This window comes from Platichthys flesus, chromosome 8 (genome assembly GCF_949316205.1).
Source record: "Platichthys flesus chromosome 8, fPlaFle2.1, whole genome shotgun sequence".
Taxonomy (NCBI): Eukaryota; Metazoa; Chordata; class Actinopteri; order Pleuronectiformes; family Pleuronectidae; genus Platichthys; species Platichthys flesus.
In genome coordinates this window covers 6405575-6477663 of record NC_084952.1, presented here as the reverse complement: position 1 = coordinate 6477663, position 72089 = coordinate 6405575, and the positions used below count along the sequence as shown (strand labels likewise).

At 42.4% G+C, this 72089-nt stretch overlaps 2 protein-coding genes across 3 annotated transcripts; both read right to left on the bottom strand.

Moving 5' to 3' along the window:
* Positions 1–34911: 34911 nt before the first annotated feature.
* On the bottom strand, positions 34912–62110 carry rab28 (RAB28, member RAS oncogene family). 2 transcript variants are annotated; one of them, XM_062393959.1, is made up of 9 exons: positions 61995–62110; positions 61639–61789; positions 56145–56241; positions 53329–53417; positions 51390–51519; positions 40298–40401; positions 40138–40215; positions 37461–37562; positions 34912–36307 (listed from the first exon to the last, which is right to left on the bottom strand). In XM_062393959.1, exons 2-8 carry the CDS (start codon positions 61711–61713, stop codon positions 37467–37469), a joined length of 669 nt encoding a protein of 222 aa, XP_062249943.1. In that variant the 5' UTR covers positions 61714–61789; positions 61995–62110; the 3' UTR covers positions 34912–36307; positions 37461–37466. The 2 variants fall into 2 exon arrangements, with proteins under 2 accessions (XP_062249943.1, XP_062249944.1); XM_062393960.1 differs by lacking the exon at positions 37461–37562 and having other exon boundaries at positions 61639–62093.
* Positions 62111–67801: 5691 nt separating this feature from the next.
* On the bottom strand, positions 67802–70442 carry nkx3-2 (NK3 homeobox 2). Its single transcript, XM_062394007.1, has 2 exons — positions 69848–70442; positions 67802–69101 (listed from the first exon to the last, which is right to left on the bottom strand). Exons 1-2 carry the CDS (start codon positions 70218–70220, stop codon positions 68677–68679), a joined length of 798 nt encoding a protein of 265 aa, XP_062249991.1. The 5' UTR covers positions 70221–70442; the 3' UTR covers positions 67802–68676.
* Positions 70443–72089: the final 1647 nt, after the last annotated feature.

The window sequence follows — 72089 nt, the reverse complement described above, 5'->3', positions numbered from 1 at the left end:
CAGAATGTAAGTTCAGTTTTCACTCCCCCTGTAGCTCTGGGTTTGGTCTCTTCCAACTCCCAAACTAGCCATACAAGTTGCTGCATGATCTGGCCCCTTTAAAACTGTCCATGTTGAGAATCAAACAGTTTTTAAAAAAATTCTTTTTACCGTAAGAGGTCCCAGTGACAAGGTCTCTGACATCGACCACAAACAAGCGTCTCATCGTTTCCTCTCGCTGGATCCAACCGCCGATCATTGTCTCCGACACTGAGGGCATTATTTAAAGACGGCCACTGTCAGCACAACCATGAGGTCGCCCTTTTAATCAGCTCCTGGTTCACGGGGGCCTCTGGCGCCAGCGAAAGAACCACCCTCTCATCTTGTGGCACAAATAGGGAAGCCCTTATGCCCCGTTGCCATCACCAATATATCCAAACCATGATGATGTTCCCACACAAATATTTCACGTTGTGTGCAGCATCCAAGACTCACAGTGCATGATGGAAGAGGAAACCTGCGTTCTATCACTCTTAATAGGCAGCTGGCTGAAAGTAAACCAGAAAAAGTCTCTTGACGCACGTCACACCGAAGAGTAACGCTCTTAACACCCTTTCATGTAAGTGCAGTATTTCTCCACAAAGCTGTCCACCTCTGAACTTCATCCCCCCCCCCCCACCCCGACTCCCAAAGATAATTCAAGTGTTAATTTTAATAGCTATTTCCATTTCATTAATTAAAGCAAACATTGCCCGAAGTGCCTCTCAAAGCAGCCCCACAACATCCAAGAGCGTTTCTTAAATATGTGTAATGTATTCACTGAAGCGTGTTATAAATGAGGTTTTCTTTGCTAAGTGTCCTGGTCTGTTTTTGTATGTCAAAGCACATGATTGACTGCACAGAAAAAGAAAACATCTTAATGCATGCGATGGTCAAGAGTTAAGGTATTTATTCCCATTTGCCAATAAGACAGCCCTTTATCTCCACTGCTGAACTTTTTCTGCAAATATGTAAATGCATAAGTGCATAATTTGAGTGCGAGAGAAATACAAACAGCTTCAATTATTCATACGATTTCAGCTGCGCCAGCTACATTTGTCAAACGTTTATTACCGTGGCTGAAAAGTTGCTTTCCTCTCATTTCAATAAAAACATAATCACTGACAGGATGCTCACTCTAAAATATAGCAGCCATTGTTAACGTTTCATATGTTATTGAAATATTTATCCAGACCAGTTGACTTAACAAAGGAGAAGCCTGTTCGTAACTTATCAATTCAACACCGACATCGAAACCAACACAAAAATCATTTGGGACCCATCACTTCTAATAATCATTACGTTGGATATCTCTACATCTTTGAGGAAATTCTAATTTGACATCAAATCTCTCGTTTAGTCGGTGGTTTGTTGAAAACCTGGCTTGAGATACAAGTGTATTTATACATCCCATGTGTCAGGTCCAGCTCACAGCAGGGTGCCTTCATTCTATCAAAAGCTCCCTTTTTAGTCCTTTTTTCCCCTCCTCTCTTTCGAGTTCATTTTCTCGTCCGCAGAGTGTACACTCAGCAAAGCCCGTTGGAAGAAAACATTACTGTAAATGACCATCAGGTCGTGTTTTCATTGCACCCAAAAACAGAAGCGCTCAATGAGATTTACATTTGTCAAAATATATGATTGGCCAATATTTCAAAACATTACCTTCAAATGTCAATATGTACTGTAACACAAACCGAGAAGTGACTACATGTAGCTGCTGGAGAGCTGCCCGCTCGGAGAAAGTGGTCGAGCAGGTGAAGGAGCTTTTCCAACTTTCTCATTTTTAGGTTTAACGTCAAATTCCTGCAGAAGAGTTGCACCGTGGCGATAATGAGATGGATTTTCTCTTCTGGAGTTTGCACTCACTGCCCATGTAAACTGAACACATATACAAACTTAAAGCTGAGCTCATGTTGATTTAAGAACTTAAGTTATAAAAACCAACAATGCAGTCACATCATGAAAACGCTAACGAGTAAACGCCACAGAATCCCCTCACTTCTGTCGGCTTGTTAGAGTGGAGCAGCGTGGGACCTCGTGGCGAGGAGTCATGGCTTCCCGCTCTGTTTTGACAGCGTGAGTTATGCCTCACAGGCACCAGATTCACCACCATGCCTCATAAGCTTGTGGAGAACATTTAGGGCGCCACAGGGGCCTCTTGACCTAAGAGGAAGTCGGGGAATATAAAAGGTGACAAATCGGTTTGTAACCAAACAAAGACGTACGCAGACGCCCTCATGCTGGAACGTAACTGATGACACAAATAACGAGTGAGAAACTGTCTGAAAATAATTCATATCTTTTAATATTAATGCCAACCTCTGGACCTGTGCCACTCCAATTACAGGAAATGTAAGAGCAGTAGGTCTCCCTGCACCAGCTTGTGATGAATGGAGCTCTGTGTGGGGGGAAACCAGCGAGCTCCTTTTAGAGATGCAAGAACTGACCGAGCTTTTTTTTTTATAAGTCAATAAAAGGGGTGCGGGGGGGTGTTCAGATTCCGTCTGTTTCGGTGCGAGGGTTCGACTCTGTGATGGTCATCATGGCACCTGGAGAGGGGGCAATTCAATGTGGTGGAAGTAGTCAAGAGGACTTGTTCATTGTGGTTGGTAAAGAAGCCACTTCAGGTCCATCCCCAAACCCCTCACCACACTATTCACTTCATGAGGCCGAGTCTCTGAGAGCACCCCCCCCACCCCCCTCCTTTGGGATGAATGAGCATGTGCCCCCCTTCTCGTAATTAGAAGTTTCCCTCAGCCAGCCCAGATACTTATTCCTCTATCATCCATCATTGGAGGTTGTTTCTCTACTTCTTGAATCTCGACTCCGCAGAAGTTTTCCTTAAGTCACACTTAACAAGTATTCCTTTATAGACGAGTTAGCGCCGCGCCGCCGACCTCTCTGCAGCTCAGTTCAGTACAGTGGGCGTATTGAATGTAAATGGCTGCGTGTATGAAGATATCTCCGCACACCTTCACGCAGACAAACACAGCAAACTCCAACATAGAGTGAGACGTGCCACCGATCTCCTCCTCCCTCTCTGTGTGTCGGCCCTCGGGGAGGCGGGATAAGAATGTGGCCTGTCATTTCATCTGCCGATCACCTTGGTGGTCTTTGGCAAAGCTGCTGTCAGGGAATCCCCCGGTGTGCGGCTGACCCTTCTCCCCGAGCCGCCGCGCTCATCTGCTGGGAGCGAAACGGGCCGTGTTACCTCGGCTGGTCCTCCAGGCCGATGAAACCTGAGCAGGCTGCTCACTTTGATCTGAGGGCAGACAGGAAGAAGTGTGGTCAATTCATTACTGCTGAAAAACAGCTTCGTCACAACGCTTTGGTCAAACTTTCATAGTTTTCATCATAACTTGCATCAATAATAACGTCCAAGGAACTACAAAAATATCATCTAACAATCTAAATTTCTCAGATGTCAAGGTGTCTTCAAATTGTTATATATGTCTGACCAACAGAGCCAGACCAGAAGATATCAAATGTACTAATAATGAATATTCACATAAAAGAAATTTAATATTTGAATTTATGTTTAATATAAGTCTTAACAATACAATTAAGACAAAGATTTGGTGAAACTGTGGTTTCTGTTGTGTGAATCATTGAAATACGATGAATTTTCTTCCTCAGAAAACTTTTCAATAGCAGATTTATTTTTTTATATAGATGTTAAGTTTATTTTTACATCCATATTCACGAGCTTGCAGACTTCTTTGCATTTAATTGGACATTAAACTTCCAACTGAACTGCAGGAATAAGTGTCCCTGAGATCTGGACATGCAGAGACAAACCTCAGGTGGGGACCTGTTGGATTCGAACTTAATGAGAGGTTAACCAACTTTATTTGGAAGTGAAAGAAAACAGAAAAAGTAGTTGTAAACATCCATCAGGAGTTTGTAGATGACTTCCTTTAGTTTAGTAGTTTAAAGCATCTGCCTCAGGCTGTCTTCACCACTGGTCTGATCGTCTCAGTGTTTGTTCTTTTTGCGATGTTGGCCAATAGGTCTGTGTTCCCGGACGTCAGAAGTGACTGATGAGAACAACTTTATCATAAACGATAGAAGTGAACAACTCAAACATTTAATCCCAAAGTGACTGAAATGATCTTCCTCCTTCACTTCTGCTCAGGATCTGATGTCACCACGTGGAGTGTTGAAACTTGGCTTGTAGGAGAGCAGAGGTACGTTTCATATTATGATTCATACATAACTTTAATATCATGTGTTTTACTTCAACCGCATTTTACAAGTCACTGGAGCACCTCGGGGTGCTAATTGTTCTTTTTCCTTTTATTGCCGAATTTTAAATTCAACCTTGACTCAGACTGTTTTCTTTGTCATCCAATGTAGAGCGAGTCGCGCAATTGAGAGTGTAGTTTGTGTTACATTCACATTACATGTAATTTATGAGGAAATAAAAAGCCAACATGTCCAGTTGATTCAGGGACACGGTTATCTCTGAGGGCTGAGGTGCGAAGCCAAGTCTTTGTTACATCGACTTTCTCCACAGAAACCAATTTAATAATATAGAATTTCACTAAAAAATAACATGTTGAAGTGTTTTCACATTTCTGCAAGAAGGTTGCAGGCACAGGTCAGACGTCAAGTCCGTGTGTTTGTTGCAAAAGTTATTTATTTTCTATTGAGAGAGCTTCATGGAACCTTCGGAAAAATAAATATCCAGGTAGTTGCAACACTTTAATCCCAATTGTGTTGATGTACTTTCTCATTTGGCTAAAAACAGTGTGTACATGTATTTGTGTACTATCTTTGTAAGGACCATTTTAAGCATAGTCCCTACAGACTTGGGTTTAGGGTCAGTTAGGTTAGGGTACGGCTAGCATGTAGTTTGGGTGGTTAAGATTAGGGTAAGGGGCTAGGGGATGTATTATGTCAAGGAGTGTCCTTACTAACATAGAATTACAAGTCGGTGTGTGCGTTTGCATTTGTGTGTGTGTGTGTGTGTGTGTGTAGCCAAGGGTCTGGCAGGTCACAAAGGCGGCTTTGTAGAGGAAGTTAATGAGTGTTTTGTGAATGTCTCTTGATGCTCTGCAGCTCTGCTACACCTCCTCAGCGCATCAGCTCTAAGTGTGTGTACTACATGAGTCCACGTGTGTGTATGTGTGTGTGTGTGTGTGTGTGTGTGTGTGTGTGTATTGAGTTTGTGTGAGTGGTGTTTGTGAGTATTTATAACTATTTATATCTTTTAAGCAGTGATTTATAATGTTTGTCCACTGTTTAAGTTTTGGTGGTTTTGATGGTATGTGGAGGTTGGTGGGTGGCGCATTTTCAAGTTTTTTATTTTACATAAATGCCGACGGCAAAATCCGATGGAAACGACGCAGATTTAACCGAAAGGCAGACGTTTGTGTTCATGCTGCACATCTCTGCTCCTGTGGTCAAGTGCCTTTGCAGTTATTACAGCTTATTTGTTCAAGTGGCGAGGAAATATTAAATATCACAAGTTCTCTGCTGAGACTGGGCAATAATTATCAACAGATGTCTGCCAGTTGGGCAAAGTGCATTAACTGTGTATGTGTGTGTGTGTGTGTGGGGGGGGGCAGTTTGGACAGAAACTGAGGAGCATGAAAACGGAGAGGTTGTGTCATCGTGACGCTGATTGAAGGTTCCTGCTACATCTGTCGTTGAGGGAGAGGAGGAAGAAATGAGACGGAACATTTTGGGAGCGAAGAGGCTCCGAGCAGCAGCCACTGGACGCTCTGGGTGACCAGTAGTTGGCCGTCCTGCTGCTTGGGATCAGGCTCAAGTCATTTTTTTTCCACTTGGGACATTATCTTAACCTTTCCCGCGTCCCTCTGCGGACTAATGTGAACCGTCTGCCAGCGTGATGTGGATTCTTCCCCCCCCGGGACACAGAGGCAGACGTGTGGTCACAAACAGAGCAAATGGTTTCCACCTTCGTTAAAATGTATTGTCTTTAAAAGTCAATGCATCAGTCACCTGATGAACATTTAACAGGAACTATTTTGATGATCAATTACTCATTTTGTCAAAGAAAACTGCAGAAAACATTCACTTGTTCCTGCAGCTTAAAGGAAAGGATTTGCTGCTTTTAAGTTAAGTTACAATGTGTTATGATCCATTATGATATATCGATCCCATTCAAAAAGTTCAAGGCAATGAAACAGAACATTTAAAATAAAATTAGAATATGTAGATAATATTTACACCTATCACTGCAGAAAGAAATCTTATTTGCAAGAAATTTAGTATTGTTATATTGTCTTTTGGGAATCTTTGAGTAACTCTTCTCTGACATAGACCAAATAAACATATGAATAACAAGCCAATTTCCTTAAACCATTTCACGTGTTGCAATTACACTTTATTCTCAATTTATTTTAAAACTGGCTGATACATTTTCACCTTAGAGGCGCAAACCAACAAATCTTTAAAAGTGAGCTTATTGTTACACGGCACGCCGCTCCGCTCAGTCGACGGGCTGGAGGTTGTTGGCTCGTCTGCGCTGAGGTCAAAGGTCAGCGAGGCTCAGAGGAATGAGCGGTGAATGACAGGAAGATCCCCCACACCCTCTCCACACGTTCCACCCAAAACACTGACCTCTCTTGTCCCCCCATGGGTGCTCACCCACCGCAGGCATTAGCCACTTAAAAGAAACCCTACACCAGAAGAAGCACATTGCAGCATGTGCCAAATTACATTAAGACGGGACACCGGCCTGAACATGTGTCGATCCGCCGCTCGCCATGTTCTTTTATCTCCCTGAGACTCGTATAAAGGCCGGTGCTAATCCTGGCTAACTCAATTACAGGTTCAAAGATGGACAAATTGGCACCAGACATTCTGAAAGAGATGTGACATCATCAGTGCAAGTGCAGAGGAGAGCTGCAACCTGTCGGACTTCTAGATCAATAACATGCAATCAGTGAGAAGAACTGTATAATGTGGCTTTAAGTTCTCAGCTTTAAATTTGAAATCAATAATCAAACCAGCTCTAATCAATAATGTATATATCATAAAATATTGGTTTATTATTACTATTAAAACTATGTTGATATCACATCATATATTATAACTTAAGTATTTACACCACATCTTTCCCTTCTCTCTCTCACTTGTGCAAGACCTTTAAAGATGGACACATAGCAGGGACTCATGCACACATCACACATATGCACACACGCACACACACATACAGACACGCACTTCTTCTCTACCCTGTTTTCATTTGGATGTAATCTCATTATTTGCATTTTCTATTTGCCTTTTCTTTCTTGTATGTCACTCTTATCAGTTTGTTTCACCATAAATCATCTTTTATTATTGTCATATCTATATTTAATGACTGCCAATGAAATGGCTTTGAGCTGGTATTTTGTCTTCATGCCCCAAACCCTTAGTAACTTTAACCACAAAGTGACAGAATCCTTTTCTCTTCGCTGTGATCTTCAACATCCCGTCTGCTCATCTCATGTGTGGATGCAACACAAAGCCCGCTGTGTTGAACTGCTGCCTGTCCTCTGAGAGCCAGCCTTGCTTTCTTAGCTGGAGAACATAAGTGTTGACCCCAAGTCAGAACCCTTTCTCCCCTGCTGTGAGTGACAGCCCTGCTTGAGTTGTGGACACAGGACCTTGTTGCCCCCAATGGGAAGCAAGGGGCACGCTCCCTCACAACACTGCAGTGTGGGTGGGCTCAATCACGGAGGACATCTTCCACTGGTGGTACAGTACATGCAAACATCTCCGATGTGAATTAGTATATTATGTTACAGTGAAAGCAGGGAGCGTTCGGCCGGCAGGTTTTTATTTGTGAAACAGGAATCTGACCGACTCTACCTCTTTAAAATTAGACGTGCCGATTGAATTTCTTGTTTCTTTGCTCTGCAGATTAAGCCCGGTTTGTAAAACAAGAACATTAAATAATCAGCAGTCGATTTTGGCCGTTGAAGAGGAGATCTACACACAACTCCACCAATCCATAACATCGCATGAAACTCAAACTGACTGGCCGAATGGCTGCCTTTTTAAAACAAGCCCACTCTCAGGCCAAAATCATTAGTAAAGTAATCCATCAGCCGAACCCCGACCCGGCGACTCAAACCACAACGTCAGCCAACACAGACGGAGCCATTCACCGCTCACAAGGTAACACAGACCTTATCTGTCGGGATCACCAGAGGATGATCTCACCGCTGCTCGGAGAGTGAGTGACAGTGGATGGACTCTCAAGAAAACAAAGTCTAACATCTCAGAGCGATAGGGCGCGTTAACGCCGGAGCCGGAAAACACCGGGACGGGAACTTCTTGTGAAACTTTGCAACCTTTTCTCCGGCTGCTCTCCGAGCCGCTCGAGGAAACGGCGGTCACACTAAACCGGGTTTTCCTTGGCCAGAACAGAGGAGGCTCGCTGCACACCGACCACTTACTGCACAAGATGCCAGTCATGGGCCGCCGATGTTTTTGTTAGAGAAGTTTGGTGAAATGTCAGTGTTCTTCATTTCCCACCCCCCTCGGTGTATATATATATGCTCATAAATTTGCCACTTTGTTAGCCCCTGAACCTCACACGTTTACTGGATGTTTGTGATTCATATGTGGGCAACTCAGCCAGAGTGCAGTCAGGACAGAATTACTAAAGTATGGAATCTGAAAAAAAGTTATAAATTGACAAGTTTTACGTCGTCTGTTTATAAAAACTATTGTTAAATGAAGTCTAAACACCATAATGCATCAAAGGTAACGATGGAAGCAAGTTGTTTTCAAATCCAGCATCGAGTTGCATAGAGTAGGTATTTAAAGTGGGGAGGAAAAACTTTGCCCCTGCATCTCGCCAAGTATGAAGCTGTGTGGTGCACAAACAAATAAGCCCAAACAAGTCCAAATAAAGCAAAGTACTTTGGCTCCATTTATATAACTGGGCCTCTTACAGTCGGGCCGGCCTCCTCTCCCTGACCGGCTTTGATCGGCGCGGCTCTGTGGCGCAGTCGGATCCCATCAGACCCGCAGACACAACGGAGATACAGTGCACCTGAGCTTCTGACGCCGCCGCAGAGAAGAAGTGGGGAGATGTGCTGGTATGCAGGAAAAACCAGCTCTATTTCAAGCCCCTTCCAAATCGCTGAGAGGGTTTCCTTGTAATCCCATCTGTCATATTTACTCCAACCCCCACAACCCCCCCCCCCCCCTCGAAACATTCACGACGGCCCGAGCCCACCCCCCTCTTTAAACAAGCCCTCTGGATCGGAATCAAACATCCCGATTCGAAGAGGGTGTGGGGGGGGGAAAGGCTGCACAGTGTTGATCAGCGAGCGGAGATCAGCGGAGGGCAAGTACTCTCTCGCCGGCCGTGTGATGTCGCTCTGCAGAGTTTCGGTGAATCCGAGCCGGAGGCCTGCCTCTGCGTCCTCTGGGTCCAGCCAGCTCGGCAGCCTGTCAGCCAGTCAGACTCTTAAAGAGGTATTTAAATGTGCGCCTGCAGCAATGCACTCACTCAATGACCTCTTTATTTGTTAAAATAGATTATTTTAAATAAATTACAGAGCACTTTCGCTGAATAAACAGAGACTTTGGGGCTGCGGCCTGCGTTACATACTTACCACAGCCACAGAGATCCTAAATGACTAGTGAGCTGTGTAATCGCCTTTGATTTCACTGATAGGACTCTGATTCTTTGGGTAAAAGAGATGGAGCCATTGAGGAATCTGAAAAGCGACACCGCTAAATGGGGGGAAGGCAGAGAAGAGAAAAAAAAAAGGTCTCATGTGGGGAATATGAACTTATGATGTTTCTAACCCGGCCATGTCGACAGAGGAGTCCATTAGAAGAACAGAGGGGAGCTTGAGGGAATCCTGTCATTTCTTCCCCCCGCAGCCTGAGAGCTTTAACACTCCTGCAGCCTCGTTTCGGAGCCATGACGGAGACGCCACCCGAGTGAGGAAAAAAGCTGAGGGGGAAAGAATCAGACCTCGTTTCTTTTTTCTCCTTCTTCCTCCTCTTCCTCTCTCAACTTTTCCTTTCTTTTGTTCTGGACCAAGCGGAGGGTAGAGAACAGCAGTTTTTCTCTGCTACATTCAAGCCACAGAGACGCAGCATTAGGAGAAAGGTGTTTTGCATAATTCAAGGCCATTACAAAACCACCAGCCTTCCATTTTCTAATTAGTTAATTTCCCCATGTGTTGCTGCACTTTTCTTTTTTTTAAAGCAAAAGGTGAGAAACTCACACTCCTCTCCCTCTGCTCTACGTCTACATGCAGCTAATTCAGTGTGGCAGCGCCCGGTTCCGCCAGGATTACTGCTGCTCAGAAAAAAATCTAGAATAATAAAATGACAGGGAAAATACTGGCGGCCCGACGCAGAAGAAAAACCATGAAGAAATTAGGTTTGATTAACCTTATGAGTGCTTGTTTCAATTCTCACAGGTCTATTTATTTTCGAACATGTGGTCGACATTCCTTCAGCTGCACATTTCCCGGCACGTCTATTACATCTAATCTGTAAGTGGTTCCAAAAAAATGAAAAAAAAAGTAAACTGCATGTATGGGCGCATACGTCATGCAGGCAATTTTGAAAATTGACAATTGAAATGTTAAAATGGCTCCGACTGTTGTTCCTCAGGGTGCAAAGATTAGACGTAGTGTAAACGTACATGCAGGGTAATATCATCGTGTCTGTATTGTTTCTCTATTTGCTGTCAATCATAAAGAAGGGCTGCTGGTAACGATTGTCAATAATAATAAGTCTGACAGTTTTTTTCCCGAATAATCGTTTTGTCTTTATTTCTGTTACAATAGTGCGATTTTCAAATACCTTGTTTTGTGGCTAAGATTCCAAAATAGTTAAAGTTTCATATTTCACAAAAGAAAGTTTTTGAAAGTTCCAGAGTTTCTAGTTTTTTCAAAACTTTCAAATTTGATTTGAAAATAAAGAAAAAAACAGATTTAACTGGTTAATTTTTCCCAAAATGTTTGAATCACTTAAGACGAAGCACTCAGTAATATTGAGCCCTCGTCATTTAGGGGCTGATTCAAGGTATTTCCCTTTTTTCAATTATCAGCAATTTTTTTACGTGAAAATTTGCAGTAAACCATTTCTATTAAAGAAATAAGCAAACGTAAAACATTTTAAAACTGAAAAATCATTTTATGTGGCAGAAATATACTTGTTCTGTTTGGTTACTAGACTTGGGGGATAATACAAATTATCCTTATTTGTATTATTTGTCAGTTGCATGCATTAGAGACAGTTGAGCCAGAATGATAAAGAAATCTGAGCTACCTGCAAAAGAATAAGAGCAGCTGCTTTAATCATCAAATTCTGCAAGACTGACCAGAAACATGAATCCATCTGCTTCTACTGTTTCTGACAAAATCTATAATCTATAATCTATAGATGGACCGATGGACCCATGGATTGATGGATTGATTGACAGCACACACTGCACACAGCAATCAGACTCACAGGTTTGGTTCCGTGTAATGTGGCCCGCACTTTCAGTTTCTCCACTTGTGTAGTCAGGTTGCGCTCATAAACGTCCTTTGCATCATGTCACACACCTAAAAATCATGTTTTGTACAAACATGATGTTTTACACATTATAATTCATTGTGTCTTTGATTGATAATGGTGGTGTTTTGGCAAATTATTTTTATCTTCTTTTTTTTTTTTGCAATACCACAGTCCACCACTGAGAAATTCCGGACTGATCAGGTAATATATAAATTGTTGCAGGATTATAATATCAAACCGTGTCAAGGTTCAAATATGTTTAGGTGAAGGTGAACTACGAGAAAATGTGTCCACTGAAACCAAATATGTGATAAGCTCTTATTTTTTTTCCCGTATGCTTGTGTGATTACGAATAATTAGAAGGAAAACTTAATTCAACTTAATTCATAAGCCATTAAGTGTTATGAATAGCAATTTCTGTGACTCTCTCTGTGCTCTTTAAGGCCACTCTGAATGCAGCGCACAGAGCCAGCTCAGTTCTCCCTCTTTCTGGCAGCTATAATTGAGCCTAATAGCCGCAGCACAGACATAGGGAACCTCTTTGACACCTAGACCAAATTTTCTAATGAAACGATCAAATAAGCATCATCCAGCCCCGGAGTATCAAAGCTGCCGGCAGCTGGCAGCACGTCACCGTCTGACATTTGGGCTTTATAAGCGCTGCCAGGCCTGTTTCCCTCCATGTCCTCTGGCCTTGTATTAACACTAATAATAGGGAAAGCAAAAGAGATGTAGTGATGAATGGACGAGACTTTTGCCAGCTGCTGAGGAGGCGACGGAGGCTGGATGCAACTGTAATGGAGTGTGACACGTCGCAGCACTGAGGCCTGTGTGTCTGCGAGTGTGTGTGTGTGTGTGTGTTTGTGTGTGTGTGTGTGTGTGTGTGTGTGTGTGTGTGTGTGTGTGTGTGTATGTGTGTGTTTGAAGACAATCCGTATTTCGGTATCATTTATTAAAACAAATAATGTCTTGATCATTTATAAAAAATAATAAATAATTGCTGTAATAACTTAAATAATTGTATCATTTACAGCTACAGTCTCCTTATTTGGCATTTATAATCAGCTTATAAACAATTAGTAAACTGTCAATCAGAGACTCTTAAACACAGCTTTAACCAAATGAAAGTGTTTATCATTTACACAGTAATGTAAAACATAAGATGCTAAGAAATACTCCCTACAGCTGGATGCTTACATGATAGTTTATTTTAAACCACTTCTTTAAAGTCTGTATTCTGCCTGTGAAGGATAAAATGAAATAGTTAAAATAGTTAAAGCCTTTGGGGATTGATCACTAGAATCTGATATTTTACAATCAATTAAAATAAGAAAATAATTGCAACAATCATTGTTTGTCATTAGTCTTACTTTATTGTCATATCTGCACCTTTATATTTGTTAAAATATATATTTATTATATTTTTTCTACTTGTAAATAATTCCCCTAACTGAAATGTAGTGAAATGGGCCACACATCTAAGTGACTCACAACAATGATCAGTGTTTCTTTTTCTCAAGGTCGATCTGGTTCAAGAGAAACTATAATAAAGTGATTTCATGGAGGTTCCTCTTCCCTAAGTTTGACACGGGGGCTCCAGCAGGAGTGGGTAGACCTCTGCAGGATTCCCCCTGGGAGCTCCGGATGTCGTCAGCCCAGCCGCCTGCTTATTTTTCATGCTTCTATTGGGACTGCACACGTGTACAGACCGGTGCCCGCTTTCTTTCCCCGCACTTGTTTGGTTACATTTGACTTTCTGCGAGATAAGAACCAGATTTGCCTCTGGTAGCGTGGAGCAGCCACTGGGGGAGAAGACGCTGACTGAGCGAGAGGCTGAAAAGCGTCCTCCAGGAGGGGGGTGGGGGGGGGGCTGACTGTGTAGTCTGCTCTATCTCCGCGAGCTCGCCCCTATTATGTTACCTTTCAAGTGCTTTGTCACAGGAGAGAGGGTGAGTTATTCTGGTTTGCTTCGCCTGTGGGCCGACTCCAACAGCCCCAGTGTTGTTTTAACAGCCTTATTTTAACGAGTGTGTGTGTGTGTGTTTGCGTGTGTGTGTGTGCGTGTGTGAGCGTGTGTATGTGAGGAGAATGATTCCACACCCTGTTTATCTATGGAATAATTCTGACACCTACTTACACCATTATCATCCCCTTTTCTTGTAAAGTGTAAATTGCTGCCTCGGCTGCCTGCTTCACGAAGGACTCGCCATCTTTGTCCAGCGCAGGACGGAAGAGCTACAAAATAGAAATTGACAATTATGTTCTGAAAATACTTCAATATTCTGCTTTAAAATTCAAAACATTTTGTTTCCTCCCGTCGTTAAATCAGTGATGCTACCCTGTGTGTTTTAAGAATCTATTCCAACATTGAACGATCTGAAGAAATTACTTTTTTCCACGGTCAGTCTCCAGTCACCCACACACACAAACACACACACACACACACACACACACACACACACACACACACACACACACACACACACACACACACATACAGACACACAGCCATAATAATAATAGCTGGTGTAACTCATCAAACCACATGATCGATCAAACAGAAACATTTTACTTTTTTTAAAGTAATCTAACGAGTCGTAGAAAATATTAAAAGTTGGTTTGAGAGATTTAACACAACTCTAAAAGAAACCAGTTCCTGTACGGTTGGACAGGTGGGCCGAGCTGAGGGCGGGGCCTGTTGTGTTGTGACATCACAACGTTACAGAAGCTCAGATTGAGCCCCAGTGTATGAATACGGCCTGTGTGCATTTTTGCGGATTGTGGGCTTTTCACAGTATTTATACAGAACCTGGAGCTGCTTTATGACAAAATACACATGGAAATTTCCCTTCCTACAATAAGGGACCTTTAAAGTGTGGATGCTGTTGTTGGCCTCACCAAACTAATATAACAACTGTATCTTTAAGTAGTTTAATTGCTACATAAGAGTCAGTGTCGAGTCATCAAAAGTATTTTCCGATAGAAAAACCTACAAATGTGGGTGAGTACTAATATACTTCAAATACTGTTTATCTTCAGTGAGGAGAACCAGACGTCCTTGTGTCTAAAGACATCAAGTAAATCCTCTTGTCCATCATTCATCAATTTCTTTATCTAGTTATTTGTCTTGACTGCTGTTCTCCCAAAGGAAGGTTGTCCTATTCGTCTCTGTTTGGACGAGGCCTCCTGTCCAACACCCTGATTCACAAAGAGCTCTGCTCAATTTACCCGTTTTCAGACCTGACCTGAAGGTGAAAATCCAGAGAACTGTCCACGGACTTCACCCAGAGTTTTCCTTTCACACCGGCTCAACTCAGCGGGAGGTTCTCTGCACAGACGTGTTCACCACAGCAACAAACCCTCCACCCATTAATAAGGTGCAGCCAACAGATACAGGAAGTGATGTATTAACTCCACTAAGGTGATCATGTGGTTTCCTTCACAACACACAGACGCTGGTGTCAGCTCTTATCACCACAAACTCTCTTAACATCTTCGTCTTTTTGTGTCTTTTGTGTGTATTTCCCCGTTTTTTCACCATGAGATGTTTGTTTTCTTTTTGTTTGTTTTTATATGTTTGTGTCTGTCACGTGTTTGAAGCATCATAAACCCCCCCACTCGCTCACATGGGATCACACATCGACTTCTACTGGATTTCTAGAGATTCTCTCTGCCTGACCTCCTGGTATAAAGTCTGTAGAAATCACACATGCACCTCCTCCAGTGTCTGAAAGCAGCGATAGTGTTTTTTTTAACTGGGAGGGATTTTTTTTACCAGGCCCCTGCTGCTAACTTGTGATGCTGGAGGGGAACTGGTCTGTCAGTGGACAGCTAAAGCCAGGAGACAAACTCTGATACTCTGACATTGACAGAAGTCGTCTCTCTTCTCCTTTTTCTTTTCTCCTCCTCCTCTCCTTCTCTCCTCCTCTCCTCTCCTCAACATCTGGCGCAGCTGCCAGGAGAGGGCTCGGCTCTGACCCCGTTGTCAAGGACACAGATGGGAATTAGGAAAAGTGGACTTGTTTCAAACAATTATAGAAATTACTTTAATATCTTAAAACAAAACGACGGAGGATATATATTTATTTGAAATGTTGACTGTCAGCTTGAATTTCCACTGGAGTGTGTGTGTGAGTGTTTTCTTGTGACAAACTCCAGTAAAGGATGATGTGGAGACTGTGTCGGCCAGGTGTGTTTTGTATTGGATCTAATCTTTCTGTTTAGTCACACTTTTTTTTGTTTTTTATCGAGTCTAACACAAGCACCTGCCTGAGACTTACAGAGGAGCAGGTCATGACCTCGTGCCTCCAACCCTGAAATGGACACCGGTTAATAGAGACCCGTCTGTTAAATTGTAATTGAATGTTACACGGCACTCTGAACTCAGAATGGTCTTTCTTCTTCCCGTAAGCGTGCAGGATTTAGGCGGACGCTCCAATGACAACTTAATTTCATCACTGAGGAGCACCGCCGAGTGTTTGGGTTCGAGCCTCTCCCTCAAAACGCCCTCTTATTAATGATAATTGGCAAAAAGGTGACACATGTCTGACTCTTGTTTATCTTACATTTTAGATAATTTGAGGCGCACGTTTTTTTCACAAGGACAAATTAAAATTGGAAAAACTCCAGCACTACGTCTTCATTCCTGCAAAAACTAACCGGTGCTTTTTCGTGTTCTGCTGTTACTTCACTTCTAGTTTTTCTGTTTTTACTTGAAATACAAACACATGTACAACAGGGAGGAGAGTGCTGGAACACATTCAAACCAAAAAACATTGCTTATCCAACTTGATTCCAATTCCTTATACAAAATCACGAATTAGCTTTGAACAACTGCAGATATCATCTTATTTATAAGGTCACATTTCAAACTTCTGTTTTTAAATCAAAGATGTATTCAGATACTTGTATTAATACAGTCACCAGCAGCATTATAAGGTTTTGTCATTAATAAAGCCCGACTCATATACATTTTTTTGGGCTGATATATAGATTTTTTCAAAACCGATATATAGGTTGACTTTCTTATAAATAACTGTAAATAAAATGACAACACAAATCCAACCAAACTTATAGAACTTGAATTATGAAAATAAACATGTTTTTTTACATAGAAGTTTTCATATCAGCAAACTAATACTGATTAGTTTGAAGTTTGTGAAAGGCTCATATCAGACTTCAGTATTTATTCCTTGTGCTTCTGCCTCAAAACATCTATTAATATTAGTACTTTGGGCGCGGTATTAAATCAGTTGATTGTGTAGTTGTTTGTTGTGATGATCATTGCAAGGTAGCTGAGGCTGTACAAACAAATATTTTTATTAGTATAGTACAATAATACTTAAGAGCTCTCAAAGTATTTGAACTCAATCTGTAAAATCTGTATACTTATTATAAATATCTTAACACTTGTTTTTGAGGATCTATGATTGATTATGGTTCATTTATATTTTCAGTTCTCAGCTGTCCTGTATATTTTGTAATTTCAATTTTATTCCCTAAATGTTCCTCATACTGTCATTGATAACTTCCCCTCAAAGTTCTTCTGATCAGGACGCCTTAAAAGTCAGAACATTTAAATCTGACAGTTGAATAAATGTTACAGTTTACAACTTTGTCTTTTTCAAGATGTAAACACTCGTCTCAATGAACAGTGATGTTGAAAACAAGCTGGGGGAGCTGTGTGTACAGAGCAGAGGCAGCAGAGGGAGTATGGCACTGTCCGTGGGGATTTGTGTTTGTGTGAGTGTGTGTTTGTGTGTGTGTGTAGTAGATGTCACTGAACCGACTCGATACTTGGTCTCACATAGACACGTACTGGTCGTCTCTGAGCCAAATCTGCCCTTCATGTTTTCTATTTGGACTCCCTGTAAATGCTTCTTTTCCCGTCATCCACTGAATTAAGTCTAATACCTTCCTCAAGACATCACGACTGTTTGACTGATTTCAAAGCCAAAGTCAGGCTCGAAACCAGCGAGGGTTCAAACCTGGGATTGAGCTTGTCTAATGTTTCCAAAACGGCGACCTGTGAAAGGCCCCATAATTGATACGCAGGAACCCAGAGGGCACGACTCCTGTCAGATCAGCAGCAGACAAGAACTGCCAGAGCCACGCACTGCGGGGAATAACAGCTAATTAGCCCCGTTTAAACATTTCCTGGTTTGAAGAACTTAAAGAGCCGGGGCCACAATCACACGAACAATAGCTGCTCACTTAGTGAACCCCCCCCCCCGAGTATGGATCAGACGGTTGGTAGCATTTAGAGAATTTAGAGAATCAAAACTGAACCAGATGATCAGCAGATCACCTGCGCTCTGTCAAAGAGATTTTGGAATCAGGTGAATGAGAGGAGAGCCGGACCAGGTAGTGTTCACTTGCTGCTGTTTGCATGAGAAATGTGAGGATGGGAAACATAATGATAAATCATGTGGAGTTTTATGTCCTTCTCGTTAATGGTTAATAAATATCTGGAAATAAAAGGTTTAAAACGTGTCCATCACAGGTTTAAGTGTTGGAGCCTTGCTTTAATTGTTTTTCATTCTAAGGTTTACTTCTTAAATTTGAACAAATACTGTTTAAATAGGAACCCTGACAAATGTCTCACAAATAAAATTTCAGCTAAAATCAACATTTGTTATTGGTCCATTTTATTGATTTCCCATGAAGTAGTCATATATTCCATATTTCACTCTTCCATTGACATTTTTTAAAAATAAACATAAATAAGATAATGAAAGCAGTTCATAAAAACCAAAACAAAAACTCACACACAACCAACAGAAATATCTATAGAGGAATAATGTCTTAAGTTGTAATATGTTGGGCGTTTTATGACATCATAGCTGCTCTTTGTACTTTTATTTAATCACTGGATAAGATTAATATGAAATGAACCTTGGACCATCTACAGGTGCACGCTGCATTGTGTCGATGTTCAGAGACTAAAGATAAATAATCACAAACCACAAACAACTGTTTGCACTTAATTATTTGATGCACGTGAAGCTGTCAAAGTGTTTTTAATAAGTGGTGATGAAACTGAACCAACTGGTTTGCTCTGTCTGTTTTCTCTGTGTAAACAGATTAAATCCATTTTTATGTAGATTCGCTGAGTCTGGATTTAGACTTATTCATATTTTATTTCATTCTTTTTAAATCGAGCTGCATTTTTTTAGGCTGTGTCGACAGTTTGAGTATTTTTCATTCTGTAGTTAATCACCTCGTGGATCTGTTCACGCTGAGATGTTTGACGGACTGGTAAGTGTTACCTTCTCACTTCAACGGTGTGTGTTTCCATGCTGTGCCCACAGGACAATAGATATCAATAAATAATAGACAGCTGTACAGGGAGCTGAATGCCAACTCCACACAATACTCAGCCTCCCTCAACCTCCCTCACCCCTCAGCTGTCTGTCACAGATCATCATTAACGCTGTCTTGCTTTGTCTCCCGGCTTAGAGAAACACACACACACACACACACACACACACACACACACACACACACAGCTCCAAAGCAAATACACCTTTTCATCGTCTGCAGCCAGATTCTCTGTCACAAGCATCCCAGAACAATTCATTACCAATAAAATGCTGAGGTAATCTGCATCTTAATTAAAGGGGACGCAGACTGTTTGCTCAGATGATCGCGTGTCTCTGTGAATTCAAGCTTTGTATTAAACCATTAAAGGTGAAACCTTTGTGATGTAAAGTCACTCAGAGAACATTGTGTAAGCAGACACTGAGGAGGGATCTGACAGGCATGTCCCTAAAGGTTCTAAAATATCTCTGTAGAGGAATCAATGTGAATGTAGATTAAATAAGAATAGAAACAAATCCTCATAAACTTAAAATCAATACTTGTTCTCATTTTTAGTCCTCGTGCCATTACAAAGTTTGTAAAATGATGTCAGGAAAATTAGTTATAATTTATACTTTCTATATTAAAAGCCTTTGTTTGATCATAATTGCTCCTGTTGTGGATAATGGATCAACACATTAAGAGAAAACAGCAAAAACAATATCCATGAGAAATTGTAATCATGATCATCATTAAAACACATCTCTTTTTACTATTAGTCTATGAGGTCGACACAAGTTGGCGTTTTTAAACCTTTAAACCAAACCCATAACATATTTTTGGGGCATCTTGCTTTTATTGCAAGGACAGTGTTAAATGTGGAGATACATCTGTGCCCCTGATATTAATATATAACGTTTTTTGAATGTAACATTTTCTTTTTACTCTGGTTAAAGGATCTGTCGACTAGTTCATTTAATGTCCGACGGCTCCTTAAAGTTTCATTTGTCCACATGTGAAAGTGACTGAACTGCAGTTTCTAATCCTCCTGTCACGTGTTAAACTTCATCTTTGGTTCTCTCTTCTCTATTATTTTCATCATCAGCTCCTTTCACCATATCACACACGTCTCCTCTGATCTCCATCCTGTTTGGATAATCCTGCTCCAGAGCTGCTTTGTGTTCCCACCTGGCCGCAGGTTAGCAGGTCGCCAGGTAAGCATTTAACAAGCCCTCCGTTGGCTTGTCTGCTCCACTTAACACCTGACATGCCCCCTCCGCGCTGACCTCTGACCCCTGACCCCGGACTGACAACTGTCGGATACTTTCCTTTCTCTGCTGCGCTCCTCTTTTCTTCCCGGCCCCTCACTGAGTGCCACGGAGTGAGACAAGGTGAAAGGTATCCAGGCGTTTTCTTAGAGGGTGGGGGGGGGGCGCACAGGTGTTCATGCCTCCGCACCTCTCAAGTTCAAAAGCCATCGAGTCCTTAGCAACCGGGCGGCAGTCAAACAATGTGTCACCCGCCCCCCCCACCCTGAGGCGACAGTGTCTTCTGTTTTACTGTCAGCGCGCCAGGCTTCAGAGAGCCTGATCCACACGCTGCACAGTCAACGTCATCCTCAAGCACTGACAATGAAAATATGCACATTAACCCGACTGCATATTATCCAATCACACCAGTGACAAAAATAACCAGAGGCACACAGGAGTGAGGCTTGAAACTCAAAGCACGGGACGGACAGGCGTGTGCTTATCTAACAACACGTCTGAGTCTGTCACCTTGTTCCAGATTTCCCAGCTCCTCCGGGTTTATGGGTTAAAAGTGGGAGCCGGTCCAAGCGTTACCAGCAACATCAGTGTCAGTAATTTAATGCGCAGGTGTGAATGGATTCTCAAACAAGCCGGGGAGGCCCCCGGCGAGCCCTGCACAGGGCCGACTGGGCCAGAGGCAGGTTTAAATAAATACGCTGCTGAGCAGACATGTCGGCAGCTGGGGCCCGATACGGCCGCCGCTGTTTGTGTTGTGGCTTTGAGACGCACCGAGGAGAAAGCAGCAGGACGCTGGCATGTTTCCTGGGAGAAGAAGAGTTAAACTCACCAGGAAAATAAGTGGCAGGAGAAGAGCTGAAGAAAACATACTGAGGAAAATAAGTGGAAGCTGGAGACAAGTGTGTGTGTGTGTGTGTGTGTGTGTGTGTGTGTGTGTGTGTGTGTGTGTGTGTGTGTGTGTGTGTGTGTGTGTGTGTGTGTGTGTGTGTGTGTGTGTGTGTGTGTGTGTGTGTGTGTGTGTGTGTGTGTGTCAAGTAAAGTTCATATGATGGTTGAGATATAATGTCTGTAATTCTCAGAAACTTAGCAGCATCATAATTTCAAGTTTTGGCTTGTTTTTTATTTTTTCTGTCAATGTTTTTTAGAGAGTTTATTTATTCCTTCTCAATTTACTAATCATTCAACAAATAAAATACATATTCAAATGTAACATGAAGTATATGAAGACCACACTTTACACTATGTGTATTCTTCCGTGCTGTGTTAACAGCACCTTTAGGATTTCTCCACCCCCTCCAGACAACGGAGTAAGAAATGTCTCTGGCTCTCACTCTGGGGTTAGTCCATAGAACAACCAGCTACTGGACCACAGTCCAGTCCCACATCAGGGAATGAGACGTGTGGGCTCATGCACAATCACACTGGGCCAACGATGTATCTGTTCGCTGCTCAAGCTAAATAAAAAAGATTTCTCAAGGATGCACAATCCTCCCGGTTGCTCTTATTGTCAGGCCGACCCAGTTGCTCTGATTAGAGGTTGAACCAGAATAATTGAAATCTGAAATGTGTTTGAACAGATGGTTTGTAGGTTAGGTAATATTTTTTGTCGTGTAGGTAATTCATTCTCTCATCAGAAAGGCTAATGGGAGGTAATGACCTGCAGTTAATGGTCCATCAGTCAAAGTCGAAACTGGGACCTGCCCCTGTGATAAATGCCTTTTATCATTTGACTGTCAAGTCACAACCTAAATCAAAATTTTGCCTGAAACGTATATATTTTGGTTTTTATAGATGGCTGATTTTGCCTGGAGTGTTTAGGTATGGGTGTCCAAAGTTCAAGGATCATATTAGCATTAGCATTAGCATTAGTCAGTTAACCGTCATGTGTGAATAAAATTGCAGATTTTATTATTAAGCCACTGCGATGGAGAAATAATAAAAAAAAGATTCATAACAGGTTTAAAGATGGACAGCAAAGTGAAATCACAGACACAGGGAGGAAAAGTCCCACGAGCTGAGAGGATGGGGAGGTGATAGGGAGGTGATGGGGGGGGGGTGATGGGGAGTCGACCAGATGCCAGACGGGCCCGTTCATTTCAGGTGTATGGATTAAGAGCTCTGCAGAAAAAGGCCAAAAAAAGGAGCAGGATCAGTTTCAGTGTTTCTTTCCGAGCTGCCAGAATCCCCTCATGATGTCCTGCCAGTCATTAAAAGAAAAGCTGGAGCCGCTGATTCCTTCAGGCGCGCTGCCAGAGGTGGTGTGAGGAGAGTGCACCTCTAAGTCCTGCAGTAAATCCCACGGATTCAAGACAGACACCTGCACGATATATGATAGTGTATATTTCATCTCAGCCTTTGAGCTCAGTTACATCACCAGCGTTCAGCATTAGCTCAGCATTAACCCGGCGAAAGACTTTATCATCACCCAGTGCCACGATGAGACTCCTCCACACAGCGTCTACTGACGAGCACTGAAATAAACCTTTAAACCATTAGAAACACTATCAAATTCAAATAATCAAAAACAGAGCTGTATACTCTTAATTCTAAATACACTTTTGCAGCTAATTAGGCAGCATTTCTTTTGTGCTGTGGCCTCTTACTGTTAAACTGCTATAATGATATACAAACTGTGAATCAAACCAATTACTGTATTTACAATTAAACTCATTTTGAATATAATAATCTCTCCTAACACTAACATTTAAAAAAAGTCTTGTATTCACAATAAATCTTACAAAGACAAAGTGTCTTTGCATTTTACATAAAACTTTTTAAAGCAAATCAACTGAAAGTCAAGAAGGTTTAAACTCTAGCAGGAGTTAATGTTGACAAAATGATACAACTTACTAAAAACGTTCTACCAAACTTGTTTCTTTATGTTTCTGTTGTAAGTTTCCTATTTTCCCCAAATCAAACTTTTTGTGAGTTGCACCTGCAGTATATTAATGTACATTTAGCGAAGTATGTGAAGTCTAATATCTGCAGAAACTTAGCAGAGCCCCCTCTTCCATTCAAACTGTCCATCACTCTGTGTTTCAGTTATAGAGGAGCTCACCTGATCGTGGGGAGCAGGGCACATCAAGCTTTGTTGTTGTGACTTCATTGTGTTTTCAGTGAAACTCTCAGAGTGGGAGTGCAGAACCTTATCCTCTATGAAAAGCAGGGCCTGACGGGTGGGCCTAACAATAGCTGAGGGTTTGGGTGTGTCCTGCATCTCACACTGGGACAGACCAACCTTTGGTTCATCCCAAGTCCCTCATCCAATATTGAAGCTGCTGTCAGTCGGCAGCCGCAGTACAGACGGACCAGGACGAGCAACTCTTCTCTTGTCTGCAGCGGAGGTGCTGAACCGAGACGTCTGCTGCAGCTCTGAATACGCTGTTTGAGAAAAAGTAGTTCTCTGCATGTTTTATAATGCAAGATATCCAAATTTCATGAAAAATGAAAATCAATGATGATATGAATATTATTTAAGTAAGATAAGAATGATTTAATGTAAGGACAAATATGAACAATAATGTTATAGATACAATATGAAGTATAAATATATATATAAGAGTTATAGAAAAAAGTCATTTTGGAATACTACCTGGCTGGATCAATTCGTAATAAACTTGATTAGTTGATTAATCACAATTAAAATAAAATCATCTATTAAGTCATCTTTGACCAACATATTGTAAAAAATGTTCTTGTTGCAGCTTCTCATATATAAGAAATCTTTTTTCTTGTCATTCTTCTATATGAATATTAACTGAGTGTATTTGAGATCATTGGATGATGGGTGTGTTTCTCATCCCTTATTGGTTTGATAATTGTTTTTGCAGCATTGCTTTAATATTGTTCTTATTACCTGTGATTAGTTGTGTCCCAGCTGTTTGTTTGTACTATTATTTGTTCACATCTTAATTCTCCTCGTACAAAGAGCCAATCATCCAGCACTATTCATTCCAGTTGTTTGCAGAGTTAAACAACCTTCACACTCGACCTGGATCATCTTTCAGTTTGACTTCCTCACACTCATTCAATTACTGCAGTAATGTAATGAAATACCTTTTAATCTCATTGTTCTATTAGGGTCAATGTTATAGAAAATGATGTGTTAAATGAGTTGTTCAAATGAAGATTATAGTTGAATCAAGGAGCCTTAGTGGACATGGTTTAGATCATTGTTGCAGAATTCATGCACGGCCATAAAACCAACACTTGCTCTAAAACTCTAAAAATAGACAATTAGATGAAGACTTTTGCATCTCTAAATAAATGAGTGTGTTCTTGGGTGAAATTGTTATCCCTTGAAATTGCTGAAAGGAAGCAGATGATGAGACGGACACGCTGTAACACTCCTCTTTTAACTCCCCCCCCAGCCTGTGTCTTTGTGCTTGTTTCGGGATTAGTCACAGGATACTGCAGATAATATTGACTCCTGTTAAAATGACTATAACGTGTCATCAAATCCCCTGTTGCATGATTTAATTTCCACACCCCTGCACATAATGGTGGAAGGTCTGAGTCCTGGACCCGTCTGGACGCCTGTAAGTGGCGTCGAGTCCTGTCAGCCGAAACAAAAAGGAAGAAATTTAATTTTTTCGCCGGTTCCATCGCGGCGATAATGTTTCAGCTGACATTCTCTCTCGAAACACCTGAGACAGGTGACTTTTGCGACCAGGGGATTAACTGTTATGGAGTTTGAAGAGGCTCCTATTGTGCGAGGCCAGGAATATGAATAACCAACGAGCTGGTGTGGCTGAAGGGGGATGGGGGAGGGGGGGGGGGTGCTGACACAGAGACAAGACTCATCAAAATATATGAATAAGTAACAGAGTGAGGACACTGTGGATGGTGCCCCGCGGCTCCGTCATCAGAGACACCTCCGACCATGAGAGCCAGCGATCGGCCCTGTTTATGAACAAGTGATTGAGTTTCCAAATTTTGACTCAATAATTCACAGGATAATTGGCTCAGCTTAATTGGCGGAGCAGCATAAAAGATTCAAGGTGGCTCTTAAGTGCAGCACATGAGGTGCCACTTATAATGATGACAGATGGCTGTTCGATGGCTTGGGTGTCAGATGGGTCGGCTTTGTCATATTCACACTTCCCCTTGTCCGGAGACGGATTGGGTTTTTCCTCCCAGAGCGTTACATCGTTTCTCTTCTTCATTCGCCAACTGTGGCCGCGGTGAATTATTGAGACGCAGCAAGCTGACGAAGTGCCGACCAGCGCTGCTCTGTCGGCGCACACGGGACAAATGTTTTGTTTGTGAACCTTTGAACTAAACCGGCCTCACGAAGCACTTCACGGAAAATGTCTTGTGTTACACGTCGAGCTAAGTGGAGCTTTTTTCCTGCTGAATTTTTCGGTTACGCACGTTGAGGTGGAAACATGTGGAAACAGAAAGTCTCAGATATTAATCACGTAGGTCGAAGAAAATAAATATCACGAGGATAAATTGATCAGATGCATTTAGTGAAACAGCAGTTTCTATTTTTAAATGTTGTTTCTATTTCAACAGGCCCAAACCAGTTTTATTTCATCATCACACATTTCTTCATAGTGTTCTCATGACTCTTCACACATACTCAGACCAAAGCTAAAGACACATGAAATGTAATTGTTATCATCACGTTGGTTGGTTCATGGTCGTCACATCTGTGTAGCTTCATTCACAAGTCGACACCGGACTTTACTTTCTACAGACCTGACGTCCAAAACTGCACTTTTACTTTATTTGTAGGCTCTTGTGTTCCAGATCTTTGTTCCTTCTCTTATTACATAAGTTGGATTAACAGACAAAGAGCAAATCTTGGTAGTTTACCTTGTTTTGTGTAGATTCTACTCACTCCAGAAACTCCAGGAGCTGATGCACCTCTGCAGCTATTTTGATGTTCATGTGCAGCCATTTGCTTCTTAACCTGAAACAAAAAGAAAAGATGAATATATTGACTCGTTGACCTGATGATGGTGATATATGGACTCTCTTTTCCCGAGGGGGACGTGAATTTGATGGCAGTAATTTCGCCTAAAATAACATTCTGCTGATGTCGCTCTGCTGGGAAATGTCTGAAGATCACAAAGAACCAACAGTTGTATCCTCAGGGGACCACGATTTTCTGTAAAAACTTGTTAGACAACTTTCATCCAATAGTGTTTGAGATATTTTTGAAACTGACCAGTGAATCACAAAAATATTTGGTTGTTAAATTGTTTCATGGCTACATCACATTTATTATTAATACAATTCCTGTTTCTGTGATGTTTAAAGGTTGAGTCTCTTCTCAAAGTGACAGTGAACATCCATCGCTCAACTCAAAGGTTTAAATCACAGCAAGACTAAATCCTCTGTGACACAGAACTCTGACCAGTACCAGCGTTTAACTTAAAGACTAAATTCACTTCCTCACAAATGTATTTATTCTTCTCCTAACTTTTTCCCTCCAGATGAACACAGCTCTCACTCAGAAACCCATCAGCTTATTTCTATTCATTAGCTCGACGTTAATAAAAGGGTTAATTAACGTGATTGAGGCTCTGGTCAGTTTCCCTCAGAACAAACATCATTTTGAACCTTTACACAATCAGTGATGTTACATTTAGCATTGGAAACACACAAAAAGAGCTCCGCTGATTTCCCCCCTGAATCACACATGAAGACTCCACATTGCTTTGCGTGTACAAACGACTAATGTCTTCCTGTGTTCAGCGTATTCTACATTTCCCGTCTCTAATTGCCTAATAATTTAAATACACTTAAGTTGGCTCATTAGCTGTGTGTGAAGACTTAAGGGGATGGGGGGGGGGGGACACCTGTTCAGTTACTTAATGAACCCCAAAAAAACATAGCACCGTGATCGGGGGCAAGAAAATAAACCGAGACAGGACAAAGTGGTCTCAGGACATTCAGACCTTATATGGAGCTCCAATAGAAAACATGTCAATAACTGCATTTATACTTTATACTGGCAGAGACAGGAGCTGCTTTCGGAGACTTTTAAAATCCAGTGTTTCCTCCGTGTGGTCGTCCACTGAGAGATTAATGAAGGGATCAAGAGGCCGAGGGCAAAAATAAGGAATAGATTAAATATCCCAAGTGTTTGGGTTTGTATTAATGATGTTTGAGTTTGGTGTTTGCCCCCGAGGGAGTGAGACAGAGCTGCGGTGGAAAATGACAATTTGTGCAAGTGATGCGGAAAACTGGAAAAGTGAAAGGGGAGGGACTCAACCGCAGAACAGACAGAACCTCCGTCCAGTTCAGTCGAGTCGGCCTTCCAACGTTTTCAAGTTCAAGATCAATAAAATGATGTAAGTCTGTGATTCACTTTTGAAAGGAACGTTAATAACTCAGACCATGTGGACCCCGTCCCTCCCTGAGCACTGTAGGCTCTAGACGTCCTAATTACATCTCAGGTTTCACCCTCAGTTGTTGTTTGTCTGTTAGAGACAGTAAAACTACTGACTGACCAGTATGATGGTCACTACTTCAAGTATAGACACCATCCTCAAACACAAATGGAGTCTTATCCTGGGTCTTCCTGTGCTGCTGTGGGTTTGCACATGCCTGTAGTTCCAGTATGAACCAGAGGCCTGGTCATGTTTTTCACACGCGACCTGGCAGCTCCTGTCACCGGTGATCGATGTGGTGACTAACCGTGGACTTTGCCCTGTGCGGCACCTCTGCCATCTTCTCCGGCACCTAAACCTCTCTGCTGGAAACCCAAGCCCGCGGGCCACAAAGGGCCGTGTAAAGCATCCCCCCCCTTCCCTCTCAGGATAGTAATTAACCCGCCTCTCACCTCCCTGTCCGGCAGCGTCCTCGGAGCAGCCTGGCAATCACGAGACACTTCACACAACAGCCTGCACACGGTCACCCGACCCTCACGGCTCCCTCTCTTCTTTTGTGACACTTTTCTCCGCGGCACTTCTCTTTCCAAACGGTGGCGGCCGGCCATGACTCGCACACACGCAATGTCATCACAGTCTGTAATGAGCGGACTCGATTAAAAACCCTCTGACGGATCACTGTGAATTAGCGGCTACTAGCAAGTGATTTCATATGGTGTACTGCGTGGACAGAAGAAGAAAACGGTTCCTTGATGTGCAGCTCAGGCGGCTGGCGTCCGTAAATCACAGGCTCCACTGTGTCCGAGGGCCATTTCCAACGTAAGAAAACATTAAAGACTTATTAACTTGTAGTCGACTTTCAGTGCGGGTCAAGAAATGGAAATAGACTAAACAGCCAATAAAAGCATGAGCCCCTCTTTGGCGTAAGTCAAGACAAAAGCAGCCCTTAAATCAGCCGGGAACAAGTCGGGCTTGTTCCGAGTGGGCCGCTGCAGAACCTCCACGTCCTGCGTGTGTTTGCACGTTGAACCTTTGTTTCCACCGATGGTTTCTCCTGCGTGACTGATGACCCCGGAGCCCCCGGACCAGGCTGGTTTGGATTAAGCGTGCTGCGTTCTAAGTGAGAGCTGCAGGGTTTCTGACGCTGTGATGGATTCTCTGAAGAAAGTCACACCGTCCAGCTTTTCCACACTGCCCACATTGTGTTGGACAGAGAAAGGAATTCTAACGTCACCTCGCATTATATCAACCCTCTCGTGCTTCTCGACATGAGGCTGCTGCTTTTTCCAGCGAACAATTTTTTGTTTCTGGTTAAATCCAGGGAGAGAACATTGTCTGTGACCGCCGTGAAACGACCCACACTCTGTCGCAGGACATTTCTTTCAAACATAAGAAAGGAAAAGAGAAAACCCTTGATTTAAACATTGGAGGTGCTGCTCTGTGTCGTGCCAGTCCCACGTTTGACTTTATATTGTTGTTGGCTGGCCCGGCAGGGAGGTGGTGTGATTGGTGTCGCGGTGCTTCAGCCACAGGGCCTGTGTTCAATTCCCCCTGACAGCCCGAATCCACCCTGCTGAGGTGCCCTTCAGCAAGTCATAAACTCAGTGCGGGCTGACAGTAGCTCCACGTGAAGCAACGCAGCTCTCGCTCGATTCACCGAGGGATCACGGATGTTTTTTTTTTCCCTCAACGTGATTAAATAAACGATTCAAACACAACAGGTAAAAGTTCATTTTGAACAAAGTATGACTGAGAACTCTTGATTTATTTCTCCTTTTCTCTCGTCTGGCTTTAGTTTGATGTGATAAAAACACAAAACCTCCACAATCTCGTACTTGTAAAGCTGCGACTAAAATCAACAATCCCACTACCAGCTTCCACTTTTTGTGTTTTGCTGCACAACAGAACACAAGCTGACGACGTTGATTCTCCTCCATGTTTGCTTTTTCTTCTGAAGTCACTTTTGACCATGTGAGTTTCTCTGAGTCTCTGTGTTTGCCGATGTGAAATTGTTTCCTACATACGACAAAGTGTGCGGTCTCACGTTCAGGCCAAATTGTCTAGTGTGTGCGTTCGTGATGATTATTAAATAAAAAATGGGTTAAATCTGTCATTATGTCTGTGGTCTCCAATGTTTTCCAATTGGTCAAGAGATGAAAATCCTCTAGTGTGAGCACACAATGTTCTTCCATGTACAACTGTAAACACAGTCAAATGGAAAGAGGAATGATATTACATTTTTTGTGTCATTTTTATATATATTTTTATATATTCTTTCTATATCTCACATTTATATTGCATTTCTTGTCTTGTATCTGGAAGGAAAAAAGTGGTGATGAATATTTCAAGTTTCTCTTTATTTAATAAAGCTGTGAAGACACACACACACACACACACACACACACACACACACACACATACTTGGTGCTGTGGCCCAGTGAAGTCGATCCTCTGGATAGAACCAGTCAATAACCTGTGGAGCTCTGCAAGCTGTGATTGGTCGAGGTCCAGCGTGAAGCTGCCTCGTCTCTCAGCCAAGTCAAGGCAACAGATGAACTGAAAAGACACAGTGATCAACTCAGAGGACAGAAATATCTTAAACCTGGACCTGGCATTTATCTCTTTGAATAAACGACCAACTGGAAAACCTCCACCAGAGAGCTTTTTTTTAAATTCTAAAAACATTTGCTTAATTCATCAAATATTGTGCGAAACTCATCACCTTCAGGTTTTGGTGATTTTCATTTTCACTTCAAATAAATGTAGCGTTCTATTTCTTTTTCTTCTTCGGGACGAGGATATTGAAACTCTCTTAATTCCCTTCGGCCATCGTTTAAACGTTTTCCTTGATTCCTGAAGAGTTGACATTGAGGAGGTTCACTGATGATACAAGCACATCGTCTAGCTTTTCCTTTTTTTTTTGTTCCACAGACGCCTGGTGGAAAGATTTGTCTCCCTGAAGCTCTTGTCCTTCTCGAAGAGACAGAAGAGACAAGACGTCAGACTTTCAGCGCACGTGGACAGATTCCCTCCGTTTGATTGATCGTCCCCGTAGAGACACGAACACCTGAAGCGGTGAGTCGTGGACGTGACTAATCGTGGACGGCTGCTGTGTTACATGTCGTCTTCACACACCATTGTTTCCCCACTGAGGCCTGAACGCGAGGCTCGTCTTCGAGACTCCACACCGACTGAACTTTCCAGTCCAGTTCCACTCTGTCGCACGTTAAATGGGACATAATTTGAGGTACGGATAAACATGGAATTATCATATTTCCACAAATCCAGAAAGGATGTGCCCTCTGTAATTAGCAATAACGCGCATTTCAGTTTGGCTTTGACCGTCCTTTCACCACAGAGGCGCTCACTTAATTCACTGAGCCAAACTTTCCCCACCTCAAGAAAAAAAGAGAAGCCCCACAGTCTCCATCGACATTCACACTGTTCAGCGTCTCAAAGCGCGGCACAGCTCCTAAGTAGTCTATTGAAAAGCCTCAAAGTGTCATCTTTGGATAAATGCTCCTCAGTGGGCTGTAATGAATAGCACTTCAAAAACTGAATGGCTCTCGTTTCAGGTTTGCTACCAAAAGTATTTTTGGGAACAATGCGCGAGGATTCACAAAGCCAGGTGAGTAACGACCTGGTAATCTGCCTCCTCCTGATTTCCTCACTCTGGTCATCAACTCCTTTATGTGTATTTATCTTCCAACAGTCGCGGTAAAGTGGTGGAACCCGGCTTTGGTCCCGCCCAGTCACCGGGTCTTTGTTTGAGGCACAGGCCGGATTCAGGCTCGGAGGAGAACGGGGACGCGCTCAGGTGCTGGATCCTTGCCCTCATCTTTACATGATGACATCATTGTGTTTCCTTCTAACGGAGCGGATCCTTTATCCAACACACGATCCACAGGCCTGCGAGTCAGAGGAGCTCTCAGTTATCATCTCTTTCAAGGCCGACTTCATTCATCACCTGCTCCTCAGGAGAGAGACGACCTCTGACCTTTCATCATAATGTGCACACGTGTGTCTGCCTGTGCCGCAGAGATTGAACCCTCGATCCCTGTCCTAATACCCTGGATTTGTTTACTTATTTTTAAGGAGAAGTTATGGTAGCTGCTTGTGTTTGTGTGTGTTGTGTCAAACATTTGAGAAATTTATAGTCAAGTTTTGCAGAAAAATATGTTTATGTTCCCCCCCGAGGGATTTGGCACAGCCTGTATTAAACAGTAAAATGTAAACTGAACATTCTCTCGTATGAAGCGCTGATAAAAACTCAGACCATCACAAACTCCAGTGTTTATTTTTTGCCGAGCTCTGATGACTATGATTGGCTCGTCTGGATGATGCTGTCGTATGTCCATCAGCATGTTCGATGTGTTTCTACTCACGCGACCTGAACAACGCAGACACGGCCTCGTCTTAAATCCAGTCTGTGACCATCAGTCCCATTTAAAGGTTCCCAGAACAGCATCAGGATCATTAAAAACACTGAACTGGTCCTTTAACTGGCGATAACAACAATGAATCCATCTCTATGGGTAGTTCTTTCTTGTATTGCCTCATCAGAAGTGTTTTTACAATGAAAGAATATCTCTTACACTGAGGCTCTTGCTTTGTTATTCCTCTCGCTGCCCCCCCCCCCTTCCTCTTTCTTCTCCCTGCTGCATCTAAAATCTGATACAAGAGCCATCCAGTTTGAAGAGCTCTTCATTACAGCCCACTGGAAATAGCAATCATCCATGGCCTCTAAAGGAGAGAGAGAGAGACTTTAGGTTTTTCTGTCCCCGTGCCTCTTTTTTTCAGAATCCGTGCTTTTACTGGCAGCTCGTCTCACCCAGACCGGCAGACTAAAAATATGACCCCTGTGAATGCCCACATCCTCGGCCCGAGAATAAATCACGTGCCTTTCAGCCTGAGCAGACGCACGGCACCTTTCAGGACGGTGCTGTCTGTCTCCACGAGCTGCAGCCTGTAAGCGATCACAATCTACACACTCACACACATGCAGACACACACACACACTCTTTTGGACACCCACAGACAACAGGAGAGAGCAAACGTCTGAAGTGCCCTGGGAACCGAGCTGCGCTGGCTCCACCTCGGGCCTCTGAATCTCTAGGTGCCAGCTCTGGCCCTGTTTTGCTTTGCCTGTCACTCCTCTCGCTGCCGGCTTGCCTGGTGCGCTCCGGCAGAGAATAGGAGCCAGTGTGGGGACCCTGGGTTGGTGTGGGGGGGGGGACTGGAGCTCATCAGAGGGGTTGACTCAGTCCTGCCTGCTCCCTCAACGCTGTGGGTCTGGCACTCTGCTCAGGTGGAAAACGGAAGAGGGTGAGTGGGTAATCACGAGGGTGTTGGCTCCGTTCTGCCCACACACACAAAAAAAAAGAGCCCGGCCCACAACTATGGCCCTCTGACCAGCTTGTCGTGTGTGGTTCCCTGAGACTGTCATCGCAGGGTTTGTGCAACGAGGAACACAGACGAGGGAGGAGGAGGAGGGAGGAGGAGGGAGGAGAAGCACAGGAAAGCTTGTGCCCGCTGCAGTGAAAACTTTCAGGGACCAGAAGTGTTTTGGGTTTCTCGGACGGAGCCAAACTTATTCTGAGACGACAAAGTACCGAGCAAATTCAACGTGTCACTGGGGTTTAATATCAACAAATGCATCCCACAGTTTGTCTGCTTGCTTCTGCATCTCTGCTGGTGTGTGTACCTAAAAAGAGTGAGCAAACACCAGAACCAACACACACACACACACACACACACACACACACACACACACACACGCTGATTCACCGCAGCTGCCAGAGGAGCAGGTAGACAAACTCATTTTGATGCAAATCACCCTTGACTTTTACTAATCTGTCAAAAGCCTCACCCGCCTCAGGCATTATCCACGCTGTGATATTCTCTCCTTCTGTCCTGGGGGGGGGGGGGGGTATCTCTGTTGTGTGTGTCTGAGCTGGAAACGGGCTGCGAGTTGTTTTCTTTGCAGAAACACCTGTCTAAACAGCAGCAAAGCCAAGGGCAAGTCTCGCCTGTCAGCGGCGGTGACAGCTCCTGACAAAAACTCCAGCAGAGTCGATCCTAAGACGTCCGCTCAGGCGAGACAATGCACGTGTGCTGGAATGACCCCAGCTGGGCCGCCTCACTCGCCATCCAGTGTCTCTGCAGCAGGCGGCCGCTGACGCTCAGCTATCTCTGAATGGAGACAACTAATGTGAGATGTTCCTGGAGAGATAAGAGTCTTTGTGTTTTTGTGTCTCTGTGGTTTTGAATTCTCTTCATCCGTCTAAATATATACGCCGGGACGGTTTCCGTGACATTGAATCCAAAAAGCAGAACTTACAGTTGTGTGACAGCAACAAAAGCCTGGACTGCTTAAGTGATTAATTAATGCAGCTTACAACCATTAATAAAGTCGTTTGTATCGCCTGTCCGGAGTGGGGTTAGGGGCTGTTTCAGGGAGGCTTTACTGAACAAAGACCAGGTGGCTCATTAGCTACTGGGGACTTAGGGGGGGGGGATCTGTGGGCCGCTCGAGTTTCAGTCTTATGCTTGAATTTCAGCACACGGATGCTTAATCTGCGACGCCTTCATCAGCTCTGGTCCAGCTCCCATCAGCCGCTGCAGCTCCGGGGCCTGTCCCTGTTGGTTCCTCTTATCGCCATGAGAGTGAAAAATGAGTGAGTCTGGCAACAGGCTCACAAAGGCTGAGTTATGAGATGCTGCACATTCATACGGCTCAGAATTTGGTAAAACTACACTGCTACAAATCATTTGCTAATTGAGGAAATCTTCAACTGTCTCCACCAACAGTACAATAGATGCAGTTTACTGTAAATGTGATGAAGCAGCAAATCCTTCGAGCAAATACCTCACTTTCTGTCAGTTGCCGCTCTGACACACAAAGTATGATGGAAAACCAATTTTCCTAGTGATATAAATAATTACCTGAATGTAACATATGAGATGTCGACACTGGGCTCTTTGATTAAAGAACTGTTTTATTTGTTTATTTATTTCTGAGGGTTTATTTAAGGGTTTGATAAATGCAATCATTCTTTAGATGAGTACAGTATCATGTGAGCAGATTACAGCCCTAACTTTAAAACAAACTGTCTACCTGTTGCTCCCTGGTTAAAGGAATAGTCCACTGAAAATCTCCTTGAATAGAAATCCACTGAAAATCTTTAAAAATATCAAATTTTATTTCATAAAAGTTTGTGAGGCGACAAGTTTGTTGGTTTGCAGCTTTCCAGGTTCACAACAGTGACAGGCGCTGACTGGTCCTGCAGACATGTATAACATCTCCTTATATAATTTTATACATAATATTACTGCCTACAGTGGGCTACAGTTCTTAAATTGTTAAATACATTCGAACTTGAACTTGAGCTCTTTTCAAGTCCAGCTGGTACTCCATATTTATTCTATATAAAATCTATTTCTGCGCAAAGAATATCACAAACATTCACAGATGCACAAATCACAACTGGTTTTCCATATCGCATTTTTATTCAGAAACACAGAGCGGCGTTAGCGTATAACATCAACTTAACGTCTAAATGTACATTCATAATATTTCTATAGCAAACTTTTTGTTTTAATGATCAGAATTCATAAAACGTGTTGGAATGATTTATAATCTTGAAAACAGAGCAGACAGGTTTTTACAGTCCAAACATTATGTTGCTCATACGTTGATCAACACATGAAATCCCATCACGCCGTCATGTGGACAATAGTTTGACAAACAAGTTTAACAGAGGACATCTACGTCAAAACAAACAATTCACAAACTGTAAAGCAAGCTCATGAAACGTGGTTAAAATGAAGATCCAGTTAAACAGGTTATGTTTCAAAGCCATTCATCAAAGTAACTTCTGTTCTATAACGGACAGTTGAGAAGGCTACGACCAAAGTTTACTTTTAACTCCAGCTCCTGCTCAGCCGGACTCTCTGGTGTAGTTCCTGTATCATATCCATCTCTCTCTTCATCAACACAGCGTCTGAACTGTTCTCTATCAGTGAATATGAAATACTGAAACATCAAACTTCTAGAGAACGGACAGGCTACTCAAGCAAAATACATGATCCGGAAACAAAATCAAAAGAATAGAAAATGTAAATGTTGATTTGAGGTTGTAAAACTGAAAGATTTATCTGTAAAATAATAGTACATGGTTCACATCACGGCCCCTAATTGGCAACTTAAAGAGATTCTAACGACTCCTTCCCTTCTGTTCACCTGAGGAGCACCACAGACATTAAGGAAACATTTGGTTTCACCTCCTCTGGGTCCAATTCATTCACTTTGCAGTCGTAGGGACAGAGACACATTAAACTAGTGGAGATAGTATTTTTATAGCTTTTATTATATATATTTCATCATTGAAACATGCACCTAGTAGCAACAGTAGAGTTTGATATATATATAAAAATATTGTCAACTACCAGAGTGAATGATTATAGTAGATTTCTCCCTCTCTTTAACAATTGTCCTCATACTAACACTTAAATCAAGTAATTGCTTAAAGAATCTTTATAAAAATCATAGAAATGGAACGATAGCTGCGTGTAAACACAAACAAATTAGGTCCCTTTGCCTTTTTTAAATATTCAAACAGGCCAAGGCCTCGAGATCACACAGTCTGTTCTTCAATTCCCCGAACTTCTGGCACACAGGAATACAGAGAACACTCCAGAAACTCTGAAACAAGGAATACTGACTGAAGAATGTTAGATATTTAAGTGTGTGTGTGTGTGTGTGTGTGTGTGTGTTTGTAATTGGGGGGGAGGTCACTGCACCACACACATGGAGCTGCGTGGCGGGTTGACTGTCCTGGCCACGGTGTCCTGACTGTAGTTCACAATGTCTGCCTTCACCACGCGCTGAAATAATCCAAACACACAGAATTTGACATGAACAAAGGCGTTACTTAAGTTTAAGGATTTTTAAGGATTTAATTACATAATTTAAAGGATGTTTCTGAAACCTCGGCTGCAGCAGAGTTCAAGAGCCTGAGGAAATATCATATAAATAAGAATACTACCTGTTTATTACAGTTATCTTACAAACTGGGCACTACAACTTAAATTATCATTGTCAGAAAAATCTACTGTAACAAAACAATACTGCAAGAATAGCTGGCTTTGCACAACTGTTTGATGGATGATGTGAAAACACAAACTCCAATTCCTTTGACTGACCCTGTTACTGTTTATAAGTTCCCAACTGGACTATTGAAAATGAATCTGCCGAACAATTGGTGCAGAATTTGATCACATCCAGCGGATTAGTTCAGTTTTTACTGAAGATGAGCATCAGGAGACTTTCTGACAACATAAATGTTGCATTTCTGTAATTTTTCACAATAAAAGCATCCCTTCAGAACCCTAGAGGAGAACTTTTAAGCAGCAGCCGGAAATATGCGGGAGCAGTTAATGAACACAGCTCTTATACGGCTAAAGCCATGAAACCAGACAAAAAAAAACCGTTATCTGGATATGAGATGTCCTTTTACAGGATGTGAGATCATGGTCACATCACACAGTCATGAGCTAACTGGCTAAAGCTTTATATTTCATTGGTAAATAAGAGATAAATATTATAGAGATGCAGTTTTTCAGCCTTCTTATCTAAATAAAACACATTTGTCTGAATTCTTTAACAATCCAGGGTTAAACTCCAAGTGGTGATTTAATGGTGAAAATATTTGTGCAGTCCTGATCCAAACAAGTCAGGAGGAAGATAGAGGTCAAACTCGTATCTGTTTCCATCATCACGGGTTTTATCAACTGGCTTAATTTAAGACCCAGCTTAGATTAAGACGACAGTTATTATAAACTCTGGGATAACTCAATATAACAACAAATGTGATGAGATAATGTCGGGTTTCTCTACTTTTTGTAGAGCTCTAATCTAAAGGCATTAAATATGTCCACTACTGGGATTCCACTAGTTAATACAAAGCTACTATTTAACAGCTATATGACAGCGGGACTGGGATATACCTGTGAATATGATAAAACTGTGGAGACATACTTCAAGCTATTGAACAGAACATATTTTGCTTTGCTGGGAGTTTTCTTGACTAATGGGCCCTTCGTCCTGTGGGTAGTCCACCAGCTCAGCCTTCACGATCCTCTGAGCAGGTTCAACACATCAGAGCAGCCGAGCGATGGACGGAGGCAGAGAGACAAAAAAAAAGAAAAAAGGGATGGGAGAGGAGGATGAGAGGAATGAAGACCAAAGTCAGACAGGGTGAGGACTATCAGGAGGAGAGGGTGATAGAGTGAGAGAGAGGATGAAATGTGAGTGAAGGTGAAGCATGCGTCAACTGACAACAAGCAGACACAATGAAAAAAATAATGAGGCAAGAATCAAACTCAGATCGATTTAGTCTTTAGCCCCCAACTAGGGTTTTTTGTTCTTCCTGAAGATTAAACTTATGGAGCTGCACAAGGAAATGTTATTTTTAATTGTAAGAGAACTCCTGGAGAGAAAACTCTTAATGCAAAGAAGAGCTATAGGCAAAAAAACAAACCTAAAAAAGATGGGTTAGTGTAAGAAGTGATGGATCCCTCTGCCAGGACAGTCGAAGTACAACACAGCACAATAAAACATAAATATAACAACATTTAAAACATTCACTACCAAAGACAGTGTCGAACATACATGGAAATTGCTAATATTGTCCTAACGTTTTCTAATCAACAGTTTATAAGGATATGAAAGATCACACACAGAGATTAGTGGCAATTCGTGTTTGAATCGGTGTAAATTTGATTTTAACGGTGAACCAGGCTGCTGGACTCTTTGCTAAATAGCCAAAGGGGAGACGGCCACATGGCTGAATACCAGGTCCTGGTTGGCTGCCTGATTAACGAGCTGCCGAAGCCTGTTGTCGGAGTCAGTGAGTGATCCGCGGCCTCTGTATCTGATCCTGCAGACAGAGGAGCAAGATGGAGAGGGCTGCCAGGCAGAGGTAATACTGTCAGGGGTTGTGAGCCTCATGTTCAGCTCTGTAAACCTGACAACTGATAATGAGGCTGCGCTGGCCCCACAGCGAGACCCGGAGCTGGGAAGTGCTAAAAGGTTCTCCATGACGTTCCCTTCTCCTGGGCCACAGGGTTAAACAACAGACATGCGAGATTTGGTGAAGATCCAGATAAAAATCCACCTCTAGTGAATTTAAACAGGGATTTCTAGTGGGACTGTTGGCACCTGGTGGACGTACTGGGTGCCATTTCTAGTTTATCTTGATGGAAACTGATCAAATAAAATGATAAGATTAATCAGTAACAGAAATAACACTTGGTTGCAGACGTATCTTTTTTTTTATTTGGTCAAAACATTAAAATTCATAACTTAGAAATTGAAATCTGTGAATTCTGTGTTTCAGTGAACTGGTCTTTGCCTTTTTCCTGAAGAACAATCTTGTATCTATCCACTCAGCCGCCTTGATTAGCCTGGATTAAAGCACTTTGCTTCTCTGAGCGAGCTATCAATGGAGGAGAGGCCAGGGGAAGTAGACAAACAGCTCCATTAGTCAACGGTCATTTATAGTTCGTCAGCAGTGTTGATGAGAGGAGAAGGGCTTGAGAATTTGGCCGGTCCTTCCCCTCCATGCTCTCCCTTCTCCAGAGGTCCTGACCTTTCTGTAGACCCCAGGCTCATCAACCACTACCCAGCCAGAGTGGCTCCAACTGGTCATATCAGACCCAGGATTAATGCTTCTGGGGGAGGTGACCTTGTAAATTCTACAGCTGCCACCACTGGGCACCTCGGTCTGGCTGGCAAGCCGAGACGCTGCTTTGGCCCGAAACAGTGGGAGATAACCCAAATAAATCAGAGAGACAATTCTCACCTCCCCACCTCTACCACTGCCTACCTTTAACCTCTGACTTCACGCGTTAATGTGGTCAATGTGGGCGTATTTACAGATGGGCAGTGTCTGCAGCACGTAGACCATCACCGGAGGCAGACGTAACAAACTCATGTTTACACAACAAGAGGTCCTTTACAGTGTGTGGTGACCTCCGCTGACCTTACACACTCCCCGTGACCTCCCTTTAGTTCAGGCATAACATGACACCTAATACCAGGAGAGGTGAACCCAGACACATACTTTCACTCGTTTAACATCAGTTACAAATTAAAGTTGCTGGATAAGAGCAGAGCTGAATCATAGTTAGGAGCAAATAAACTATTAAATGTCGCTGAGCTGCGTAGACATTTCAGAGAAGTTTAACAGACAGCGATGTTTCATTAAAGACGTTTTCAGACATGAACTCCAGAAAATGTCTGGAAAAATGTGAACAATGCAGCAGGAGATTGTCTGAGTCAGAGGCTTTCACCACTACAGGAGAATCTCCAGAGCGTTCAGGTGGCATCTGTGTGGAGCACCCAGGAGGCAGAACAGAACATTTAAATTGATCCATGAAAATCACATTCATTTAATTTGCCCTCATCATCAAAACCCCTCGATCTCGTTGTTTTTCTAAGTTGGTATCTTAGGTATCTGCTACATGTTTGGCATCTTTGAGTTTGTATGTCTGCCGATTGTTAGAAACATCAACACACCCACTCGTAAGCGATAAATTGTTCTGCTGCATTCTCCCATGGGCTCCCTTGGACATTCTACTTTACTTTCGTCATTACTAATACTTTCAGGAGAAGATCTAGAGTTCGTTGCTTGTCAAAGAAGCGTATGTCTTACCTGGGACTGCTCAATTTCTGCTTTGTTTAGCTTTACACCAAGAATCTCAGCAGCCACCCTCTGGAAACAAAGATTCACCTGGAGAAAGATAACAAGAGAGAATTGAAGCATCACGATCGTCTCATTCTGTTTTATTCTCATTGATTGAGCTGGTACCCACCGAGTCGCCCGTTTTGGCTGATACGAACTGACTGATGAGGCTGTTCTCTTGGCAAAAGCGCTGGTGTTTGTCAGCCTTCACCGTCCTCATGTGCTCCAGGTCGACTGTAGACAAAACACAGTGTTACATGTGAGAAAAACCTACCAGAGATAGATAGATAGATTTATGCAGTGGTTACACAGCACTCACGCAGGGTTAACTGTCACATATCAGAACATAAACACAAAAGATAACTGTTTACACTTGAGTTAAGATGGGAGGGGGTCTGCCTAGTGTAGGACGATGGTGCAAATAAAGAGATGTGGAAACAAAGTGTAATTCAGCTTCGGTTTCACGGGTCTGAGACTGACAGTGGTCAATTCAGTAGCCCGGAGCTTCCCTCCCCAGCTGGTATGAAAGCTTCATACGACACATTCCTCCGTGTAAGACTAGTACAGTTGCACCCTGAAGCCATGAACCTCTGTTTGACCCGAAACAGACAAACCAGCCAGCTGCAGAGAAATACTTAAGAAACAATACACGGGTGACCGAAGTCTTCAGGCTACACTCGCACGGAGAGTGTATGATGGAGAAAACAGTTTGACTTATGAGCGTGCCGGTCTTTAAGGTGGGTACCCAGGCCCAAGAACTGGGTCTGTCACCTCCACGCTGATTTACTGAGAGCACACAATGACAGCGCCTTCCTTTTTAGCTATTGTGATGGCGTCTCGGTGCATTCGACTCCTGTGCACCGATACTAGGTGCCTTGCTTCTCTCCTTCCTCACTATGGGGTCACGCTGGGGTCGATGGGGAAGGTCACCCGGGGGTCCTGCTGCTGAAAGCAATAGCTTCACTCTTTATTTCGGGCTTTGTGCAGAAAGGCGGCCACACCCGCTATCTGGTGCATACAGGCTACTGTACGGTGTTGCGTTTCTCTCGTCCCCCCCGAGTTTTTGTCTTTGTGTGAGGTTTCATTGAAGCTGTCAAGGGCTTACCCCGTTCTCATGCCCTCGTGTGTGTGTGTCTGTGTTTGTGCATGCGTGTGCGTGTGTGTGTTAGGAGGATAAAGCCAGAAGCAGACTAAGAAAAAGACAGATACATATCAAGGAAGAAATGTAAACACTGCACTAATCCAGTGTTATTAATATCTCATTGTCATATGACCCACAAATGTTAAAGGCCAATCCAAAGAGACAGAAGAAAATATTTTTTTTAAATTGCATTGGACTAAAACTAAGATTACCATCATCATAGGTGACATATAAACACAAACCTTTCTTGGCAAGGGCTGACACTTTTACAACTACTCAATATCCAGGGCAGACTGTCATGTCTCTGCCTGTGCATAAACACTGCTGTCTCATAGGCGTCAGCGCGTTATTAATTCCAGTCATTAACAGCTGAGGTACCCAGCACGCTACTAGAAGTAAACTTGACTAATCCTTTGGATCCTGCACACTTGGGAAAGGTTATCAATCATGTGTCACAGTCAGATTAGCCAACATTAACAGAGGTGCTCAGGAGCTATGAGGTGGGAAAGTTACTATACGTTTTTAAAAAGTGTTCTGTCTGTGGGCACAGGTTGAGCATCAGGTGGAGCGATACACGCACTCCACCGATGGAGAATCAGTCTCAGATATCAACTGTGAGGTTTCCCCTGGTTGTTTTAGCATCAAATAACTAATCAAATCAAAATAATTTACAAAAGAAAATGAACACAAACAGCCATCAGGGTGATGAGAACTAAATCGACAGATTTTTGTGCATATTTTGACTTTAAATCTGGGCTATGTCCCAATCATTATCATGGAGGAGGTGGGATTTTTCAGCCAGCCACCAGGTGGCAATGGAGATGCTTTGGCTTCGCTTTAAGGGAAATGCCATTTTGTCCATCTTTATATACCTTTTATGTTCAAGACATTCATTTTCCAGTTCTATGTTATAGAGCACACGCACTTGTATATTCTAATCAAAATACTTCAATATTTGGTTCAGTTAGTCTATTGTTACTTATATTGGCAACTATTTTGATGATTGATTAGTGAGTCTTTTATTTTAAATAAAAATTTCAAACATTTTTCAGTTATCAATAAATTCGTTTTTCAACATTTTCATTGACTTCTAAGAGAATAATTGATGGAACTTACTGAAAAACGTCAGGCCTGTTGGGGGACTAATATTTGTGATTGTTAAAGTTATACCGTTAATTCGCCCACATTCTCACAAAAGAATTTAGAAGCATGTGGCATCTGTCTGTGTATACTGAATACAAGACTAATCCCTGTTTCAGTGTTACGCTCCATTTTTCTTCCTAATGTACCCATTTCTACTTATCAGGTCAAAGCAATCTTCCTCCGATGATCTGGTTTCCCTCTGTTTCTGTCAAACTGTACATCAGCTTAACAACCCTGAGGAAGTGACTGCAAACACGAAATACACTGTTTAGGCCTCTGAGCGCACAGAGATAGTGGAGAGGATCATCACTTGTCAGGAGCGATGGCTCTCCCTCGCTCTGGTCACCGTCACTGTTTATTTAAAAGGTCTGCCTGTCACTGCACTGGACTGCAAGACAACAGTTAAAGATTAATATCTGCTGGATGAATTAGGCTTTTACCGTAAAACAAACCCCAGTTTGTTATTGTGGTGACCTATTACGTAAGTGGGAACACAATCAAATGAGAAGAAAATATGGACAATCTACTCCACAAGTTAGTGTATGTGGGGATAGGAGCTTAGATCCTTTATGGAAAGAATCCTCTTGCTGGCAGACCTGATTATCCTGAAACCATACAGACTTGGAGAGAGGTTCATGTAACTAAATGACCTGAAATTAGTGAGGGGGTTGGACTTTGGTTGGATTGATCTGCCTGAAGCAACCTTTGAAACCAAAGTCCTCGCTAGCTCTTATTCACTGAGATGAAGATGCAAAAAACTGCCAGTGACAGAAATGAAATGTCTAAAAAGCAAGGATGAACACTTTAATTGAGATTATGAGAGTCTGTTGAAATGCTCACCAGTAATCCCAATCATGTGGCACAAAGCCAAGGGTGGGAGGAAGGGGGGGGGGGGGGGGGGGGGGGGGGTTGGTCCCTGTTGTTAAAATGACAAATCCAGAGCACTCTGGTGGCCAAACAGTTACAGTGCATGCCACAATAGCATGGCAACGATGGTGGCACATAGGTTAGCCCTTCTATATTCCTAGTTTCCTGTCTGCCTTGTAAATATAACGCCAAAACAAACACCTGGCATTGTGATTGCACTATCCAAATCTCTGACACAGAATCATAGCACTCATCGGGACAATAGGTTCATGGTATGGCCACAGTTCCGGAGAAAGTGTGGTTTGTCCATCATTAGGCATCACAGACAGGTCTAAATACTGCAATACCCATGAGACTAGGTTGCTGTTGCCATAGGAAAAGAAACCAGTCACAGGCATCAATGAGAACAGTTCGTCATAGTAAAACAGAAAGACTGCATTCTTTCAAAAGTGACACAGAAAACAACAGCAACGTAATATACGCTGTCTCTCAACTACATCATCTTTAGCTTTCGCCTGCTTATGGTGGGTCACATGATGCATCTTTGGAAAAAGGATGTGTCTCTTGAGACTTCACCAACACATTCAGCAACTTCAGCAACAATAAGCTCAAAGCTCTGTATTGGCTAACAGCCTCACAGTCCTGCTGTGGTGTGTTCTTCAGGGGTCTTTTTAAAACCACGCTGTGATAACAGAGACACCTACTTACTGCTCTGCCAGGTCGGCTGCTGGGGACCAATTGGAACAGTTTACCCAGCAAGCAACGGCCAGAGAATAAACTTGACATAACACAGTTAATTGTCGACAGCCTCGCTTTAAACTAAACAGCAGTTGGTGCAGTGGGGAGTTTGAGGGCTGCGAGAGGAATGTGTGAGCCGTGCGTGTGTGTTTGTGTGTGTCTTTGTGCCTGTGTGTGTTAGTTAGGATCGGTCGTGTGTGTGTGTGTATGTGTTGTCAGAGACCTGGGGCTCTGAGGGGTCATATCCCATTAAGTGAAAGTTACAGGATTGAGCCTAATCAACCCCAGGGGAGAACCTATCACTTCCAACATTACCTCACACTGTGCCTTTAAGACCCTGTTAAGAGGGTTTGCCTCAACTTCCCCTCAATGACGACCATGAACCCATTCAGACTGTATCATGAGGCGAGGATTATCAAACCAGGTTACAAGCATTGACCGGACATACAGATGGACTACGCGTCTCCACTTCCAACGCATTGTGTAAAAAATATTCGTATCAGCTAATTATCCTGCATCTGGGTGCTGCCATCTTGCACTTTGACATCAGCCACCGACTGCACACTAGTGATCATGCTGCAGATCACAGAAAACCACTGGAAGCTGAGACTAGACTGACACGTCTACTTTTTAATCACATATGCTGTTATATGTATTTACCTCATTATTTGAAACTTTTAATATGGACATAAAACATTGCAACAGTATATTATACTTTATTCAATATTATATTAAACTTGATGGGATGAATGGCTCACTCTCTTGGACCACACTGTATTGACCGTAAATAAGGAAAAGGATAAGAGGTCCCCTTTAAAAAGTCAAAAAAGCATAATGAATCATTCAGTGTGATGTCTGATTGAATCAGACTTTCATTTAACTTTCACAGCACAAGTGGCTAATAAAACAAATGATGGTGGAATTTATGTGAAGCATTTAAATGCCGGAGTCCAACTGCTCTACATGACTTGGAGAGAGCTCATAAACACTGAGGCTTTTGAAATATGAAGGACGGGAGAAGTCTGTACCTGCATTAAAATATGGACCATAGATTGAATAAGGCATTCAATAAGTACTTTTCCTCACTCGAAATAACTCTGGCTAGGAACCACTTTAATTCATTTAAGTATAGTATCATACAGAATCGTGTTTTCTTTACTATTCAGACGCTACGCAGCCATTCAGAAGTCAAACGGTGCTCTTGCACATTTCATTACACCTGAACAGTGTGGTTATTGTTTACAGTAGGCAACGTTTATTCTCTGAAGACTGGAACATCTACATTTAATGAAAAAAGAACATGAAATTTAAAATAATTTTAACATTACCTTTGGCTTTAACAGATCATAATTCCAGCATCAGTGTAGTTTTTCAATACTGCAGCAAACTGTAGCGGTTGTATACGGCTGTTATTGCCTCTGGACATTGTACAACTTGTGGTGGAATAATTAGAAATAATAATCAGGATATTACATTTTCAAGCTAAGCTAATAATATTATCAGGACTTTTCTGAGTGAGTACAGACAGATGAAGTGCTGTTACCAGCCGGGTGTTTTCGAGGTGAGCAGGGCCCGTGCACGAGTCCTCTGGGGAATCCTGACAGAGACAGAGCGCTCTTTGTGCTGGGGAGCCCCTGCCCCGGTGGCCTAAAACGGGCTGGGACCATCAGGGGACTCGCTTTCCACTAGGTCAGAAGTGTTCTGTCGACAGTTCATTGATCACAGCTCATCTTGTCATTCGATCGTCCTTTGCGAAACGATGTGCAGACACACACACACTTGTGCAAATACGCACACAGGCATTCACACTTTAAAACATAATCAGATACTCCACAGTGGCTAGTAAAACAATGTGGTCTTCCTCCTTGGTCAGGGAATTTAAAAGACACAGTGTCCTGCAGTAGCTCTGAAGGCAGGGAGAGAGCTGGAGTGCCGGGCTGTCGCTGCGTCAGTAAAACCTGGGGCGGAGAGCCTTGCAGGGTCGGTTAACGGGCTCCCAGGACTCGTGAAAAGTGAACAAAAGACCCAGTTCTGAGCCGACCGCACAAGACGCTGCCCGGGGTTTCACTGGCCATGTCCTCCAAGCTCTCCTGTCGCTGTTAAACTAAGTGGACTTTTATGGGCGAGCAGTATACATGCCTCTGTGAGCCGGCAGCCTAACTATGAGCTATAATAATTATACGGAGCACAGGGGAGCCTTCATAATTGTTTGCGTCTCATCACTATGAGTCTACTTATAATCATTAAGTCTTCCTATGAGCAGTAATGCATTGAACTGGGCTAAATATCCACCAGCAGCCAAAGCAGGGAAGTGTAACGTGGAAAGAGCATTCTGCTCATGACTGCCTGATCAAACATCGACCAAGTTAAAAACCTGAAACAGAAGCAGAATGCAAAGACAGCAATGTAATAATTTAACACCACAAAAACTAGATTTAGCACCAACAAAAAAAGAGGGAAAAGCAGTGTTGATATCCTGCACACATTTAAAATATATGTGGATCCTGTGGATCCAGATCAATCGGTTATTTACCCAACCCTGTGTCAGCAAGGCCCCTTCCAGGAATTCCTCCATATCAATGTTGTGGAGCAGCAAAGAAATAAAGTACAGGCTGAGCGTGATGAGGGTTCCAGGCTGCCTTCAGGTCAGGTGGCTAAGCTGCGCTGTGCAGCTCAAATGGCCCATGACATACCACACAAGAAGGTATTCGAAGACTGATCATCTACTGCATGTGCAACAATATTTGCTTTATGGATGACTAATATGAATGAGGACTTTCCAGGCTTCGACAGGCATGAGAGTCAAGAGAGATGAGTGTGGGGACCAGAGCCGGGTCAAACAGTTGCTACAATTAAATGTCAGCGTAGCATTCATTTATTTGATCACCAGATTGGACCTCTGTGGTATTGCTCTGTGAGGGAGAGACCACCTATCTGATGCCTATGTAGGCTGAAATTAACCCTTACGGTATTTCTTAATCACTGCTGGACACGTGTCAGCTTCTGCAGCTGTGGTTTTACACTGACTTATCAGCCTCAGTGAAATACAGCTGTAATTCTTCAGTCATCCCTCTGTTTCCTTGGTGTAACCTCAATCTCTATTTCCCATCTTTTCCAGACTCACAGAAAGACAGCAGGCCACAGTCAGTGCGGTTACTGAGACAATATGATACACACGTCTCGGCTGACCCTTTACCTTAAATAAAATGTGAAGAGAAACAGGAAACACTGGATTTGCTGTAAACTGTAAACATTCCAAATCTTTACCCAACCATACACTGTGCCCTACTAGGTCTATATACTGTATATATAAGGTTTTACAGTGTCGGACCTGTGGTCACACTACCCACAGTGCAACACAGACACTGCTGACGTGTTCATCTCTTCTATCTGGGGAGGGGTGTGGGTGCTGGGATAAGAGTACTGGGCTTTTGTCCCACCACACGTCTATTGTGGCTAAACCTTTCCCTTGGGGGCAATTAGGACCTTTTAGTTTGTTGTAAGAGGACCTAAGTAGGAGTGGGTTGAGCCAGGAAAAACATTTTTGAGCTAAACCAAAAACAGAAGCACATTGAGCTCCTCTGCGCTCCTGGACTTCTGAGCATCTCTCTATTAAGAAATGTGCAGGCCAACACTGAACAGACAGGAACTGTGGCAGCTTTACTGGGGCAGGGAGGTGATGGGGGTGAGAGAGCTGGGGAGGGCAGGGAGGGGGGGGTTCAGCTCCACCTGAGGCCTTGCCAAGAGGGCAAACAACTCAAGACCAACAATGTTGGTGGTAAGGACATGCTTCAGGAGAATCGAGAGTTAGGGGAGATCCATGTTTCGCATTGGCTTTCTCATGGATGGATGGAAAACTGCAGAGAGAGAAGTGCGACTGGTAACGGTACGTGGCGAGATCTGCTGTAGCGTGTAGAAAGCAAACACACGCATGTTGTTTGACACAACAGGGACAAGGAGCCAATGAAAAGACATTACTGTTCGTAAAGGCAGCTACACATGTGAGAGATAAGAGTTCAGAGTAGGTCTGAGAGTGTGATTGAAAGAGTAAGTGTTTGCACAGGGGTGAAAATGAATGTGCAAGTATGTTTGAGAGATTGTGCGAGATAGAGACCTGGAGAAGACAGAATGGGGGGGAAGGGAAACAGAGCCAGAAGAGAAAGACAGGTGAGGCAGAGTAGAGTCTACAAATTGTCTTGATGCAGGGACCTTATCTCCCTGCTGCAAGAAACGTTTCCCATGGCAGGCCTGAGTGGATCGGCAGTGAACGGTGTTCGAACCTCTGAGTAAGAAGCCATGAGTGATGAGGAGGGGTTAAGAGAACTGAACCCATTTAAGTCACCCAAATAAGGGCTGTACAAGCCTATGATGGATGCTCTGGAGTTCCTGAGGGAGAGAGCACTAGAAATGGGAAGCGAGCAGGGGTCCTGCGATCCCCACTTAATAAAAACAAATTGGTTTGATAAACGACACAGGCTTAATGTCTGACGAAGAAATATGTGCACAAATTTTCAAACAGTAACGCAAGTCGTTTTGAAATACGGAGGATCCCATACGGTGATAATGTGTGTTTGTTATGGCACACCAAAGATTCTGAATGTGTATTAGGACTTACAGCTACTTCTGAGGAGGTTAAGTTTGCGCCCTAGTTAGTTTGTTGGTTGGTTTTGTTGTTTGTCAGCAGGATTACACAAAAACTAGAGAACAGATTTAAAAAAAACTTGATGTATTTTCTCTTTCTTTAACAGAGATACAGCATTTTGTGACACAGGGGTGTCACACATATTTCACAGGAAATGATCAATAAATCCTGAAGGGAAAAAATCTGGTATATAAGGGAGCTTACATCTATGAGTGTGTGAATTTCGGTGCATCTTGATTAAAACTTAAGGGTGCTGCACGCTACCGAGTGTCTTTCTAGTTTATTTAAGTGCCTTAAGTCCATCTCTGATCTAAATAAAAGGCCACATGCAGCTGTTGTTCAGCAAAGATCCACCGAATTCATAGTTTGAGTGTCTTGCAAAGAACACAGTACTTTTTAGACGACTATAAATGTAAAAGTTGAGTGGTGGAGAAGAGGACTGAGCACTCATCTCTTGAGAGATTCCTTTGTACCATATGGTGTTACGCTGGGCTGCCCTATAATAAACAGTTATAGTATGTTTAAACAGAACAAGAGCTTAGCATTCTTCCATTAACTATGTGTTCCCAGAAACTCCACAAGTGTGTCACATTACAGGAGTGCATGTTTCTGTGCACAGCTGCGACTGTGTGCGTGTGTGTGTCATTGCATAAATAATTGTGTGCACATATGTGTTCCCTCAATAAAAAATTTCATTGGCTTCCTCTCTGAATTGTTATTATTGTTATTACAAGTGATGCCATTCTTTTACACGAGGCTCTGGGCAGCATGCAGAGGGCATGGGAGTCCGACACACTGGGTCTTAACAAGCACACTTAACCTCAGCCGGCCACACTGCGCCAAAGAAAGGAAAGGTTGTTCCCCGGCAGTGACATGGCACAGGAGGGCAGTCAGGGCAGGGTGAGGAGAGGAGGGGACGGCATCATTAATGAACTACTCGTCTGGTCCATAGGCTCAATTACAAGTACACAGTTCACTGTGTAAGGAAGAAAGTGTTTGAATTAAAATAGGAGACAAGCACAAGGTTATTCAGGAAATTTAGGCTCAATTCATACAAAAATTACATTAATAGAAAAAACAGAGTCATGTTAAATTAAATGCAAAAAAAAAAATACTTAAATGTTAAAATACTGGATCAGGTCTTACTAAAAACGCTTTCTGCTGCAGTCTGCACCAACCAGCAGTGTTCACCTTAAGTTTATCGAGGTGGGAACACTAAAGATTCTGAGTGGTGAACCAACACAATCTCCCCCAGGACGTGCCCTCAGAGACATAAATCTGTTGTGTTTTTATAAGCTCCTTGTTATGTCTGTGCTTCTATTTCTGTTTCATCATGGGAACAATAAGAAGGAAAATCTAAATTCTGCTCTCAAAAGGAATGCAGAGTATTCATATGTTACGTTCTTATTGTAAATGTGTACCAAGTACTCATTATGAGTAAAAAAAAATAAAGTGGTATGATACAAAGAAATGTTAGTGAGGGCGCAGAGGAAAAGTAAAACAAAATTTTGGCTGTGGACATTTCTAACTCGATAGCTAGACTAACTTTCTTCAAGGTCCCTGAAAAAAAGGGAGTCAATGGCAGGGCCCTGGGATTCGAACAGTCTCACAAGGTAATTGATTGCTCTTAGCGGGGCAATCTGTGTGGGATTTTGTTTTTCTTTTTTTTCAGCTGGCAGGAACAGAAAAAACACACATGGGCCATTTTCAGCAATAGAGCCATTAGGGGGAGAGTGACTGTGCGAGTGTTGGGGTGAGGAGCCTGACAGCGGGATGTACACTACTTAAATATTACAGTACACACACTCACCCACGCACCCAAAACCTAGCCTAAATACAGAGGCGCCCACCGTTAAAGCCGGGGCATTAAGAGATGCAAACGGATGCGAAGACAAGAGAATCTGCTCCAGACAGGCGAATTAAACCGTGACCTATGCTCCCCGTTGAGTAACATTAGCGAGAGCTTCCTGTGTGCAGGCACCACTCTGTTGACCGTTCATCATCGCCCGGGAAGGTGGACAGTCACCATTACACACACGCACTCTGACGCCTCACTTTACAATAACACGGCAGCCGCCATGACTCCACATCTGTCAGGGGGATGTTTAAAAGGAGTCATCATTATTACTCTTTATTTTGGAGATAGGTAGACAGGTGCCGGCCGATAGGAGGAGAGCCGTCTGGTTAACGTCGAGTTCCTCTTCTTAACCGACGACTCTAGTCAGGAGCGCAGGCTCGTACTGGGGAGGGGGGGGGGGGGCAGATGGGTACAGACTGGGGAGGAGGGAGGGGGCACAGATAAGCGGTGCCCCAGGTCCATTGGCCCGGGGATCTTAAATCATCGGCCTTCACTCCCAAGATTTTCCCAAACATCAGCTCTCCCATCGCCCTGAGACCTCACTCTCTTATCAACTGGCTTATCACAACGATCAGTTATCTGCTGCTCGAACAAACACGTCTGCTACCATCAGACACCCACTCCTCCACACACAAACACAGACACGCAAAATGAAAAATGTGTCAAGGTGGATAGAGAGAAACTCTCTTCATTTTAATTTCTCCTGAGTTCAAGAAAGTGAAGTGTTTTCCAAACTTGATAGACTACACCGACATTTTTAAAGTACAGTATTGTTTTTTCCCTGCTGAAAACAATTACTTTGTGTCTGTTTGTGTGTTTATATTAAAACTCACTCTTGTTCCCCACTAAGGAGACAACAGGCTGGACGTCAGATTCCTCGTTGGCCTTCTTCACCATGCTGAACCAATCCTCCAGATTCTCAAAGCTCTGGTAGTTGGTAATGTCGTACACCAGGAGAACTGCCTGCGTTGGAAAAAGCATGAGGAACAATGGTGAAGGATGTGTCTCACATTTACACTCAGTCACTGGTAAATTATGGATGCGAGTATACAGATTCACTTCATATTCCTTCATGTTAACGTTAGTTAAATACTGAGTGAGCATGGGAACAGTAGGTGGCACTGCTCCTCTTTTTACAGTCGGGGACACACTCCCTTACTCACACATCATCTGTGTTGCGTGACACTGTGTAAATTCACATTTATCTGATTCTAAATGAAAATAGTGCTTTACAAATAATAAACAATTCCCAATTCAAAATAAAGCACACTCCAATTTCAGTGCAGTTTATAGGTTTGGTTATCGACTGTCTGAGCTCATGAATTAAAGCGGTCTGGCGAGAGACGTTTTCCTCCTCCCTTAGTTTTCCTGAACACTGCACTCTACAGAGACTGTGCTGCAACAACAACCAAACCCAACACTGAGACCAGAAACTGTTTACACATAAATCAATCAACGAGTAAACACAGATACAATAGGTGTTGGTGTGATTCAAGGCGAATCCTCAAATAGCTCAACTATCTTACTTTAACTTCTGCCTATTCTACAGGACGCGATGTGAACACAGGCCACGGTAAATGGCTCTACTTTTACTGCGTGAGGCAACACAACATAAGGGGTGTCTGTTGCTTTTTGTTCAGCAGACATGCGCTGTCACAACATGCAAGGACAGTGACGACAGCTTCGCGCCTCTGACAATTACGGCGAGTCTCTCCGAAACAGCCATGATTGATTACAGGACGCACAGTGGTGAACAATAGGTGTGAAAGTTCCATTCGACGCAGACTGAGCAACTCTGCAGGCGAAGTGTCGTAATGTGGTGGTGATATACGGGAGACTGTGAAAGAAGGGCGGTTTAGAGAATGTGTTAAATCCATAATCTCCATAATTTTCATGGCCATGTAGATTCATTAAAAAAATAAAGCCTACAATTATTATTTTCTCTAGCGTATACACCAAGCGTTTCCTTGAATAGAGCTGGTGTATGGTGAAGTGTCTCTTTCTCGTGCTGCACTACGCTTTGTGGATTTGACAAACCACGGCCTTTAAGGGGGCCTCTTCACACATGAGATGCTCTGGAGGTGACAGAAAGCACTAAGGTGACACTGCTCCCTGTCCCTACTGATGTTGTTGGCACATGCACAAGCTGGGATACAATGACTAAAAAAAAAAAAAGAGTATATTTTCTGTTCCCCGAAGGGCAAGAGTTGATAGATCACTTATTAAATGATTTTTTTTCCTTTATTTTTCATCACTAAATAGCAAAATTACTTTAAAAATAATTAGTGGTAAAAGTTTAATTAAATTTTGGATGTTTTAAAAAATTTGGGGGAAATAGAAGTGTAAACGAGAATGTCGTTCGGAATATTTCCATTGACCTTCAGTGGGCAGTATTTTTAATCATCTTTTGTCCGGTCTGCCAGAGAACATCAACAGTAACGACTCTGAAAAAGGAGAAATATGCTGATTCTTAAAGCTCTCTTGACCTGCTTCGCCCACTGTGAATCCAAATGACGGCTTATTATGATTTGGCTCCACAGGTAGGGAGTGGCAGGCTCTGAATGAAGCTGCCAGAGCTGTAATAATAACTCAGACAAGAGTCCCGTGACTTTTTAACCATAGTGACAAACATCTGTAACACTTTGTTTTGTACATCTGCACATTTTTACTGCATGTGTGAGGAAATAAAAGACTAAAGAGGCACATGAAGATGATTGTGAGGGAGGATAAAACCATCTTCATAGTATTATGTGTGAATTTGTGTGCACTTACATGAGCTCCGTATACGTATTTATCCAGCATCTTCCCTCCTAACGTCTGGCCTCCAATGTCCCACACCTGCAGGGTCACATTCAAATTCCCTACAGTGGTAGAAAGAAAGAAATCAAAAAAGAAATATCTTTTAATATAAAAAATTAAGTACATTTAAATAATATAAATATCTTACTAACTTTCTTTTCTTATTTTCTTTTCCTAGATTTTCTTTGAGCTGCAAATCCCTTAAATTAAAAAAACAATAATGCTGCAATTTGTGGGATTCCATTGCAGATGTTTTTGTCCTCAACTTGTTTGTTTTAACAAAGCTCATAACAAGTCAGCTGTAACTTGACTCTGTGTTTTGGCCGTGTGATTCCTCTAATGAAAGTGCACCTTGTCGATATACATAATGGAAACAATAAATCAGCGATTAATGTTTCATGCTCCGGGTCCTGGCGTGGCAGGTCACCAACATCTCACGTCCAAGAATAGCCAGCTCAAAGATCGAAGGGGGATTACAGTTACCCTCTAATTTAAACATCCTCAATACTCAGAAATTACTTCTTATTAGCCTGGGAAGACCTTTTTGTATTGTGCCATTTCCTGCCAAGTGAGGAAAGTGAGGAGAATTATGTGCTGTTAAGGAAAATAGCAATAATTAAACACAAAATAGGAGGAAAAGAAGACTAGTCCTAATGCTTGTGGAAAGAGAAGGAGTGAATGAGAGAGGGGGGGAGAGAGAGAAAGACGGGCACAAAAACCAAATCCAAATAAATATTTGCTTCCTCTGGAAAATTAAAGGGGTTGTTAAAAAAGAGGAGGAGGGCGGACCAGACAGCGAGGAGTTTATGTTGGTGTGATGAGGGCCGTGTGCTGGGCCGGAGCGGCGATGGGGAGCAGAGCGTACCCTGTGGACACGGCTGGACGACTCAACCCTTCATAAGTCCCCTTTATAAAGCGAGGGAAGGAAACGTTGAGGTTCACAGTCGCTACATCCAGACTATACAGTGTCAATGTAAAGCTACACCGAGGAGTGCGATGAATAACGGTTAAAGAGCCATCCCCTCCCATCCTCAGACTGGAGCTTTATTTATGTTAGAGATTCACGCTGACTCCACCGACATTTCCCTGCGTACACTTTGCAAAAGTAGAAACTGCAATTGTGAGCCCCATAGATATAATATACATGTAGTGATAAAGAGGTGAAAAAAGGAGCATGTGGATGAGATAATTGTTCTCTGGGTGTGACAGAATCGATCAAATGGATTTCACCTCTGGTCAGTTCCCTCAGGCCGCCTGTACCTCAGTGTTTTGCACGGGCATCTGGACGATTCATTGTTATAAGAAGCACACACAGAGAAGGCTGTTTTGTGCCAGTCGGCCTATCCTCACCTTTCCCTGCATCGGAAATGTACATTAACTTTGACAATCCGGGCCTTCATGGAGAGAGGGGCCAACGTTGGCTATAGGCTACTCTCCCCCTTCCACACTGCAAAAGACCCTTATTGACCCATAGAAACCCGGAGAGCCATACAATCTCTACAGTACAAGGCAGGGTGGGGGTCCGAACTAAGTTTGAGACCACCCAGCTAGCAGAGCCACCCTCCGATTCATCAGCTCATCAACACCCAGTTCCCCGGAAAATGGGACCTTTAACAGCTCCGGTGTTGGAGCTCGTGTTGTTGCTGCCCCAGTGATACATGTACACTACATTTAAACAACGCTTACAGTTACACACTTGAGAGAGCACTGATTGTTGCAGGAAAAACACTTACTGGAAAGAGAAGTCAAACGATTAACAGCATTCAAGTTCATTTTTTAAGAAGTCAAGCCCAGCCTGTGCTTTTAGTTGGCTCTTTCGTTCTGACTCCACCACAACATTTTTGGGGGTTTAGTTCTCCTAAGTCTCATAAGCTGAAACTGACACAAAATCAAAATACAATCCTTCAGCCAACTCACAAATCAGCATAAATTTTACATTTAGCACTTAATTTGCCCTCGCTTAATGTTGTTTTATTAGTAATGAAAGAATGGAGCCACTTTGCAGATTTCTGGAGCTTAGGCCTTGGCAGAGTTTGAGAAATGCCATTTAAGATGCTGAAAATCCCCATTTCACAGGGTAGGAAGTAAAATGGGATCTAAATATAGCATTAGTCAATAAACATATATTTTACAGATCTAAGGGGGATACAGAGTGTGGCTTTATTTCTGCGGGTTCAACATAAACAAATAAAAACATGCATGTTTTATGTGGTGCAGGACAAAGATCAGTTGAACTGCGGGAACAGCGATATGGATATAAAATGTTAATGTATTTACTCTGTACTGTGCCCACAGAATTATGAGCAAGGCTCGCCCAGTTGGACATAAGCTGTCCATTGGCCTTGTGGAGTCCAAAAAAAAGGTTTGCTGTAAGCTCTGGAGAGAAGAGCTTTCAGAGTGAATAACCCTGAGAAGTGGCAGACACTCTACAATGAGGAGCGACCAGAAAAGACACATTCAGCTCCTGAGTCAACCTGGAGAAAAAACTCCAGAAAATATGACAGCTCAGTAAAGTTGGGACAACGGACCTCTTTGTTCGACTTTGAATAAAGTTTCTAGGTCTTTTTTAACACTGATAATTTTAAATACACACAAACAACCAAAATCTTATGGTCAAAATTACAGTAAAAACAAACTAACAATCAAGGCAGTCTCTCTAAATACAATCATCCCAAATTATATTGAATAAACAAGTCGGCAGACCGCCACTGCGTGCTTGTGCAACACGCGTGTCCGCGCTGAGTCTGTGCACAAGCGAACACTCCCAGAAGATTATGAAGGTGTCTCACCTGGAAGGCTTATTCTCTTCAGAAAGAAATCAAGGCCGATGGTTTGTTTGTATTGCTTCCCGAAGGCCTCCTGTGCAAACCTGGTGGCGAGTGATGTCTGAAACCCAGAGACAAAGGGAGAAAGAGAGAGACAGACAGAAAATGAATACAAGCACGGCTCTGCAGCAATAGACAGGACTGAAGATATGTCACTCCAAGTAATGTGTTTTGAAAAGAAAATGCTTTCAAGCTAAAGGAAAGGAAAATGTGTGACTCTTTGCATAGCGTTTGCCTGGTAAATAACTTCCACACGTATATGCACACTTCATAGCGTAAAGGCAAATGAAGATCATAGCATGGCCCAGATCTAAATCTAAGATGCTGCAAAACTCCTTCCAGAGAAAATAAACAGCGTGTTAAAGAACTTCCTGAAAAATTGATATTTCAGTGGTGAGCAGAAGACAAAATAAGTTTGATTCCATTCACACAGAGGGAGTGAAGAGCCAAACTAAGCTTTATACAGTATTTCAATTTCTAATATTTCTAAAAATACAATAAGTATAACTTATCACATCACCACACTTCCATGTGATTCTTTTTTCAACAGAGCGTAACCATAATTCACAGACAGAGCCCCGGTGAACTATGCTCTGCAGGGTTTTCATTTCATCATTACCAATCCATTTTAGGCAACGTCAAAAAACGCAGTGATTGACTTGAAGGTACGCTGATGTAACCGTCTGCCTCGTCTGCCGTCTCCCCGCTCCGCCGCAGTTGTGACAGTGAAAATCAACGTGAATTACAAAAACAGGTGCTGGAGTATGTGTCATGTCTCCAGACGGCAGACCTAATAATTGCCACAAATTATAAAACCTCCATCACTGTCACCGTTGTGTTTGAGGAGGAAAAAAATAGCATGTTAGGGGCTCTCCTGAAATCCATGGGAATCCATAGTGCAGGCCTGACATGCTAAGTTTAATTCATTTTGATGGATGAGGACAGGGGAAAAAATGAAGTGCCGAATGTCTATTAGCTATCTTTAGAGCAGTGTGCTTACATAAACACAACAGAAAAGTGAAGCTATGGGACTCTCTGAGTGTTCATGTGGCTGCAAATGCATTTTAATGTGGTACTTGACAATCACTGAGGGTTAGAGGATTTAAAACTAAATTCTTTCTTTTAGTCCACTAAGCTTTCACTTGAGCCGGTGTCCTTATCTACCTCCATCATGCTCTGAGAGTTTAGATTCCACCAAGTTAGGCTTCAAATTAGACTGGATTTATTTCAAATCACTCCTTGGCAAACAGAGAGTAATCTAATTTAGAAAACCCTTATCACTGTTTACCCCAATATTTGTCTGTTTGGATTTCTTGCCATATAAAAGCATTATTTTAACTCAAGCATGGATTATTAAATGTAATTTTTTTATTTAACCCAATCAATGTATAATCCTGACGTTTACGAATGGCTTTCTTGATTAACTTGTCCTTAGAGGTGCAGGATCAAGTTTAATCAAACTAATTATTCTAAAGGTTCCCTAAACCTGCTGACTTTATTTAATCACAGTCTGCATAGTGTGTCACAGGCTCGAGAGTGACTGAGAAATTACTAGAGGTGACTGACGCAACAAGGAGAAAATCGTCCATTTAAGTAGCCCAAACAATCACTGACAACACAGGAATAACAAGCTCGGACAGCAAAAATGTATTCCACATGCTCGCGTTGGCCTAGTCGGCCATTTGTCTTGGCATTCCAGTAGCTTGGCCCTCGTCCCTCAACGTAGACCTTTTTTTTTCCCACCGTACAATTGGAGCTAACCAGCGAATGTAAAAGCTGGCGTAATCCTGACACTCCAACAGAGAACAGCACAGGGTCACCAACGATACCAGTGCCGGGAAATGGGGGAAGTTCTACTGTAACAAGAAACTGAGAGAGAGGGAGGAAAAAAATATGGCACGCTGATTATGTCCATGTGATGCAATGCATACGAGGGAGGTTGTGCATTTTTGGTATCAAAAACTGGCTCTTTATTCTTCTTAAACAATCGAGACAGATTATAAAGTTGTTATTCTGCAGAAGAGCTCCTCTGTTAAGATCATTGCTGGGACTCAGGTTAAAAAATAGACCTGTGTATAAAGTTAGGCCTTAATATGTGAGCCAACATGTTGTTAACACATCTTGCTCAGGTGGACAAGCCTCCCCAGATCTCCCGCTCTATTTCTGAATGGACAACCAACCACAAGCGAAAATACCGCCGAGAACGCTGTCCAAGAAAAACTGATCCGATTGCAATTAGCTGAGCAAATTGACATTAATAAGGGGGGAAACGGCATTCAAGATGTCAGTCAGTGGTGCCTACTCCGAATGGGGGCAGGGCTCCTGTTTTCTGCCCAACACAGACAAGCAGGTAAGTCATTCAGACAGTGACGGGCTGACACCTGGCAGCAGCGTAGGGAGGGTTATTAATGTAGCGTATCTACTGGGAACTGAGTTGTGTGTGTTCTCCGCATGCCCCCCCCCCACCCCCCACCCCCCACCCCCCCCCTTACCCCAAAAAGAAAATGTCCAGAATGAGAACATTCATTTTTCTCATTGGGTCTCACCATTACTGCTACATTCATTTTCTTTCTCCCAGAGGAAGCAGACATTAGTTATGAAAGGGGATGTGTAGACGAAAAGCACTTGACGTCTCCTCCCTTGCATTCACACGCACTCGTCTGGGGATTCAGAAGCAGTGAAGAAGAAACTTGGCTGGATTGTCATGACAACCTCCCTGCTTTGGTGCAAATAATTGTTTGGTGTGGCGGGGGGGGGGGGGGGGGGGGGGGGGGAATTCCCCTGTTGTGGATGTTACCCGTCCCTTTTTAATCTGCCTCTTGTACTTATTTTAATGAACATAGTGAAGAATTCGGTCCAGTGATTTTGAAAGGGAAGAGGGACAACCAGCCAGTATGAGCACGGAACAAATTTACCACAAAGATACACAATAAATTAAGAAAACGTATATTTGCTCACATTTCATAGTGTTCGACCAAACTCTACTCCCAGTATTCTTTTATCCTATCAAATGAGAAAAATAGCCATGTGTCTAATTAGGGTCGTCCAGATAAAATTTTCTTAAATGGAGCCAATTCCATACGTGGAGAAGAGAGGTACACCAACCTCCAGCTGCCAGAGCCTGACTCAGCAAACTGTAGCCTTCCTTTATCAACTACCGCACTCTGTTAAACACTGTACAAGGTGTGTTCTACCCGAGTTCCCTGAGCAGCAGCCCTGTAGTGTTAAAAGTTTGGGACTGTGAAAGTGCATCAAACTGTTTTATTTCCTATTCAACACAATTCAAAGAAACATTTAATTGAAACTTAAAGGGGAAAGTTAAGTTGATGTGTGTTTTTCTAAAATGATGTACTTGTCTGTGTCAATTGAGCACAGAACTCAATGGCAAGTAGAGGCAAGGCTTATGCAAGATATAAAAACAAATTGTGGGCCAACTTGTTATAATAAGAATTAGCCCTACGCATACAGGGCTCTGTATAAATATATAACAAAAATATATGCACCTTTTGACCATTAACCTAAAACAAGTAACGGCAAATACTTTCTTCAGCGTAGTGAAGCCTATGGGCTCAGCTACAACAAAGCAACACAGGCAACTATGTCCAGTAGCAGATGCAACATAGGAGCTAGATGGATCTTAATAGCATCACAACACATAATTTAAATCCTTTATGCTAAATTTTAATAATAAACAAACTACAGATGTCCAATAAATTTTGAAAAAGAAGTCACTGGATTTATAGAATGTGAATACAAAGTGAGAAAATACTGATAAAAACATTTAGATTTGCTTTACCAATAAAAAGTATGAGTGATACTGGGTTATTTAACAATGTTATTTATTTAGTGTTACTGTTATTGTAAGGTTATTCTGCGGTCTAATAGCTATTACTATTATTATTATTTATGTTAAGGATTTTCCATATTTTCTCATACTTTACTCTCTCCTGTCGAGCTTTCAGCCACCTGGAGCTCTAGCTAAGATCAAATCTCTCTACCTCGTTTACACCATGTCTGAATATTGACCAACCCAAGATCAGTGTGAATGAGCGACCTGAGGAAAACTATATTATGTAATACACAAGTGTACTTAACACCAGGACTTACTGGAAGCTCGGGCGAGTGGTCAGGCGAGAAGTCAGATTCTGTGTCATAAAACTATCTCAGTGTTTTTGTATGATTTGTGCTCAAATTAGTAGCTTGCTAGTTTAGCAGCTAACAAACTGTTACATTCATAAATTTAATTTAGAGTAAACAGCTATTTAGCGTCCGTAAATGTTGGATTAAGCAAGAAAGGGAATACTGCTCAAATTGTGCATGCGTCTTCGAGCGTCTTTAACCGTAAACGTCTCTCACTGCAAACATCTGCTGACATGAAGAACGCTGCAAGTTCCCGAGTGGAATCTTGTCAACCTCCATCCGTCATGTGGACTTTCTCCTCACACTCGAGTTTCTCCAGTCTGAGAAGTGGGTCCTCTGGTAGGTTACAACTTAATAAACAAATCACCTGTTGAGCTACAGTCAGAAACACAGGAGGCCATGCTAACAAATACTCACACCCATCTGTGCAGAGGAAAGCTTTTAATAAATAGTAATTTAACAAATAGCTATGGAGTGAACTGACTTTAGACAAAAGTAAGGCTCAATATTATTCCTTTTGTACAATATGGCAGTTAACTGTCCATAGTACTATTAACAACTGTCATAATCAACATACCACATGGAAATTGCTGTGGCAGAATCTGAGACGTTCATTAGTTCTGTTTGGTAAGTATCACAACTCAAGTATAATAAACCTGCTGATAGTAATTAGACCCCCCCCGTAGCCAGGTGTTAACTATGGGGTGGTGATATCATTGTTCGGGGTTGTGTAGCACAGGAAACATGACACGACAAAAGGGAAGAATTCAGAAGATCACAATATTCTAGATGTGGATGTTTTGTATGTATATGCGATCAGTATTTGCACGTTGTGTGTATTTAAGTGTTATCAAACAGAATAGGATGTTTTCACTCGTTTGTTTACTCTGTATTATATGTAGATAATACTTTAGTGCAGACCTTCTACAGTATTGTGAGTACTTTCATGTTGTGTACCTCAAGTCCACTTGCCTCATACTACAGTTTTACGTTCTGTTATATAAGTATTAGGTTTTAAACAGAGGACATTAACTACATATTAGTATATTTAATGACGTTAATGAGCTGCAGACGTGTTGCTCCACTAGTGTACTTGGATTCTCCACTGGTGTACTGGGATTCTCCACTGGTGTACTGGGATTCTCCACTGGTGTACTGGGATTGTTGTTAGCTTGTAGCCTAGTTAGCTATATCAGCGTCGGTCACCATGGTGACGGTGCGAGCTTCAGGATGAGCACCGTGAAGCATTGCGTGTGTCTGTGACTGTCTGTGTGTGTCTGTGTGTATCTGTGTGTCTGTGAGTGTGGGACGGTCTCACCTTCCCACAAGCACCGTCTCCAATCACCACAAACTTCAGCTGCCTGTCGTGACTTTCCTCCTCCGAGTCCGACATGACGCCGGAACCGTGTCCCCGGCTGCTCCGGTGAATCCAAGCGGGAAACAACAGCACCAGGGCCCGGTCGGTGAATCTGAGTACCGGGGAGAATCACAGACGGATTAAACGAGCGTTGAGTGGGCAAACAGACGCCATTTTGACTCCACCGACACAGACTGCGTCGCTCGGCCTGATCCACTCTCTCTCTCTCTCTCTCTCTCTCTCTCTCAGCTACCGACGCCGCCACCGACTTTCTAACGGTTACAACGAGGACACCTGATATCTACGGAGAAACGAACCGCGGGTCCCGACGCGTGGTTCCGGTTCGTGACGGTGTCGGTACCGCTGCGAGGCCGTTAGCAGTTTCTCGGGGGGGGGACAAGAGCAGAACCGGAAGTGGCAGCCAGGGTCCGTGTGGTCGTGTTTGTGTGACGCGCTGCGGTTGCCATGGTAACAGGGGGGTCAAAGTGCGCGCACGTGAATCACTATAAAGTAAAAACAAGAACATTTAAAAATACATTTAATTGATTGATTGTTAAAATTGTACAGCTTAAAGTATTTTCAATGCAAATATACTACATACTGTTTAATAAGCTGTTGTATTCTCCTGTATATTTTTACTCAACCACACTCCAGAGGGAAGTATTATATCTCTTTATTTTCATAAATATACAACATCTACTACAGCTTTAGGTGCAATTTACACTCAGTGAATATTATCAGCTTATATAATAATATGTATTGTTAGTATCAGGAGCTCTGCCTCAATCCCCTGCAACAACACAATGCTGTTTATGTGTTATTATTTCTTTATTCAGCATTAGCAATAATCTTGAAACTTATATTCTGTGATTCCTGGAAGTGATATAGGTGGATTAACGACACCAGGGGTCCTAAGGCCTAAATAAGCATGTTTTGGTGAGCCTCACTTTGCATGAATGTGTCATTATTTTCTCAGACACTCAGAAACCATTTAGTACAGTAGGATGAAACCATTAATCGACTCAAAGAAAATACAGAATTTTTCTGTAAAATTCCATAAATCCACTGTTAACAGCTCATTTAAATAATACAAAATATAAGTTTTTGCTATTTTTCTTTTTGTTTACGATATAGACACATATTACTCCTGTTATGATAGTTAATCCAACCTTTTAGAGAGTTGTGACAAAAGAGCAGTTTTACTGATATTTTATACAATGATCAATCAGTCAGTTATTAAAGATGCATTGTTGATAAAAGCACCTGTTGGTTGCAGCAGTAAAGTCCTTGAAGACAATGTTAACTGAGGTTCTGTGTGTGAATTAACTGACACAAGGTCAGACATTTGATCAAATACGAGTGAACAAAATACTCTACAACAATTTAGTTTATAAACCCAAATGAGCCTGAGTCCCTTTACAAGATGATGGAGAATGGGGGGGACCTGTTTTATTTTCAATTTGACCTCAGTGTTGCAGATCTCAAACTTTGTGATTAATGATATAATGTAGACAGAGATGGTGTCGACTGAATATGAGGTGTTACTTGCACATGATATCATTGCATTCAAACCTAAATATACATATATTCTGTTTGTGTGCTTTATCTGGAATTTCCACTGCTGAATATACAATATATATTGATATAGCCCATCTATTAAAAAAACGTACACATGCACATGTCTTCTTGTGCACATTGAACTGTAGGTTGAATCAAACTGTAAAGGCCTCTCTGGGGTGAGCCGACTACGATGTCTATCATTTTGGTTCACCTGAATAAAAACACTGATCTCAGTTATTAAACTGTCAAGTCTGAAGAGAACCTACAAACACATTGAAGTATTTTTTTCTTTTTGCCCGTAAACCACTTTTAACCACCATAGACAACTATTTAAATCTCAACATTATTCCTGAGGAGACCTGCTCACAGACGGTCATATGTCCCTTTTCCACTGCTCAGTTCACAGCAGACAGAGTCTCAGACCGACACAGTTCAGAGAAATTCCTCAGCGGCTGTGTAATGTGATTGCTCCAGATGACACACTGATGGATTTCCAAAAAGAAGGCTGAGTTATATCATTTATTACAAAATAGAGGATTTTAAACACAGTTATTCTGTGAGGTTTCTCTCTGGTTTATTTGTGAATTATCCCTCATTAGTTCAAGAATAAACTCTTAATACAAACACGTGCAAAAGAAATGTTGCTTTGTTCATAACTTCTTTAATTGTTGTGCATGTTTTTTGTTAGTTTTTTATGTTTCGAGTTCATGAGCATGCATACAAATATTCACCAAAACTATTCTGTACTGTAAATAAAATAAATTATAATAAAACAATTAAGTTTGAATCACCAGGAATAGCCTTTGTGGCACCAGGTTGAAGTCTTATTAAACTTAAATCGGTTACAAAGGAGGATAACAACACTACATTCTGCACAATAACATTCTGCAACTAAAATCTACAACCTGTGGAATTTGATTTAAAAAAAGGTTTTTCAAGGAAAATATACAACTGTTTCTCTGTGTGTGTGTTGTCGAGTATGTGCACATAAAAAAGAAAATGAATGTGTTTCCGCTCGTTTCAAATTAGAGAGTTGGAGAGTTAGTTCTCCTACGTTTATGTCTTATTATTGTATCTCAGTCACATTTCCTGAGAAAATCAATGGTGTTGTTTCAACAAAGCAGAGGCTGAATGACGGTGCTCGTCTTTCACACGGTGCAGGGGGGGGGGGGGGGGGGTGGATGTGTCGCTGGGACGGTCATGGGGGACGAGGAGGAATTTGCACCTGGGCCCCAGTGAAGCAGGTGGAAGTCTCTGTCAGGTCAGTTTCACTGAGTCCTGCAAAATGCTCATGGGGGTGTGATTGACAGCCTCCAAACCGGAAGTCTGATAGTGTCTTGAGAAACTGCTGTGGAGACTGATCAAGATGATGAGACTTTACCACTAAAGATGGTTTGTGGATAAATTCTACTCCTTGTGGGTTGGTTGCGATAAGTGAATAAAATGTATCCTGCAAACTGCTCCTCTAAAATAAGTTTAACTTTTCTATTGGGAAAAAGGGATTTAACACAAATTAATGAATCAATAAGCGAAGAAGGGAGAAAATGTGGGAATGTTTATCGTAATAAACTTCACGAAAGATCCACTAAAATGCACAGAAATAAACGAAAATAAAAAACATCCTCATGTAACTTGAGATTGGTTAGTTTATATATTTTGTTACTTGGGATGAAATCGTGATTTTCTTTTAAATAACATCATTTAAAGCTCGACTGAACCCAGATATTCAATTGAACCATGTGGGGTTTTTCCATTTGCAAAGCTTCACTGCTTCAAACATTAATGAATAACATTCATGCAAGTCAAAAAAGCCACATGCAGGTTCACAGAAAACGGGACAAAAAGAAGAGCATTATTCACCATGTAGCCTAAATATATTTATAAATTATGGCACAAAATAGATCAAACTACACGTAACTTCTATTTTATTGCTTTAAAATAAATTGCAATTGTTGTTTTAGCCTACTACACACAACCAGGTTGATAAAACGCAAAGCATACATAATTTAAAATATTAAATCCTTAAAACTATTGAATTTATTGATTGTTAAAATATGCCATTTCATCCAGTCTATAAATAAAAAGGTGTAATGTGGAGTGACCCTGTCGCTTGTGTATTTAACTTGTTTCGTGTTCGGGACTGTCACAATAAAAAATAAAGAAATGTTTCGTTCAGAAGTTATTCCAACAGGTTGATTTGTACCAACACTAAAAAACTAATTTATCACGGGAACGAGATTTAACAACTAGTTAAGTGGATCGTTTAACAGTGTAATTTGGTGGTGAACCGTTAACTCCTGCTGTGTTGTGACATTTAAAGGAAACGAGTGTATTTTAAAACCATTCACTTCCCCACATTTTCTTGTGGTTTCTGCGCCACAAAGCAGACGCAGATCCAGAGGAGCTCGGCAGCGCCATGCGCATATTCAGTCTGAGACTTGAACCCTAATGGTGTTCGGTCCTTTTAAGTCGCGCTAAATTATGCTCAGTTCAACTCAGTCTAATAATATCTATTAAATGTCAATTTTCTGTCATCCATCCTGTAACCGGATACAAACCAACAACTGCAACAACGGAGTCTGTGCAAATGAAAGTAATTACAGCTCAGTACAAAGGTCAAGAGCAGAACTGTCCCTGACTCAGTTCGGGTCAGACCTCGTCTACGTAGAGATGATAATAATCCGCCTACAACAAGAAAACCCAAATAACAAAGAAATCATGAACGTTTGTTTGGATTTCTCCTCGGTCAATGTCAATTCCGGCGATTTCAACTCCACGTTCTCCTTTTCCGGCAAAAACAGCCTTTAAAAAAACTAGAATTGTAACTTTCCTCCTGATATTTAAAAAGGCAAGAGATAAAAAATAGATGTTTACCTTTGGATAAGAAAATGAACTTGCTTACGTGCGTAAACCTCCTTGTAAGTGCGTACTTTTGCTCATAAGGTTCATAAAAAATACACATTATGTGGAGGTGTACCCGTTATCTATATTTTTCAGTTCACAAATACAATGTATTCAAAACCAAATTTGCAAATTAAATTGTGCGTTTCCCATGCAATAAACGTGAAGTCGAACAAATCACGCCGCTGGAATGGGGTTAATGCACAACCGATGAGGGTATTTGTATTTCAACAAACGCAGGTTGAGAGGAAAAACAGCCGCGATATGTCTCTGTATATCAGATGTCTCCACATGCAGGTATGAAAGGAAGTCATGTGGGACGGTCCACTCCTTAGTCCTTTCAGCTCCAGAGAAGACAATGAGGAGCATCACTGCCGCTGGAGATGGCCTCGCGTGGCCTATATATACCTGCATCGAGCAAATCAGATTTTAGGACAAACAGGCGCCTTCGTGAATGTCTGTACCATTTAGGGTTAAATATGATGGGGCGTGGATCAACCAAATCCCGAACTATGCCAGAGTGTTGGTGCGTATTGGTGCGTAAAGCCGCCTGTGCGCACAAGCACAATGTCATTACGCAGCGCTGGCAGCTCTGAAATACAGAGGTGTTCCCATCTGGGTCCCAGGATGTGACTCAGTGAGCTGACATGTGCTGTGATAATCTGTGACCGTGTCTAAGAAATCACCAAATAGAGATTTAATCTCCTCCTCTTCATACTAATCAGTAAATCGTAGATCTATTGCACAGGCACACCTTTTTACTCCTGATTTACAGTATCCGTGTACGTGTGTGAGGAGTGTAGGTATTTCATAAGGCTGGAGATGGATGGCTGATGTGCGGCAGCTCCCCACTGACCCCGATTTAACACTCAGGCTGCTACTGCACACATAATAACACCGAATGGTTCAGCTACTCCCGAAATACTTCAACTTCAGCGTTGGGCCCAAAATGATCAAGACAAGCTACAGGAAAACGTTCCTGTCTGTAAATACCACAAAATGAGAAACCGTGTTTTCCGTCTTTGGTTTGAATGTAGGCGCAGTGACACGGGCCTCCTTAACCCCGGAATACTCCTCTCCTTGTGTTGACATGCAGCGCTAAAGGTAGCTGTCAGTTCACACTGTCCGAGAATCACACCGCTATTCATCATTCTTTGACAGGTGTTGTTCAGGAGGAAAGTCCTGGTGGCCCAGGGGATCAATACGCGGTCTCATAATGGCAGTGAAATTAAAGACATTGAATCACAAAAAATAATGAGTCTTCCTAGTAACGTTCAAATTCAATGGGTAAATACGTTTCTTAAAGACCAATTACATTTAGTTTCAGTTTCCTTTGTGATCTCATTCCTCAGAAAAGTTTTCATAAATCGGTTTTGCCAATGATAAGTCATATTCTCAGTTTGTTTCAACTAAAATGACTAAAAGGCAGGAGAAGATGCGCCACATGCAGGTTTAAAACCCGTTTGAATCGCTAACCATCGAGGTTTTACGCGATAAGGGCAAGAAAAAGCAATAAATGATTAGTAATTGTGTTTGCGTGCAGTTGTCACTATAACTTAATTTGCAAACCATCGCTGCGTAAAATAAGAAAATATGTTCAGTTTATAATTATTTACCGTTTTATTGGTGTTATTAAAATATTTCTGTCCGTGTCCCAGTATTACACATCATAGTAAAATCCTTAAAATAAAATTGCATCCAGGTAAAATTAATGCCTGATATGTTTTTAATGTTTTTTTTTCGATCTAAACAGTCATTTAACACGAGTTACATGTTCATGTACATTTCATCAAAAGGAGGTTGGTGTGTTTACTGCCACACGAACACTTTCAGGCCAGCAACACAACAAACTGCCTCTTCTCAGTCTGACACTGTACATGTCCAATAATGTTTCTTACATTGAAATAATGTAACGTATATGATGAAAAGTGCTGAAATATCTTACCTTTACAAACACAGCAAGAAAAACAAACACACACACACACACACACATCCCACACAATCTGTAACAGAGACAGTTTCTTTGAAAAGTCAATGGAATATGTCGATTTCCAATCACTGCAGAGGTAGGAAGGCGCATGTAAAATATAAACCAGCATCAGGGGACGTTTTTCAGTCTGTTTAGGCCTCCGGGTCCTAAAGTGGGGTGTTCAGAGGTCCTCGAGGGGCTCCCGGGCACAGAGAGGAATACGTTACTGTTATTACTGTGTCACTCCTTAGAGGTTCACATACAAACATTTAATAAAGACGTCCAGTCTCCCTGCTCCCCCACAGCTGAGACACTAAAAGCCCTAAAAAGTGAAAAGATCTTCTTTAACAGGGTTCCTCCTCCTTACTAAAAAATAATAAGGAGTCTTTTAAAAGTATTTGAGGATGTGGAAGATGTTGGGGAAGCCCTGGTCTGGCCTGGACAGCACGACGAGCCGGTTCAATCAGACAATTCTCCTCCTCTTGTCAGGAAAAATAGTTTAGTTGTTGTTTTTTTGCTCCCGGGAAATCAAACAGTCAAATAAAACAATAAATACAGTCACCGAGCTGTCACTGGTTCCCCGCGCACGCAGAGAGTGTCCACGCAGGGAGGCAGTAGGCGTAGGGGTAATAGTAGGACGGCTGCAGGGAGAGCAGCGGGGGCCGCAGGATCTCTCCCGGGCTGTACTGTCTCTGGTCGTCCCGCACCAGAACTTTCACCGCCACCTTCTTGGCCGCCGGGGTAGACGCCATCAGGTCTGCGGCCATCTGGCGACGCTTCGTCTTGTACCGACGATTCTGGAACCAGATCTTGACCTGGGTCTCTGTGAGCTTCAGGGAGGCCGCCAGGTCCGCCCGCTCCGGCCCGGACAGGTACCTCTGGTGGTTGAAGCGGCGCTCCAGCTCGAAGACCTGCGCATGGGAGAAGGCGGCTCTGGAGCGCTTCTTCCGCTGTTTGGGTTGATCAAGGCTCTTTTCGTCCAGGGTGCTGGAGTCTGTGGAGAGGGAGGCACAGAGACAGGGCACACAAGTCAATACCTGTATTTGTCTCATATTCTGAAACAACTGGAATCACATGTGTTAATCAGGTGATGGATGTTTTTAAACAAAAAGTTAAAATGAAAGTAAAGTAGGGACATGCACGGTTTCTATTTTCCATGTTAGCTCCTTGCTGTGAATAAATCATGTTAGATTTTCTTTATGCGGATGTATGCTGTTTTTAAATAAAACATTAACTCCTTCAGATCTATCAAATTTGCTACAGGACTGAAGATAACAACTTTTAAAGTTATTTTTGTTTTAAACTGGCTTCAATCATCTTTGTTTACAACTTAAATCCAATGATAAATCTGCTCAATGTAGCATTAGTTAGATTACAACGGTAATGACATCTTATAAATGCTTATAAACACTTGTGGTATATGAACAAACCCAGGGAATCCACTAATAAGTGTGCGTAAAAGTTGAACAGTTTGTGCGTAAAAGTTGAACAGTCTGTGCGTAAAAGTTAGCAGGATGAGGATGAGTTTGGCCAACAGGCCTGATACGCTACGAAAACACAATCACTGCACTCGATGATCCAACACAAGTGTACCAGCAGTTTAAAACATCAGCATTAAAGGAGCGTGAGGCTCTTTAACTCAAACTTTGATTACGTCATTGTGGTTTTGGTCAAATCCAAGAATCGCGGTGTATTTTTACTTTGTGTACAGCTGCATGTGGGTCTTTCTGTCTTACTCACCGGTGGCATTGTTGGGTTCACTGTCACTCTTTGCGTTTTCCGCAGCTGCAGACTCCTGGTCCGTCTCCTCCTGCATACTTTCCTCCGGCACGTCAGACGCTGCGTCCCCGTCCTTCTCCGACTTGCACGCGGCCGGAGTCTTGCTGTCGTTGTCGTCGCTGAGTCCCGAGTCTGAGTCGTAACTTTTCTGGTCCGTCGGCTCACAAGTTTCCCCGTCGTCCCTCCTCGAGCCACCGTTCATCTCCCCAAATATTTTCCAGCACGTCGTCTTGGAGAAGCACATGTCCAAATCTGGCAAGTGTCGGCTGTCGTCCTTTTTGTTCAGGATGGCTTGGATCGAGAAAGGCATCAGCGAGTTGCCACGAACGGCCATTTTCACTAATGCCAAAAAACAAAGTTTGCTCGGTGTTGAAGTTGAGTGATTAACCAGCCCGGATAATGGAGTAAATGTCAGTTCATCCACATTTTAAACTACTTCCTCAGTGGAGCTCTGCTGTTGCTTGACTTGTTTCCCCCTCTGGAGCTGGTTCCTGGTCGCATCCCCGCGGGAGAAGTCGTGGAAAAGTTTCTGCTACATCCGCAGGCACGATGCTGCTGCTCCGTACAGCTCTGCCATCAGCCCGGGCTCGCTCCAGTCTCTGGCTCTTTTCACCCAATGTTTTTAACGTCCACCCTCACCTGTGACTGACAGGCACTCCTCGAAGTCTCCCATTGGCCCGGAGAGGAGGAAAGCTCGTTCACCATTGGCCACTGTAAACTACGTCATGCCACTTTCAACCGGGTGGGAAAAAGTTGAAGGAAAGTTTGGTGGACGCTTTTCACAGGAGGCAAAAACTGACATGAAGTTTGCAACAACACATGTGTATTTCAACGGAAACAGCCCCAAAACCGGAGAGCAATCTGCGGGACTTGTGACAATAAACCTGTTTATTTTATTTGTTTAATTTGTAAGTATTTGAGGATTAATGTGAAGGATTTTTATCCTGTAGTCTAGTCTGTAAAAAAGACGTCGTCCCGTGCGTAAAAGTCTGGGATCTCTAGAAAGCACATTGGCTGCAGCACCAGTCGAATATAAATGTTAAAGTATTGTCTCCTATTTTCTCTGCAACACCCGAATGCAGCATCAGGACAATAAATTATCCGGATTTGTCACTTTTTTTAAAGTTAACCCTTTAGCATCCAATCAGGTCTGCTGGGAGTCTGGCGCGTAAAGGTCACTTTTAACCTTTGCATTTCAGGTTCTGACCCACGCGTGTCAGATTGTTCGCAATTCTCTCACGTTTTGTCCGATCTGCACATCCTCGTCTCTTCCTCGACCTGCATCATGGATCACCATGACCAGGTAGGCCTCAACTTGTGCGGAAAACCAATTTCAACGCATACACAACCCACTCCACGAGATAAAAGTAGAAATTGACGCACTATTGCCTCTATTAAGCAGTGTTTCATTAAACGATGAATATATCTTAGAACAGGTTAGTGTCATTGTCTGAGTAGATCCGATTGTGCAAAGCCCAAGAAACACTGACAGCTATTTCAGAAAATAAATAAGTAAGTGTCACTATAAAACAACTGAAAACCCCTTATTAAAAAGGTCGATTTTCACATTACACTTCTCATAATAAATTCTGTCACCTTTTGCATCATAAAATTGAATCTTGTTTGTTTTCGTTTTTGACGTTGACCATTTTTTTTTGTAGGAAAGTACGATGATTCAACAAAGATATAATATATATAGAGATATTACTATAATAGAGTTATATTGTGTCACTGCAGCTGTGTGTGTGAGGAAGTGGAAAAACATCTGTGGCTGCAGATGTGGATTGTGACCCATGCCGTCGCGTGTGCACGCTGCAGGACGCACAGGTTTCTCTGCAGCCTCACATCACACATCCTCAATATCCTGCACACTTATAAAGTTTAGAGTTTTTGAAAATGTAGATTTCTGTAAGTATTAGTTTAACTAGCCCCGACAAAGTAGTACTGAGAACCTAAGCTTTTATTGGAAGTTTGAAACGGTATTAAAAAGTCTGAAATAAATAAAATAAAAGACTATCCTGCTGCATCAATTAAAATGTAAATATTGTTTAAACAATTATTATAATTATTGATTATTATTATAGCTATCATAATTTCGTATCCTAAATGAAAAATGTGTCCTTATTTTGACTTCAAGAAATAAAAAAAATAGCTGACTTTTATTATCTGGTTTTCTTTAGTTTAGTCGTTTCAGTGTCAGTGC

What these genes read in the sequence shown, in the direction of transcription:
- rab28 (XM_062393959.1), bottom strand. Translation starts at nt 61,713, where the DNA reads ATGTCGGACTCGGAGGAGGAAAGTCACGACAGGCAGCTGAAGTTTGTG. An exon ending in GAAGAGAATAAGCCTTCCAG is followed by an intron (nt 53,418 to 56,144) that starts GTGAGACACCTT and finishes CTACCACTGTAG; the next exon opens with GGAATTTGAATGTGACCCTG. An exon ending in CAGAAATTGAGCAGTCCCAG is followed by an intron (nt 37,563 to 40,137) that starts GTAAGACATACG and finishes GAACCTGCTCAG; the next exon opens with AGGATCGTGAAGGCTGAGCT.
- nkx3-2 (XM_062394007.1), bottom strand. Translation starts at nt 70,220, where the DNA reads ATGGCCGTTCGTGGCAACTCGCTGATGCCTTTCTCGATCCAAGCCATC. An exon ending in TGAACCCAACAATGCCACCG is followed by an intron (nt 69,102 to 69,847) that starts GTGAGTAAGACA and finishes CCCTCTCCACAG; the next exon opens with ACTCCAGCACCCTGGACGAA.